General features: G+C 51.4%; 2 long non-coding RNA genes, 1 other non-coding gene and 2 pseudogenes across 3 annotated transcripts; all 5 read right to left on the bottom strand.

The window, feature by feature from the left end:
* Nucleotides 1-155: 155 nt before the first annotated feature.
* LOC103637455 (calcium-binding protein P-like) lies at nucleotides 156-1,152 on the bottom strand (annotated as a pseudogene).
* A 4,229-nt stretch (nucleotides 1,153-5,381) lies between these two features.
* LOC111590008 (small nucleolar RNA Z247) lies at nucleotides 5,382-5,520 on the bottom strand. The gene has a single exon (XR_004852302.1). It is a non-coding gene; the product is annotated as a small nucleolar RNA Z247 (small nucleolar RNA).
* An 8,299-nt stretch (nucleotides 5,521-13,819) lies between these two features.
* LOC103636292 (uncharacterized) lies at nucleotides 13,820-14,218 on the bottom strand. Its single transcript, XR_557921.2, has 3 exons — nucleotides 14,172-14,218; nucleotides 13,968-14,063; nucleotides 13,820-13,891 (listed from the first exon to the last, which is right to left on the bottom strand). It is a non-coding gene; the product is annotated as an uncharacterized lncRNA (long non-coding RNA).
* A 20,255-nt stretch (nucleotides 14,219-34,473) lies between these two features.
* Nucleotides 34,474-35,818, bottom strand: LOC103636294 (uncharacterized). Its single transcript, XR_002264212.1, has 3 exons — nucleotides 35,732-35,818; nucleotides 34,782-34,974; nucleotides 34,474-34,540 (listed from the first exon to the last, which is right to left on the bottom strand). It is a non-coding gene; the product is annotated as an uncharacterized lncRNA (long non-coding RNA).
* Nucleotides 35,819-40,458: 4,640 nt separating this feature from the next.
* On the bottom strand, nucleotides 40,459-40,948 carry LOC109939257 (methyl-CpG-binding domain-containing protein 2-like; annotated as a pseudogene).
* Between the last annotated feature and the right edge of the window lie 30,259 nt (nucleotides 40,949-71,207).

Raw genomic sequence — 71,207 nt, 5'->3', positions numbered from 1 at the left:
TGTCACGATTTAGTTAAAAAATGAAGCGATAAATATTTGAGAACGAAAGTGGTATAAAATAGAGATGGTAAAACTGTTAGCTTTCATTTCAATTTTCAAGCAAACCAAAAAACATGGCATTTTCAAACAAACAAACCAAAAAAAATAGACCGTGGCTAATGGCTTGTCCATTCACATGCTAACTGTACCAACATGATTCGGAACAAATACAAAACAAAACCAACTGAGTTTGGATAAACAACAGATCTATTGCCAACTCGAAACGGCACCCCGTCATCCCATAAACTCGAAACCGCTGGTGCTGCAGACTGATCATAACTTGGAGGATTTGTAGGTGGCTGGGTGTATCCTGCCTGGCCATAGGCAGGCTGGCTGGCCGCTGGCGCAGAGGAGGCATACATAACCAGTTGCCTGACCATACCCTGGCTGCTGTGGGTAGGCACTTCCGTAGTTGGGATCTGCTGGAGCTCCCTGGTACCCATAGTTCGCATTGGCTTGAGCTGCTGCTTGATCACCATATGCTGGTTGGGTCTGCGGGTACTGTGCATAGCCACCTTGCTGAGGATATCCTGGAGCTGCTGGTGCACTCTGACCATATGAAGTTGGTACCTGGCCACCCTGCTGTGGGTAACCCTGTTGACCATACCCATCAGGTCCCGTTGCTGCACCATATGTTTGCCCATAAGCAGGAGGTTGCTGAGACGGTGGCCCATAAGATGCTGGTGCCGCCTGGTAGGAGCCATGCCATCTGCGGCGGGAGCACCCCTGGGGGTCCATTGACCAGCAGGTCCACTGTATGGAGGCCTAGCATAGGGATCTGGCTGTTGAGGATAGCCTTGCTGCGGGCCCATCGGTGGCTGACCATAGTACTGCTGGTTCGGAGGGGGAGCATTGTATCTAGGATCACCATAGCCATGGCTGTAGTTCTGTTGAGGTGCATGTTGCGGATACTGAGGTTGGCCATAGTTAATTAGGACCCTGGGATTGCCCATAATAACTGTTGTAATTCCCTGGCCCAGGAGGGTAGCTGGGTGGCTGAGATTCCTAACATAAAGCAACAGGTTATAGGAAACCATCAAGGGGCAACCAGACTGTACAAATTGCAGTTAAATAAGAACGGCATTAAGAAAATACGCCTGCATAGTAGCTCATATCTCATATTTCTTAAACACTGTCCAGCATTGATAACTATGTCATTCAAAAAACAATGTTCAAGAAAAGAATTCCATTAACAAAATCTCCACGAATTTCTGTGCATCTTGGTTAACCATCATTAAAAATTGTAACAAGAAATAGAAATACAAACAAAGGGTTACTTTAGAATTTAATTTATAGATGCAGCGCATAAACATAAACAGCTTCAATGGATAACACAATAATATTGATATTAAATACACTATATCATGTGAGAATTGGTGTAACGTGGTGCCTCCTCAGGTCCACGGTTGCGTGTTATATAGGCACAAGGAAAAGCCCCTCGGCGGTGGCATGTACACAAGTATGGTTACAACAATGATGGAAGGAGGATCCTGTAATCAAGGATCACCTCCCATCTACAATACACGCATGCATGAGTCTAGTTACAATGAACCTAGACTAACAGATATTCATATCATCTAACACTCCTCCTCAATCTCAGCCACTTACAAGGTTGAGATTGGTCCTAAACTGTCGAAGCTTTGCAGCGGTGATAGCCTTAGTGAACCCATCTGCCAACTGATCACCGGAGTTGATGAACCGGATGTCCAAAAGCTTCTGTGCCACTCGTTCTCTGACGAAATGGAAATCTATCTCTATATGTTTTGTTCTAGCATGGAACACAGGATTGGCCGACAGGTATTTTGCCCCCAGGTTATCACACCACAATCTAGCAGTCCGTGGATGTGTTACCTTGAGTTCAGTTAGAAGTTTCTGAACCCACATCATCTTTGCTGTGGCATTTGCCAAAGCTTTGTATTCAGCTTCCGTACTAGACCTTGATACTGTGGCTTGTTTCCTGGCGGTCCAAGACACAAGGTTACCACCAAGAAACACAACGAATCCTCCTGTGGACCGCCTATCATCTAGGCAACCGGCCCAATCAGCATCTGAAAAAGCACTTATCATCATGGACTGTGATCTCCTGATCTTAAGCCCATAGTTCTTTGTCCCACTAACATACCTCAGGATCCTCTTGACCGCGCTCCAGTGAGTTGTAGTTGGAGCATGCAAGTACTGGCACACCTTGTTGACGGAAAAGGATATGTCCGGCCTTGTTAGTGTTAAGTACTGCAGCGCCCCAACTACGCTTCTATAGCGTGTAGCATCCTCCGGCCCAAGAGCAGAACCATCCGTCAGTCTCAACTTCTCGGACACAGCAAGAGGTGTATCAACACTTTTGGCCTTGTCCATTCCAGTTCTGGACAAAACATCTGCTGCATATCTTCCCTGTGAAAGCACAAGACCATCGTTGCTCCTCCTCACTTCTATCCCAAGGAAATAATGCAAATCACCTAGATCCTTCAACGCGAAGTCCTTCTACAGATCCTTGAGCAATGCTGCGGTAGCCTTGGGAGAGGAGCTAGCAACTATAATATCGTCGACATATACCAGTATATAAATGGTGTACTCACCCCGGCTATAATAGAACAAAGAGGTGTCAGCTTTGGAAGGAAGAAATCCCAATTCTTGGAGTCTCTTGCACAATCTGGCATACCAAGCCCTCGGTGCTTGCTTCAGCCCATAGAGAGCTTTGTCCAACTTGCAAACATAGTTTAGGTGACTCATGTCTTCATAGCCAGGAGGTTGTTGCATGTATACTTCTTCTTCTAGATACCCATGGAGAAAAGCATTCTGGACATCAAGTTGCCGAAGGGACCAATTTCTTGACACTGCAACAGACAAGATCAGCCGTATAGTAGCAGCTTTCACAACTGGGCTGAACGTGTCTTCATAATCAATGCCATAGCGTTGTTTAAAACCCTTAGCAACCAGCCGAGCTTTGTATCTGTCTATGGTGCCATCAGCCTTGCGTTTCACTTTGTAAACCCATTTGCATCCAATGACATTTCTCCCCTTAGGCCGAGGAACAAGATGCCATGTCTTGTTTCTCAGCAGTGCTTGATGTTCATTTTCCATGGCTGATGCCCATTTTTGATCTTGAAGTGCTTCTTCTACTGAGCTCGGCTCCTCGGACTGGGCCTGTGCATTCATGCACTAGCGTACCGTACCATCCGTGTACTCCTTGGGCTTCATTATCCCACGTTGGAGCCGAGTGACTGGCCTACTAGAAGTAGCAGCAGCAGCTGGAGCAACAGGAGTAGTACCAGCAGCTTCCTCTGACGACGAGGCTGCAGGAAGCTCGTCCACAGAAGATGATCCACCCGACAGGATCACCGTTGAATCCAGCGCCCCCTCGTTGGGATCAGCATGCGGCATCGGAGGTGCTGATTCAAGCGGTGTGATCGAAGACGTTGTCGCAGACGATCCAACCTGGGGAGGAGGTGACGAGATCCTAGGTTCCAATACCGAAGGAGGTCGCGTCGGGCTGCCCGACACGATCGCAGTTGTAACAGGCGAATCGGCATCGACCTCCACACTGTCCCCGGTCGGGTGACACAGCCGATAACGCGCGCCACCAGCAGCTTGTTCATGGATTCCTGCAGCGTTTGCACCCGTTTTTGTTCCTGCATCATCATGGCTTGACGGCCGGTTAGTAAAGGCAGGAGAAGATAAATGTTGATCACCAATTTTTGCATTCTCAAATTCCAAGGATGGGTTTTTGAGGATATCTGGGAGGAGATCGAGTTCAGCCCGAAGCCGTGCACCTGCATTTGGATGTAAAGAGGCAAAAGGAAAAACCTCTTCATCGAAGACAACATCTCGGGATATATAAACGCGCCCTTCCTTTGGATCGAGACATTTGAACCCCTTGTGCATATTGCTATACCCGAGGAACACACATTGTTTGGATCTGAATTCAAGTTTCTTAGAATTATATGGGCGCAAATTTGGCCACACGGCGCAGCCAAAAGTGCGTAGGAAGGTGTATTCCGGTGGACGGCCAAAAAGCTTCTCAAAGGGGGTTTTGTTATCAATGATTTTGGACGGCAGGCGATTGATAAGAAAGACTGCAGTGAGAAAGGCTTCATCCTAGAATTTTAAAGGCATAGATGAATGTGCAAGGAGGGTGAGACCCATCTCAACAATGTGCCGATGTTTGCGTTCGGCTGATCCATTTTGTTGGTGCGCATGAGGACAGGAAACATGATGTTCTATACCTATGCGCTTAAAAAAAGAATTGAGTGCTTGATATTCCCCTCCCCAATCTGTTTGGATGGCACGAATTTTTCTATCAAATTGACGTTCAACAAGTTTATGAAAATCTTGAAAACACTGAAATACCTCGGATTTGTGTTTCAACAAATATATCCAAACAAATTTGCTGTGATCATCAATGAAACTCGCATAATAATTGTGACGACCAATAGAGTTGGGCGCAGGGCCCCATACATCGGAAAAAATGAGATCCATAGGATGACTCGACACACTAGTGGATCTGGGGTAAGGCAATTGGTGACTTTTGCCTGACTGACATGCATCACACACCCTAGTATTATTTCGATTGTGGGAAACAGGAAGCTGATGACGACTTAGGACCTGCTGGATGACCCGAGACGATGCATGGCCCAGCCTGTGGTGCCATAGCGAAGTGGAAGGTTTGACGGCAGCAAGGGCTTGCTTATTTGGAGACGACTTGGGCAGTAGCTTCAAAGGATAGAGCCCCCCCTCACATCTGCCTGTGTGGATAGTTTTCTTCGACACCTGGTCCTTAATGGAAAAGTGGTAGGGATGGAATTCAAGAAAAACATTATTATCACGTGCAAGCCGATTGACAGAACAAAGGTTCTTATGTGCTTGTGGGACATGAAGGATATTTCGGAGATGAAGTTTAGGTGAATGCAAAAAACTGTGACCAACATTAGCAATCTCCATACCTGTCCCGTTTGCAGCATGCACCTGATCATCACCGTGATACTTATCATGGACGGTCAACTTCTCCAACTCGCCGGTGACATGGTCCGTAGCTCCAGTGTCCATGTACCAATTTGTGTCGACACCATATGAACTAGTGGCAGCAGCAGCAGTCTTTTGTGGGGGGCCTTGATAAGATGAATCATACTGATTGTAACAGCGGTAGGCCGGGTGTCCCTCCTTGCCACAGACTTGGCAGTAGACGCCCGGTTCAAATCGCCCATCACTGCGACCTCCTTTGCGGCCACCACGACGGCCTCCACGCCCGCCGCCGCGAGCGTTGTTGTTGTAGTTGCCACCACCACGGCCTCCCTTGGAGGCCATGTTCACCGAGGACTGCTGTCCTCCGCCCCTTGCCTCCATGCGCTGCTCAAATGAGACAAGCTGCGCATAGAGCTCGTTCACGGTGATCGGCTCAACTCTCGCCGCCATCGCTGTCACCACTGGATCATACTCCCGATCTAGCCCGGTCAAGATGTAGGAGATGAGTTCCTCATCTTCGAGCTTACGACCGGCAGACGCCATCTCGTCTCCGAGGGCCTTCATTTTCGTGAAGAATTCGCTGATGGAGGACGCGCCCTTGGACGCAGTAGCAAGAGCCATCCTTGTACTGATGATTCGAGCTCTTGATTGTGACGCGTGAAGCGCCTGGATCGTAGTCCATGCCTCCGCCGCGGTAGTCACCGCAGTGATCTGAGATCCAATCTCGCGAGAGAGGGATCCAAGGAGGTAGGAGAGGACTTGCTGATCTTGGGCCACCCACTTCTTGAACTCAGGGTTCAGGATGGGTGCCGCATCGGCCGTCGGCTTCTCATTGTCCGCCTCGTCCTTGGGGGGAATGAACTTCTCCGGCGGCTTCTCCACCGGATCGATGAACTTTTCCATCTCCGCACCACGAAGGCCGGAGAGGACTTGGAGCTTCCACATGGGGTGATTATTCCTGGTCAGCTTCTCCGTGACTGGGAACATGCCGAGGGGAGAAAACGCGGCTAGGGCGGCGACAGTGGAAAAGGATGTGAGCGCCATAGTTTTCCGCTAGGATAGATGCTTTGATACCATGTGAGAATTGGTGTAACGTGGTGCCTCCTCAGGTCCACGGTTGCGTGTTATATAGGCACAAGGAAAAGCCCCTCGGCGGTGGCATGTACACAAGTATGGTTACAACAATGATGGAAGGAGGATCCTGTAATCAAGGATCACCTCCCATCTACAATACACGCATGCATGAGTCTAGTTACAATGAACCTAGACTAGCAGATATTCATATCATCTAACATATCACACATACTTTCTAATAGCAACCGTGACTAATGGGAAGAATAATAATGCTAAGCAACTCAAACTATAGTTAATAGTGACATACCAAATAAGTAACAACAACACTAAATTCTTAATCGTTCAAACTATAGCATATGGAAGTTCTGTTTTGCAGACAACATACAGTCACAAATGATTCAGCTTAGCAAACCTAACATGGTGATGTAGAAGCCTTGTCATGGCAATGATACACTCGTTGTAGTCTTCCAATGCCATACAATTTCTGTTTCCTTTCGGCAATAGGCAGCCTTACCAGTTACCAACTACATACACCATGCAAGGCTAAGGGATAATGGTCAATGTCCCTCTTCGGTGCAAGTAAACGATGACCCCCCATGAAGAAAGCTAGCTGTATCAGCATTAGGATACCTGACCAACTCCAAATCGGCACCTTCAACAAAAATAATTGACGGAAACTAGAAGCGAGTGAACTTGATGTGTCAGTTCAGACTGCTTATGTAGGAAACAGAATCATATCTCATCTAGCAACTGGATGATCCGCTGGTATATACAACACTTGCAAAGCTATAGTCATGGACATTGATCCAATTGGCTTAAGCATGCCCATGCTGTTAAGGCTGATAGATGAGAAGTCCTACTCATAGTGTATATCCTACGAAGAATAGTCAAGCTAATGGGATCAAGAATTCAATCAGTACCCAGATTTCCAGACGAATCATATGCTATGTATTACAGCTCAAAAGTTCATTTCTGAATCGTATGACCATGCACTCATTTTTTTACTCTTCCATAATTCATATATCATATGTCATTAATGCATAAATCAAGAACTATGCTCCAACGAACAGGTACAGAATGGAAGCGTGTATGATCCAGTAAAAACAAGAAGGCAAAATAAGCCAAAGTTCGCAGTGCTTAACACCCAGGATAAGACATTTTGACAAGGGAAAGAAAGTGAAATATTTATTGTGGTAATAAATCCGATTTAAAAGTTTTACATCCTTATAATCTTGAAAACGCAATGGTGTCCATTTGTCTTTCATCTAAAGATGAGAACTCAAACATTAAAAGAAACTTACCTTCCAGCCCAATTAGGCTCTGCTATATATCATGGATACTTCATACAAGGCCAAGTGTAGAGAAGATTGATTAGTTTAAAACAACACTTAAAATTCAATGGTCCGATACAAGAGGAATAGTAATATATTCACAGTATGAATGAAGTACAAAATCAAATCATTTTTTGTTCATAACAAAAATATCAGTACAATTGGGACACCTATATAAGCTACAAAGCTCATCAGGGAATTCTCAAGCTTAGTTTGAACAGAAAGACAGTATGAAACTATGAATTGCGTGCAATGATAAAATAGGCATATTATGGAACCCAAATGTTGTTGGAATTAGAACATTTGTAAGGGTCCTTTGTGCATAATGCAGATAAAAAGGTGTGTGTGTGCTGGGAAGAGCAACACACGAAATTAACACAGCAAACAACATGGTATCGAGCTAGGGTTTGGTGCTTCCTCCTGCTGGCGCCGCCGCCGGCCGTCACCTGAAGCTCCGCCGCGCCGTCATCCTCTTCCTGCTGCTGTCCCGCCGCCGCCGGCCGTCATCCTCCTCCTGCCTGCTGTCCCGCCGCCGCGCTGTCACCCGCACTCCGCGTCCACGCGCGCTCTGCGTCTGCCGCGCGCTGCCTCCTGTCCGCGGCCACGCTGGGCGGTGCTGCCATGCTGCTGCTCATGCGGAGGCTCTTTGCCACCACGGGTTCGGAAGCAGCGGCAGGAACCGCGTAGTGGCCAGCGCGGAAGCCATCGCCGGGGCCTGAGCTCGGTCGGGGTGCGATGGGTCGAGCTCGGGAGTGTACGACCGCGGGCAGAGGTGGAGGGGAGCTTACTTCAGCCACACCAGCTGCGGTACAGCACAGCGGAGGGCGAGGACGTCAGGCGGGTCCTCCCCTGCAGTGTTTGTTCATCCGGCGGTGGAAGAAGTGCTGCTGCCGGGGGGAGTGGGCTGCTGCTACGATTAGTGGAGGTGGTGCTGCTACAGAGGTTGGAGGTTCTACTGATTGAGAGAAGGGAAGGAAGCCTGGTTCGTCTTAGTGTTTGCAGGCATTGATGATGATGAGTTCAGAGGAGACTGAAGCAAAAAGGTTGGAAGAAGAGGCTGAAAAAAGGGCAATGATTCATGGTGACAAGAAAGAAGAGGATCCACTAATCACAAAAAGTGAGATGAGAAATGAGATGAGGAGTATGATTCAGGAACTCATGGGACTAGGTATGATTGGCCCCAAGACTTTGCCTATCTCATCTGAATTGAAATTGGAACTCGTTCCAAATGATGTGAAGCTAGAAGGGAGCAAGAATTACTTGAGTTGGTCTAGGAGAGTGCGAGTGCTCTTAGGAGGTAAAGGAGTGGAGCACTATCTGGAAGAGGGTTGTGTTGAACCTGTTGATAGGCTCAGCCCTGAATGGAGGGTTTGGTATACCACCAACTCGGTTATTGTGGCATGGTTGTTAGCATCCATGTCTTCGTCTGTAAGTAAGATGGTTGAAGCCATACGCACTGCTACACAAATTTGGAAGACCTTGAGCAATATGTATTCAAGAAAAGGGAATGTGATGATGATGATGGAGATCCAAAGTAAGGCAGATGCAGTGAAACAGACAGGGAGACCAGTGGAACAATATGCTAGTGAACTTCAGTACTTGTGGGGAGAACTAGATCACTACGCTCCTCTGCAAATGATTTGTCCTCAGGATGCACAGGCTGTCCACAAGTGGGTAGAGGACAGGAGAGTGACTCACTTTCTAAAGAATCTGGATCCGGAGTTTGAGAGCAGGAGAGCTGCCTTTTGTCACTAAGAGAGTCTTCCTACCATGGATGAGGCTGTGTCAGCAATGATTAATGAGGAAAGCAGGCCCCGGGTAATGACAGCTAATGATCCTGTGAAATCAGCCTACACTGCAACTGATGATAGAGACTGTTATGATTGTGGTGAGAAGGGACACTTGAGCTATAATTGTCCTCATCCTCGTGGCAGTGGTGAACGAGGTGGTGGAACTCGTGGAGCCACTCGTAGTACCTATGGAAGAGGTCGTGGAGGCTATGGAAGGGGGCGTGGTGGCCGTGCCAGGGGTAGAGGTCGTGGTGGCCCTCGTGTTAATGTTGCAGTCACTGAAGACACTCCCTCAATCACCCTGACTGGGGAACAAGCTAAATGGTGGGAAGAATGGCATAAGGGAAAAGAATCTGAGTGTCCAACCAGCACTCCTCTTGGTTTTGTGGCAACTACATCCACCCAACACTTCGGTAACTTTGCCAACTACGCCCATTCGGGCGCAGGTACTCAGGCTCAAGCCTTTGCATCTTCATGTAGAAGTCATAGAGATTGGAAAATAGATTCAGGAGCATCTAGACATGTCACAGGACTAATTGACTCTTTTAAAACATACTCTCATTCTATTCATCCTGAAACTGTCCAAATTGCTGATGGTACATCCCAACTCATTCATGGTGTAGGGTCTATAGAGTGTACACCATCCATTAATCTATCATCAGTATTGCATGTCCCATCATTCCCAGTCAATCTCCTTTCTGTCAGTTCAATCATCGATCAATTTAAGTGTCTAGCTATATTTGATGAACAATCATGTGTTTTTCAGGAGAAGAGAACTCGGAAGAGGATTAGGACTGGAGTCAGGCGTAATGGGCTATGGTTCATCAGTCAAGAGGAGCAAGCTTTGTCAGCAACAACAGAAGGAAATAAAAGGGAAATCATGTTGCTACATCGTCGATTAGGACATGTACCTTTTGAGAGCTTGAGTAAATTGTACCCTGAATCCTTTAAGGGAATGGAGAAAGAAACTCTTGTGTGTGATGCATGTGAGCTTGTCAAGCACACCAGATCTACTTACCCTAGTATTGGACTTCGTAGCAGTGATCCGTTTATGTTAATACATTCTGATGTTTGGGGTCCTTGCTCGATTACATCTGTGAGTGGTTTTAAATGGTTTGTCACATTTATTGATTGCTATTCTCGCATGACATGGATATATATGTTGAAGCACAAGAATGAGGTACTTCGATGTTTCAAGAATTTCTACAACCTGGTCACTAATCAATTTAATGCCAAGATTCAAATCCTTCGCACTGATAATGGAACTGAGTATGTGAACAATGAGTTTATCTTATTCATTTCAGATCAAGGTATTCTTCATCAAACCACATGTCCTGGTACACCTTCTCAGAATGGTGTGGCCGAGAGAAAGAATCGACACCTGTTAGAAGTGGCAAGGTCTCTGATGTTTCAAATGAATGTGCCTAAGTATCTCTGGAGTGAGGCAGTGATGACAGCTGCATATCTGATCAATCGAATGCCATCTAGGGTACTGGGTATGAGGTCACCTGCTGAAGTCCTATTGGAACAACGAGAGTTTAAAGTCCCACCTAGAGTTTTTGGTTGTGTTTGCTTTGTGCACGACCATCGACCTTCAGTGGGTAAATTGGATCCTCAAGTCGTTAAGTGTGTATTTGTTGGTTATGCATCTACACAAAAGGGATACAAGTGTTGGGACCCTATTAGGAGAAGGTTATTTGTAAGCATGGATGTGACTTTCCGTGAATTTGAACCATACTATTCAAACAAGTGTGATCTTGATCACTTCTTTGATGAGTTCTCTTCAGTCAATGAAAGTGATTATAGAGAGGGTGGAAGTGACTCTAAAGGAGATAATAGTACACAAGAAGAGGAAATTGTTGGAAGAATCCCATCTCTTGCAGATGAGACTAATGGTTCCAAGGAAAGGAATGAGGTTCATGATGACAATGAAGTGGTAGTCGTTGGGACAATTTCATGCCCAAGAGACTACACAGGAGGGAATCAATATAGAGAAGTAAGGATAGATGATATGAAGACTAATGAGAAACAAGTAATAGTGTATCAAAGAAGGCGGTATAAAAAACAGGGGGAGCAATTCATGCAGCCAGAGCCCCAATCACCTGCATCTCCAGTCCTAGATCTCTCCTCAGGTCTCTCTCCATCAAGCTCCTCGCCTCTACCTAAAATGGGTAATACTACTCCTTCTCCTGAACATGTTGATTTAGCCCTTGCACAACGTAGGGATCATAGAATCAATGCTGGCAAACCTCCATCTCGCTTTGGCTTTGAGTACGATATAGCTAACTACATGTCATACTGTCATGTGTCGCCTGCATATAGAACCTTCATCGCATCCCTGCAGACCGTGTCCATCCCGAAAGATTGGAGATGTGCAAAACAGAATCCAAGGTGGAAGAAGGCTATGGAAGAAGAATTACATGCCCTCATGAGGAACAAAACATGGGAACTTGCTCTGCTCCCAGAAGGGAAGAAGGTTGTGGGTTGTAAGTGGATCTTCACTGTAAAACAGACCCCTGAGGGCAAGATAGACAGGTACAAAGCAAGACTGGTTGCAAAAGGATACAGTCAAACATATGGGATTGACTATGATGAGACTTTTGCACCCGTGGCAAAGATGGGCACTGTTAGAACTTTGATCTCATGTGCAGTTAATTTTGGATGGCCCCTTCACCAACTAGATGTGAAAAATGCATTTCTTCATGGTGACTTACAGGAAGAGGTCTATATGGAAATTCCACCTGGGTTTGCGAATGAACAAACTGTTGGGAAAGTGTGCAAACTTAAGAAGTCGCTCTATGGCCTGAAGCAGTCACCACGTGCATGGTTCGACAGGTTTAGACGTGCTGTTTGTGGTATGGGGTATTCCCAATGTAATGCTGACCATACAGTCTTCTTCAAGCACAAGGGGTCATCTATCACTATATTGGCTATTTATGTTGATGATATTGTGATCACTGGAGATGATGTGGAAGAAATCAAGTGGTTGAAGGAGAAGCTAGGGAAAGCATTTGAGATAAAGGATCTGGGACCACTTCGGTATTTCCTTGGAATTGAAATTGCTCGATCATCGAAGGGAATTGTTCTTTCCCAACGAAAGTATGTCCTCGACTTGTTGACAGAAACTGGAATATTGGGGTGTCGTCCATGTTGCTCTCCTATTGATAAAAATCATCAGATTCATGCTGAGTTAGGGGATCCTGTCAACATAGAGACATATCAAAGATTAGTTGGGCGATTGATCTACTTGTGCCACACAAGACCTGATATATGCTATGCAGTAAGTGTGGTGAGCAAGTATATGCATGATCCTAGGACAGGACATATGGATGTTGTTTATCGCATCTTGAGATACTTGAAGGGAACTCCTGGGAGAGGATTGTGGTTTAAAAGGAACAAGCACATGAACTTGGAAGGGTATTGTGATGCTGATTGGGCAAGTAGTAGAGATGACCGAAGATCTACATCTGGATATTGTGTGTTTGTTGGAGGTAATCTTGTCTCATGGCGAAGCAAGAAGCAAGCAGTGGTGGCTAGGTCAACTGCAGAAGCTGAATATAGGGCAATGGCATTAAGCATATGTGAGATGATGTGGCTGAAGCGTCTATTAGGGGAGTTGAAAGTGTTGAGGAATGGAACTATGAGACTCCAATGTGATAATGTTGCTGCAATAAATATTGCAAACAATCCAGTTCAGTTTGAGCGCACTAAGCATGTGGAGATTGACAAGTTCTTTATCAAGGAGAAGATAGATATTGGGGTATTAAGATTAGAGCACATCAATTCTTGTAATCAATTAGCTGATTGCCTCACGAAAGGTTTAGGCCCAAGTGAGAACGAGTCAATGTGTAACAAGATGGGCATGGTTGATATCTTCTGCCCATCTTGAGGGGGAGTGTTGTTGGAATTAGAACATTTGTAAGGGTCCTTTGTGCATAATGCAGATAAAAAGGTGTGTGTGTGATGGGAAGAGCAACACACGAAATTAACATAGCAAACAACACCAAATATATGCAAGCTACAAAGCTTATCATGGATTCTCAAGTTTGGCTTGATCAGGAAATTTGTAAAAAATGTATGCAATGATAAAAACAGGCATATTATGAAACCCAAAGCTAAAAAATCAATTGGTCCATTATAGCATTGTAATAAGGCAATGTTCTCAATAGGTTGAATTTGCCTTGGTCAAAAAATACCATGAAGACAACATTGAATTCGGTATCTACGATCACAAAAGTAACCATATCATGAACAATGAATCATGAAATGTGATGACATCATCAGCAACCATCAGAGTAAAATCACATAAAGCATGAACAATTAAAAGCATATAGTATCATACCAGCATCTACCATGACTTAACAATGGAAACACAAATCGACTACCAAAAAATCACAAAGGAAGATCACATCACCTGATTCATAGCTTGCTTGATCAAATCCTTTGCAGCTTCAATCTGCTTCTTATTCCCAGTAACACGTACAATTCTTTCAGTCAATGTAACACCCTCTGGAGGATGTTGGGGTATTAACTACAAAAAACCAAGTTAAATCTCCTTAGACCTCTCAATGTATACAAAGTTGTAAAAGTTTTATAATGGCAAGCCACCATGACAAGCGACATATCCACCTCAATACGAGCACCAGATTTGGTCTACATGCCTTTAATTGTCTCACCACCTTTTCCGATAATGAGACCGACCTATGAAATACAGGTAATGGTTGAACATATAAAATGGTACACTAAAACAACATCGTTAGCACCGAGAGAAAAAAACCTTGTTATCAGGAACTGTCATCTCAAATTGCTCTGATCCAGGCTTTCCACTTCCAAATCCTCTAGCTATTAAGGCAGGGGAACCACCAGCCTCAGCCTGGAATAGTACATAGAGCATACAAGAGAAATTTTAGAACTGGCGCATAGGTGAAAACATGGCTCAAAGGAAAACTCAAACTAAGGAATCAGCATACATTCAGTGTACCTCAGCTATGACACTCTTAAAAGCTGCTCAGCTTTATCAACGCTGCCAGGTGTTCCAACTAGTAGCTATAAATGAGAACCCAGGGTTTTCTCGTCCCAAACGGTTCGGCAACAGCACTTCCCTGACAAGCAAGCATTCGATGAGAGGCAAGGGCACTGGTATCAGAAAAAAGGAGACAAGGACAATACATCTTCCTTAAAGAACTAGCCGGGTAAAGCTATAGTACTAATATAATTTGATACATATAGTTTTTACAACACAAATGCCACAAAAGGACAACTTAGAATGAACCATAGGCATTCACTAGGACAGCAACAAACAATACTACCAAATGTAATGCATCTTCAATGTCACAGCTACTGAACGTGCCTGTCCCTTGCTGGTTCAATTTTATTTCCGGTTATAATCCGAATGGTGTCGGCGTTTCGAGACCGGGGGGTCCCTGGGCCGACGAGTGAATGTCGCCGCGTGCCCCAGCCTAGATGGGTCGAGCGCGGGGGCGAGCGCGAAGGGGGGAGAGCGAGGCGGCCGGAGACCGGCGTGAGAGAGGTGGGAATCCCGCGGCCTTCGTGTTCGTCCCGCGCCCAGGTCGGGTGCGCTTGCAGTAGGGGGTTACAAGCGTCCACGCGGGAGAGGGAGCGAGCGGCTTCAAGCGAGCGCCTGTCTCGTCCTCGTCCCCGCGCGGCCAACCCTCTCTAAGAGGGCCCTGGTCCTTCCTTTTATAGGCGTAAGGAGAGGATCTAGGTGTACAATGGGGGGTGTAGCAGAGTGCTACGTGTCTAGCGGAGGAGAGCTAGCGCCCTAAGTACATGCCGTTGTGGCAGCCGGAGAGATTTTGGCACCCAGCTGGTGTGATGTCGTGGCCGTCGGAGGAGCGATGGAGCCTGGCGGAGGGACAGCTGTCGGAGCGGTTGAGTCCTTGTTGACGTCCTCTTGCTTCCGTAAGGGGGCTGAGAGCCGCCGTCATCACAGAGTATGCGGGGCGCCATCATTGCATATCTGGCGGAGCGAGCCAGATGGGACACCGGTCTTGTTCCCTGCGGCCCGAGTCAGCTCGGGGTAGGGCGATGATGGTGCCTCCTGTTGACGTGGCTGGTCTGCGCGCTAGGTTGGGCGATGTGGAAGCTCCTCCGAAGCCGAGGTCGAGTCTGTCTTCCGTGGCCGAGGTCGAGTCCGAGCCCCTAGGTCGGGCGAGGCGGAGTTCGTCGTCTTCTAGGGCTGAGCCCAAGTCCGAGCTCTGGGTCGGGCGGAGCGGAGTTCGTCGTTTTCTGGGGCTGAGCCCGTGTCCGAGCCCTGGGTCGGGCGGAGCGGAGTTCGCCGTCTTCCGGGACTTAGCCCGTGTCCGAGCCCTGGGTCGGGCGGAGCGGAGTTCGCCGTCTTCCGGGGCTGAGCCCGAGTCCGAGCCCTGGGTCGGGCGGAGCGGAGTTCGCCGTCTTTCGGGACTTAGCCCGAGTCCGAGCCCTGGGTCGGGCGGAGCGGAGTTCACTGTCTTCCGGGGCTGAGCCCGAGTCCGAGCCCTGGGTCGGGCGGAGCGGAGTTCGCCGTCTTCCGGGACTTAGCCCGAGTCCGAGCCCTGGGTCGGGCGAAGCGGAGCTTCCTATGGTGCCTTTGGCAGGGCCTGACTGCCTGTCAGTCTCACTCTGTCAAGTGGCACCGCAGTCGGAGTGGCGCAGGCGGCGCTGTCCTTCTGTCAGGCCGGTCAGTGGAGCGGCAAAGTGACGGCGGTCACTTCGGCTCTGCCTGCTGGGGGGCGCGCGTCAGGATAAAGGTGTCAGGCCACCTTTGCATTAAATGCTCCTGCGATTTGGTCGGTCGGTGCGGCGATTTAGTCGGGGTTGCTTCTTGGCGAAGGCAGGGCCTCGGGCGAGCCGGAAATATGTTCGCCGCTGGAGGGGGGCCTCGGGCGAGACGGAAATCCCCCGGGGTCGGCTGCCCTTGTCCGAGGCTAGGCTCGGGCGAGGCGTGATCGAGTCCCTCGAATGGACTGATCCTTGACTTAATCGTGCCCATCAGGCCTTTGCAGCTTTATGCCGATGGGGGTTACCAGCTGAGAATTAGGAGCCTTGAGGGTACCCCTAATTATGGTCCCCGACAGTAGACCCCGAGCCTCGAAGGGAGTGTTAGCACTCGCTTGGAGGCTTTCGTCGCACTTTTTTGCAAGGGGACCAGCCTTTCTCGGTTGCGTTTTGTTCCAATGGGTGCGCGCGAGCGCACCCGCCGGGTGTAGCCCCCGAGGCCTCGGAGGAGTGGTTTCACTCCTTCGAGGTCTTAATGCCTCGCGTAATGCTTCGGCTGGTCTGGTTGTTCCCTCATGCGAGCTGGTCGTAGCCCGGGTGTACGGTCGGGTCCCAAGTTCTCGGGCTGGTATGTTGACGCTGTCAACGGTTCGGCCGGAGCCGGGTTTGCGAGAGCAGCCCCCGAGCCTCTGCATAGGGCGAGAGGGCGATCAGGGACAGACTCAGCTTTTTTACATACGCCCCTGCGTCGCCTTTCCGCAAGGAGGAGGGGGGGAAAGCGCCATGTTGCCCTCGATGGGCGCCGAACATGGTATCTCCGGTGAGCTGCAAGCGGGTAATCCGAGTGGACGTCCGTGCCCCGTTCGTTAGGGGTCGGCTAGGGGCCCAGAGGCACGCCCAAAAGTACCTGCGGGTGATCTGCCGGACCCGGTCCCCTGGCGACGGGGTCCGAGGGCTCGATGCCTCCCTCTGATGGGATTCTGTTACAAGATCGTTCCCGCTGGTCTCGGAAATGTCCTAGGGTACCTCGGGAGCGCAGCCCGAGCCTCGGTTATGTATCGAACGTACCCATGGTCATCCCTCGCTCGGCGTCTGAGGCGGCTGTGAACCCTCCGGGGGCCAGCCTTCGAACCCCTGATCAGTAATGGGCGCGGAGCCCGAGTAGCCTGAGGCGGCCGTGGAACCCTTTCGAGGGGCCGGCCTTCGAACCTCTGACTAGTAGTGGGTGTAGGGCCCACGCGATCTGAGGTGGCTGTCGAACCCTTCCGGGGGGCCAGCCTTCGAACCTCTGATCAGTAGGGAGGCTCGGAGCCTGGTTCCTTCCCGGGGAAGGATCCTTTTCGGGGTATCCCCCTTTCCCTGTCCCTGTTGCAAGAGAGAGAAAGAGGAAAAAAGGAAAAGGATACGAAATCGAACGACGCGGCGTACCTTTACTGACGCGGTCATTATGGCGAAGGCGAAGCGTCGCCCGCTTCTCCTGCCAGAGGCGCCGCCTGTCCCGCCGCAGAGTTAATGCGAAGGGGCGAGTGGTTGGCGGGGCGGCCGTTGCGCATGCGCGAGCCGTTCGAGGAACGGAACACGGGCACGTTGTCTTCACGCCGTGAGAGAGGGTTCTCTCGCTGCCCCGGATGGGACGTGAGCTTGGCTGACGACGTGACTGCTGCTCCTGCCCGCCTGCCACCGTCATTACTGCCGGCCCATTTTTGGCCGCACTGACCGCCGCGCCAGGCTGGCGCTGCTGGGTCATGCGCTGGGTCGCCTCGAGTCGCGGTATTGGTTCCACGGTCGAGGAGGCGCGGTGGTGGCGCAAGTGGCGGTGCAGTTGCATGCACGAAGCATTCGGCGCGCCGGTCGCATGACGCGTGGGCCTAGGCCTCCATGCTGGGCATGTTGGGAGTCGGAGAAGCGCGCCCACTTGGCGCGGTTGCATGCCGCCTGCATGGCTGCCCGCCCCTTTCGCCCGTTGGTCTGGGCAAAAGTGGAGGGTCACTTGTAACCGCTGGGCGGTTGTGCGCACCGCGCGTGGCGGTTTGGCTTCTTCTGCTCTGAGCCGGTTTGCATGACGTGTGGGACCCAACCCCTTGCCGCAGGGGAGGACCTTGGAGTGTGTTGGAGAAGACTCAGCCCGCGACGGTTGGGGGCGCAAGTAGGGAGAGTCGCCTTTAAAAGGAGGGTGACCCCCTTTGGAAGGCGACCATGTCTTCGCGCTCCCTTATGCATCGTGTCTTTTCACCTTCCAAGCCCCCGGATGGGGGATACCCGCCGTCTTTCCGCCTCATCGTTGGAGGAACGCAACTCCGTGGGAGTTGGTACCTTTCAGCCGTCGTTCGGCTTCAAGGATTTTCATCATGCAGCCCGGCTGCACCCCTCCGCCGGCGGTCACCCAAGATGGTGACCTCCAGTTTGATGGTGGGGGAAAGCGAGCCGGGCTGCGGCCTCTGCCCCTCCCTCAGCCTCAAGGATTTTCATCACCAGGGCTGGGGAGGGGAGTGTGCCGAGTTGGGGTCGGCCCCTGCGTGGGCGGTGGCCCGCTCCTTCCCTCAGTGATCGGAGGGAAAGGGCGGTCGTCGTCCGTGGCGCCGGCAGCTGCAGCGCGCCTGGCTCTCGGACGCGAGTGGCTTCGGAGCCGCTCGCGGCGCCGGCGTCTGCCACGGCAGCTGGAAGAGGTTCTTCCGCCGACGAGATAGCCAGGGCCGCCCACGGACCGACCTCCAACTCTACGGCCTTCTGCCCGTCCTTGCCTCACGAGTTTGGGCATGGGCGGGGGCCTCTTGGCAGCAGCATCCGCCCTGAGGTCAGTGCTGCCGCTGTTCGGCCCCCCGGAGCATAAGTCATCGTCGTCGCCGCTGCTGGAGCGGGCGACGGCGCGCCGTTCGTCGGTCTTCTATTGCTCCGCAGGCCCCCCCATCGAGTGGGGTTGTTCGTACCTGCGGAGGTGGAACCGGAGTTCCGTTTGTAATGGCACTTTGAATGCCAGTGTTTTTGTTCATTGTGGCTGTCGAGGCCTGAACATGTATGTAATTTTGGCACGGAGCCGTGTTTTTTCCTCATTTTCGAGCACTAAGACTCGCCTATTGGTTGTCTGAACCGCTTCACCAAGCGTGAGTCGCCCCGTGTAAAGGTGACGAGTGAGGTATCCCTATCCCGGAGGCGTAGAAGTCCCTCGGCTCGGTCGACCTTGTTGTCCGAGGCTTCTCTAGCTTAGTTAAAGGGACCCCTTGGCCGCTCTTCGATGAGCCGAGGCCAGGGGTAGCGGTATCAGCATGAATAGGGGCAGAGTTGGCTCGAAAAGGAAACCTGGTTGGCCGGAGCCTAGCCGGGTCGTCCGTTAGCGGGACCGACGCCGGAGTTGACCAACCGAGGCCTCGGGTCGGGCTGACGTCCTTGGAGGACGGCTGGCCGAGGCCCCGGGGTGACCGGCCGAGCCGCCTGCTCGGGCCAGATTCCCGGAGAAGACCCTGGCAGCGATTGCCCGGGCGTGGCGATGACGTCGTCCTTTAGAGTGGAGATCCTCGGACCGCGTCGCCGTCCGAGGCTAGGTCGGACCTCACCGAAGGTGTCGTCGATGCCGATGGTGCTGCTGCCCCCTTCCAGCGTCAAGACCCGAGCCTGCAGGATCGGATTGTCTTGTAGCGTGTGTCTCCTGCGGCCGCCGAGGCCAGAACACACCCTCGCTGTGTTGTAAAGCTGCGTCTCTTTTCCTCTTGTTTCGAGTATCTGGACTTTTTTGTCGGTAACAGGGATGTTTGTGCGAGCGAGAGTTGCTTCTCGCGGAAGGTGACGAGTGAGGTATCCGTATCCCGGAGGCGTAGGAGTCCCTCGGCTCGGTCGGCCTTGCCGCTTAGCGCACTCCTACCCGTCCATGGGGCTCTGTCACCGACACAGTCGAGAAGGCTCGAAGGATCACTTCGGCAGAAGAGCTTCCGAACGTGAAGACTTGTTCGGTCCGCGGAATCACTTATCCGAACGTGAGTTACTTATCACAGAAGGTGATGAGTGAGGTATCCGTATCCCGGAGGCGTAGGAGTCCCTCGGCTCGGTCAGCCTTGGCTGCTTACGTGTACTCCATCGTTTTCAGGATCCACTTTTCGAAGTAGTCAAAAAGCACGAAAGACATTCTGGCAGAAGAGATCTTTTTTCGAGGAAAATTTCGACGCAGAGGGGGTTCCCCCCTTTTAGCCCCCGAGGGAGGGTCGGGCTTTGCCGAGGCGAGGCCGACCCTTCCTTGATGACTAAACTTTGCGTGGGTGCGAGGTATATGAACAACTTGAAAACATCTTAAGGGTAGAAGCGACGTAGCTGTTGGATGTTCCAAGCGTTGCCGTAGACCTCGCCTTGACTGTTGGCCAGCTTGTACGTTCCGGGCTTCAGAACCTTGGCGATGACGAACGGTCCCTCCCAGGGGGGCGTGAGCTTGTGCCTCCCTCGGGCGTCTTGTCGCAGCCGAAGCACCAGGTCGCCCACCTGGAGGTCTCGGGACCGGACCCCTCGGGCGTGGTAGCGTCGCAGGGACTGCTGGTACCGCGCCGAGTGTAGTAAGGCCTTGTCTCGAGCCTCCTCCAGCTGGTCCAGCGAGTCTTCTCGGCTAGCTTGGTTTCTTTGATCGCTGTAGGCCCTCGTCCTCGGGGAGCCGTATTCCAGGTCTGTGGGCAAGACGGCCTCGGCCCCGTAGACTAGGAAGAACGGTGTGAAGCCCGTGGCTCGGCTCGGCGTTGTCCTCAGGCTCCAGACCACCGAGGGGAGTTCCTTCATCCATCGCTTGCCGAACTTGTTGAGGTCGTTGTAGATCCGAGGCTTGAGCCCTTGTAGAATCATGTCGTTGGCACGCTCTACTTGCCCATTTGACATGGGATGAGCCACGGCGGCCCAGTCCACCCGGATGTGGTGATCCTCGCAGAAGTCCAAGAACTTTCTGCCGGTGAACTGGGTGCCGTTGTCGGTGATGATGGAGTTCGGGACCCCGAAGCGGTGGATGATGTTGGTGAAGAACGCCACCGCCTGCTCGGACCTGATGCTGTTCAGAGGTCGGACCTCGATCCACTTGGAGAATTTGTCAATGGCGACCAGCAGGTGCGTGTAGCCCCCGGGTGCCTTCTGCAAGGGGCCGACGAGGTCCAGACCCCACACAGCGAAGGGCCAGGTGATGGGTATCGTCTGCAGAGCCTGAGCGGGCAGGTGGGTCTGCCTCGCGTAGAATTGACACCCTTCACAGGTGCGGACAATTCTAGTGGCGTCGGCCAGTAGAAGCCTTGTCGGAAAGCATTCCCAACAAGGGATCGAGACGCTGTGTGATGGCCGCAAGCCCCCGAGTGTATCTCCCGCAGGAGTTCCTGACCTTCGGCGACGGAGATGCATCGCTGGAGGATGCCAGAGGGGCTGCGGTGGTAGAGCTCCTTCTCATCGCCCAGCAAGACGAACGACTTGGCGCGCCGTGCCACCCGCCGAGCCTCGGCTCGGTCGAGGGGTAGCCCTCCTTGGTGGAGATATTGCAGGTACGGGGTCTGCCAGTTTCGATCAGGCGTGGCCCCGCTTCGCTCCTCCTCGACGCGCAGTGCCTCACCCTCGGGGGCCGAGGGTACCTCGGGCTGAACCGAGGGCGCCTCGGGCTGAGCTGAGGGTGCCTCGGGCCGTGCCGAGGATACCTCGGGCTGGGCCGAGGGTACCTCGGACTGGGCCGAGGGCGCCTCAGGCTCGGGCGTGTCGTCGATCTTGACGGAGGGTTGGTGTAAATCCCGGGAGAAGACGTCCGGGGGAACCGTTTGTTCGCCCCGAGGCTATTTTAGCCAGCTCGTCCGCAGTCTCGTTGTAGCGCCGAGCGATGTGGTTGAGCTCGAGCCCGTAGAACTTGTCTTCCAAGCGCCGAACCTCATCGCAGTAGGCCTCCATCTTCGTGTCGCGGCAGTGGGAGTTCTTCATGACTTGGTCGATGACGAGCTGCGAGTCACCGCGGACGTCGAGGCGCTGGACCCCTAGCTCGATGGCGATCCGCAACCCGTTGACCAGAGCCTCATACTCAGCCACATTGTTGGACGCCGGGAAATGGATGCGTAGCACATAGCGTATGTGTTTCCCGAGGGGCGAGATGAAGAGTAGGCCTGCGCCGGCTCCCGTCTTCATCAACGACCCGTCGAAAAACATGGTCCAGAGCTCCGGTTGGATCGGAGCCGTCGGTAGCTGGGTGTCGACCCATTCGGCCACGAAGTCCGCCAAGACCTGGGACTTGATGGCCTTCCGAGGGGCGAACGAGATTGTCTCGCCCATGATTTCCACCGCCCACTTTGCAATCCTACCCGAGGCCTCTCGGCACTGGATGATCTCCCCCAGGGGGAAGGATGACACCACAGTTACCGGATGAGACTCGAAGTAGTGTCGCAACTTCCGCCGTGTCAGGATCACTGCATACAGCAGCTTCTGAACTTGTGGGTAGCGGATCTTGGTGTCGGACAGTACCTCGCTGACGAAGTAAACTGGCCTCTGAACGGGCAATGCATGCCCCTCTTCTTGCCTCTCGACCACAATCGCGGCGCTAACCACCTGAGTGGTCGCGGCGACGTAGACCAAGAGGGCTTCTCCGGCAGCTGGAGGCACCAAGATAGGCGCCTTTGTGAGGAGCGCCTTCAGGTTTCCGAGAGCTTCCTCGGCCTCAGGGGTCCAAGTGAAGCACTCGGCCTTCCTTAAGAGGCGGTACAGAGGTAGACCTCTTTCGCCGAGGCGTGAGATGAAGCGGCTCAGAGCCGCGAGACATCCCATGACCCTCTGTACGCCTTTCAAGTCCTTGATGGGCCCCATGCTGGTGATGGCTGCGATCTTCTCCGGGTTGGCTTCGATGCCCCGCTCGGAGACGATGAACCCCAAGAGCATGCCTCGGGGCACCCCGAAGACACACTTCTCGGGATTGAGCTTGACGCCTTTCGCCTTGAGACATCGAAATGTCGCTTCAAGGTCGGAAAGGAGGTCGGAAGCTTTCCTCGTCTTGACTACGATGTCATCGACGTAGGCCTCGACCGTGCAGCCAATGTGTTTGCCAAACACATGGTTCATGCACCGCTGGTACGTCGCGCCCGCATTCCTCAAGCCGAACGGCATGGTGACGTAGCAGTACATGCCGAAGGGTGTGATGAAAGAAGTCGCGAGCTGGTCGGACTCTTTCATCCTGATTTGATGATACCCTGAGTAGGCATCGAGGAAAGACAGGGTTTCGCACCCAGCAGTGGAATCCACGATTTGATCGATGCGAGGCAGAGGGTAGGGAACCTTCGGACATGCTTTGTTGAGACCAGTGTAGTCTACACACATCCGCCATTTCTCCCCTTTCTTTCTCACAAGCACAGGGTTGGCAAGCCATTCGGGATGGAATACCTCTTTGATGAACCCTGCCGCCATTAGCTTGTGGATCTCCTCGCCTATGGCTCTGCGCTTCTCCTCGTCGAATCGGCGCAGAGGCTGCTTGACGGGTCGGGCTCCAGCTCGAATGTCCAGCGAGTGCTCGGCGACATCCCTCGGTATGCCGGGCATGTCCGAGGGACTCCACGCGAAGACGTCGGCGTTCACGCGGAGAAAGTCGACGAGCACTGCTTCCTATTTGGGATCGAGCCCGGAGCCGATCCGGATCTGCTTGGAGGCGTCGCCGCTGGGGTCGAGGGGGACGGCCTTAACCGTCTCCACTGGCTCGAAGTTGCCGGCATGACGTTTCACGTCTGGCACCTCCTTAGAGAGGCTTTCCAGGTCGGCGATGAGGGCCTCGGACTCGGCGAGGGCCTCGGCGTACTCCACGCACTCCACGTCGCATTCGAACGCGTGTTTGTACGTGGGGCCGACGGTGATGACCCCGTTGGGGCCCGACATCTTGAGCTTCAGGTAGGTGTAGTTGGGGACGGCCATGAACTTCGCGTAGCATGGCCTTCCCAGTACCGCGTGGTAGGTTCCTCGGAACCCGACCACCTCGAACGTCAGGGTCTCCCTTCGGAAGTTGGAGGGTGTTCCGAAGCAGACGGAAAGGTCGAGTTGTCCGAGGGGCTGGACGCGCTTCCCGGGAATGATCCCATGGAAGGGCGCAGCGCCTGCTCGGACGGAGGACAGATCGACACGCAGGAGCCCGAGGGTCTCAGCGTAGATGATGTTGAGGCCGCTGCCTCCGTCCATGAGGACCTTGGTGAGCCTGACATCGCCGATGACGGGGTCGACGACGAGCGGGTATTTCCCCGGGCTCGGCACGTGGTCGGGGTGGTCGGCTTGGTCGAAGGTGATGGGCTTGTCGGACCAGTCTAGGCAGACTGGCGCCGCCACCTTCACCGAGCAGACCTCCCGGCGCTCTTGCTTGCGGTGCCGAGCCGAGGCATTCGCCGCTTGCCCACCGTAGATCATGAAGCAGTCGCGGACCTCGGGGAACTCTCCTGCTTGGTGATCTTCCTTCTTGTCGTCGTCGCGGGCCCTGCCACCCTCCGCGGGTGGCTCGGCCCTGTGGAAGTGGCGCCGAAGCATGACGCACTCCTCAAGGGTGTGCTTGACGGGCCCCTGGTGATAGGGGCACGGCTCCTTGAGCATCTTGTCGAAGAGGTTGGCACCTCCGGGGGGTTTCCGAGGGTTCTTGTACTCGGCGGCGGCGACAAGGTCCGCGTCGGCGGCGTCGCGTTTCGCTTGCGACTTCTTCTTGCCTTTCTTCTTGGCGCCACGCTGAGTCGACGCCTCGGGAGCATCTTCCGATGGGCGGCCCTGGGGCTGCTTGTCCTTTCGGAAGATAGCCTCGACCGCCTCCTGGCCGGAGGCGAACTTGGTGGCGATGTCCATCAGCTCGCTCGCCCTGGTGGGGGTCTTGCGACCCAGCTTGCTCACCAGGTCGCGGCAGGTGGTGCCGGCGAGGAACGCGCCGATGACATCCGAGTCGGTGATGTTGGGCAGCTCGGTGCGCTGCTTCGAGAATCGCCGGATGTAGTCCCGGAGAGACTCTCTCGGCTGCTGTCGACAGCTTCGGAGGTCCCAGGAATTCTCGGGGCGCACGTACGTGCCCTGGAAACTGCCGGCGAAAGCTTGGACTAGGTCGTCCCAGTTGGAGATCTGCCCCGGAGGCAGGTGCTCCAACCAGGCACGAGCGGTGTCGGAGAGGAACAGGGGGAGGTTGCGGATGATGAGGTTGTCATCGTCCGTTCCACCCAGTTGGCAGGCCAGACGGTAGTCCGCGAGCCACAGTTCCGGTCTCGTCTCCCCCGAGTACTTTGTGATAGTAGTCGGGGGTCGGAACCGGGTCGGGAACGGTGCCCGTCGAATGGCCCGGCTGAAGGCCTGCGGACCGGGTGGTTCGGGCGAGGGACTCCGATCCTCCCCGCTGTCGTAGCGTCCCCCACGCCTGGGGTGGTAGCCTCGGCGCACCCTCTCATCGAGGTGGGCCCGACGGTCGCGGTGATGGTGCTCGTTGTCGAGGCGGCCCAGGGCCGCAGGCGCGGTGTTGTGCGTGCGCCCGGTGTAGACCGAGGCTTCCCGCATGAATCGGGAAGTCGCGGCATGAGGTTCCGAGGGGTACCCCTGCCTTCGGGAGGCAGAGCTCTCGGCCCGTCGGACCGCGGTGCCTTCCAGGAGATTCTTGAGCTCCCCCTAGATTCGCCGGCCCTCGGTGGTTGATGGCTCCGGCATCGCGCGGAGAAGCATCGCTGCTGCAGCCAGGTTCTGGCCGACCCCACTAGATGCGGGTGGTGGCCTGACCCTGACGTCGTCGGCGACGCGGTGCTGGAAGCCCTGGGGCAAATGACGTATTTCTCCGGCCGGGGGTTGGCCCGCCCATGCCTGCCAGACGTCCCGGCGGATCGGCTCAAGCGCTCCTGCTCCCTCGTCGAGCCTGGCCTGCACCCCGCGGATTTGCTCGAGCTGTGGGTCATGGCCCCCCGCCTGAACGGGGACCACAGCTAGCTCCCGTGGGATGTCAACGCGGGGCACCGGCCTAGGGAGATCACCGTCCTCTGGCATGCCGAGATGATTGCCTTCGGAGGGACCCCCTAGATCGACGTGGAAACATTCGCGGCTTGGGCCGCAGTCCTCGTCGCCGAGGCTGCAGCTACCGTCGGAACAGACGGAGAGGCAGTAGTCACATGCGGTCATGAAGTCCCGCATGGCACTGGGGTTGCCAAGTCCAGAGAAATACCAGCAGATGCTGGGCTCGTCGTCTTCCTCGGACCCAGAGGGCCCGTAGGTCGAGACGTCCGTCAGCCGGTCCCAAGGCGACCGCATGCGAAACCCCAGAGGGTTTGGACTCGCCTCTACGAGAGCGCCCGCCAAAGCGGGGTCGCTAGGCGGGTTGAGGCTGAATCCAAATGACGTGGGATGGGAATCGATCGGTACCTCTTGGTCGACGAGCGGCGATAAAGTCACGTCGGGGACTGACTGCACCGTCGTCTCAGGTATGAGGGTGACGTCCAGCAAGCTTTTCGCGAGCGCGCTGGCGTCGTCCGCTTGCTCGGGATTGGCGTGTCGCGGGGAGACGGCGCTCGTCTTTGTCTCAAGCGCGAAGTCGATACCCGGTGCGCCCCCCGTTGGGGTGCCGGCGCTGTCGACTCGCTCGACAGCCGACGAGGCGCTGCCTCCTGCTTGGCCTTGGTTGCCCTGCCTTCCCCTCCGTCGGTGGGGAAGAGGGCGGGATGAGCTCGAAGGTTGTTCTTCCACCACGCGGGGAAGACATCGTCGATTCCGCCGCCGGCGGGCGGGCTGTCGGCCGCCATTGTCGTTGTCGCGCGGCGGTGGAAGGAGTATCATGTCGTAGCTGTCGTCGAGGGACATGAACTCAAGACTCCCGAAACGGAGCACCGTCCCGGGTTGGATAGGTTGCTGGAGACTGCCCATCTGGAGCTTTGACGGGAAGCTGTTCGTCAACACGCAGCAGGCCCCTACCTGGCGCGCCAACTGTCGGCGTTTCGAGACCGGGGGTCCCTGGGCCGACGAGTGAATGTCGTCGCGTGCCCCAGCCCAGATGGGTCGAGCGCGGGGGCGAGCGCGAAGGGGGGAGAGCGAGGCGGCCGGAGACCGGCGTGAGAGAGGTGGGAATCCCGCGGCCTTTGTGTTCGTCCCGCACCCAGGTCGGGTGCGCTTGCAGTAGGGGGTTACAAGCGTCCACGCGGGAGAGGGAGCGAGCGGCTTCAAGCGAGCGCCTGTCTCGTCCTCGTCCCCGCGCGGCCAACCCTCTCTAAGAGGGCCCTGGTCCTTCCTTTTATAGGCGTAAGGAGAGGATCCAGGTGTACAATGGGGGGGTGTAGCAGAGTGCTACGTGTCTAGCAGAGGAGAGCTAGCGCCCTAAGTACATGCCGTTGTGGCAGCCGGAGAGATTTTGGCACCCAGCTGGTGTGATGTCGTGGCCGTCGGAGGAGCGATGGAGCCTGGCGGAGGGACAGCTGTCAGAGCGGTTGAGTCCTTGCTGACGTCCTCTTGCTTCCGTAAGGGGGCTGAGAGCCGCCGTCGTCACAGAGTATGCGGGGCGCCATCATTGCCTATCTAGCGGAGCGAGCCAGATGGGACACCGGTCTTGTTCCCTGCGGCCCGAGTCAGCTCGGGGTAGGGCGATGATGGCGCCTCCTGTTGACATGGCTGGTCTGCGCCCTAGGTTGGGCGATGTGGAAGCTCCTCCGAAGCCGAGGTCGAGTCTGTCTTCCGTGGCCGAGGTCGAGTCCGAGCCCCTGGGTCGGGCGAGGCGGAGTTCGTCGTCTTCTAGGGCTGAGCCCAAGTCCGAGCCCTGGGTCGGGCGGAGCGGAGTTCGTCGTTTTCTGGGGCTGAGCCCGTGTCCGAGCCCTGGGTCGGGCGGAGCGGAGTTCGCCGTCTTCCGGGACTTAGCCCGTGTCCGAGCCCTGGGTCGGGCGGAGCGGAGTTCGCCGTCTTCCGGGGCTGAGCCCGAGTCCGAGCCCTGGGTCGGGCGGAGCGGAGTTCGCCGTCTTCCGGGACTTAGCCTGAGTCCGAGCCCTGGGTCGGGCGGAGCGGAGTTCGCCGTCTTCCGGGGCTGAGCTCGAGTCCGAGCCCTAGGTCGAGCGGAGCGGAGTTCGCCGTCTTCTGGGACTTAGCCCGAGTCCGAGCCCTGGGTCGGGCGAAGCGGAGCTTCCTATGGTGCCTTTGGCAGGGCCTGACTGCCTGTCAGTCTCACTCTGTCAAGTGGCACCGCAGTCGGAGTGGCGCAGGCGGCGCTGTCCTTCTGTCAGGCCAGTCAGTGGAGCGGCGAAGTGACGGCGGTCACTTCGGCTCTGCCTGCTGGGGGGCGCGCGTCAGGATAAAGGTGTCAGGCCACCTTTGCATTAAATGCTCCTGCGATTTGGTCGGTCGGTGCGGCGATTTAGTCGGGGTTGCTTGTTGGCGAAGGCAGGGCCTCGGGCGAGCTGGAAATATGTTCGCCGCTGGAGAGGGGCCTCGGGCGAGATGGAAATCCCCCGGGGTCGGCTGCCCTTGTCCGAGGCTAGGCTCGGGCGAGGCGTGATCGAGTCCCTCGAATGGACTGATCCTTGACTTAATCGCGCCCATCAGGCCTTTGCAGCTTTATGCTGATGGGGGTTACCAGCTGAGAATTAGGAGCCTTGAGGGTACCCCTAATTATGGTCCCCGACAAATGGATAACATAACTCACATCCGATTCCCCACTTCTTTTAGAGGAGAGTAAATGTTTTGACCATTCCTCCAAGTTTTTGCGGTGAAGAGTATTCATGCTAATAGAAAGTCGCCTCTCACGGATCATTTGCGCAACAACTTTCTAATCTTCAGCGAACTTTGCCGTGTGCAGAAAGAATACTCGAGCGGGGTGGGGTGGGCACTGCAGAACTCCAGAGGGCAAAAGTGGCATTTCGCATGGGGATGTGTGGCCCGTATCCTTGACCGTGGCTTCAGCGTTTGTCCTCTCGTACACTTTCCCCTCTCTCTCCGGTGGCGGCGGGCACCGCATTGACAGACCCCACCCTGCTGTGCTGCCCCGGTCACCCCGTCGACTCCACGGCCCCCTTTTGCCACCGGCGTTTGCCCGTTCCTCAATTCCACCGACATCATGAAAGGAGGTCCTCGAAGCCGCAGGGCTAAGCCCTCGCCCAACAGCAAAGGTGTCTCTCCGACGAGGGATTCCGGTCTGGAGCTGAGCAAGTCGCCTCCGCCGCCGCCCGCTCCATGGTGGACTGATCCTTCGGCGCCGGCGACCGGAGACCATAGCTGGCTGATCCTCGACCGCATCGTTCACCACAGCCAGAAGCGGTGCGGGGACGCTACGGCCTCGGCGCTCGCCCGCGAGTGCGTCGGTCGGCCGATCCGTGCCTCCCTCCGGATCGCGGACCCCCCCCGCGGTGTCCCGTCTCTACGTCCACTGGACCAGCATTCCAACCATTGACCACATGACGGAGCCTATCGCCATCGCCGCCCACCAGAACTCCATTCTATTCCGGGTGTCTGTCCCCTTCGACGATCCCTGTTTTTGGAGTGATATATTATTCTTTCCTGATGACTACTTTGTCTACTCGTGCTCCTCATCGCCGCCGTCCCTTACCCGGCTTCCCCCTTGCTTCACCCGGGTTCCCCCTTGCTTCGGCGGTAAACGCACCGACCCCGTGTTGGATAAGTGGTTTCAACCGCACCGAAGCCAGCAACAACGGACCATGATGGAAGAAGACATGGGCATCCTCTGCCATGGAGACAAGGGTGAATTCACGGTGGCAGATCTCACCTACCGTTTCAACCAGGAGGTCCAACTCTGCTTGCTGCACCATCCCCCTTCTGCCTCTGATGCTGAAATGAAATGGAGTGTTGAGAAGCTGCAGATCCCTGCCGACATGAAGATCAGCTTCTACTCGTTTAAGACTGATGTCGTCGTCACCATCAGCGAGAGGTGCTTGTGCTGGGTTGACTACTACTATGTTATGCTGCTCATTGATGTCCTCGCTGACAGCAACAGCAGGCTCCGTTATATACCACTCCCATCTAAGGCTTTGAAGACTGGCCGTGTGTACAAGGACGGTGAACCTGATCCCTTTCGGCGTCTCAGTGTCTGTGATGGTGGGTGGCATCATTAAGCTCGTCTGCATTATTACCAAAGAGCACCCTTCTCCTTATCCCTTCACCATAGAAACATGGACTTTGGTTGATATCCACCAAGATAGATGGGAGAAGGATGTCAACTTGACCATGGGAGCCAACAAGTTCTTCAATCTTTACGACGACACTGCCAAGAGTCGCCTCCCACGAGTGATGCCAAGTTTTCCTGTGGTGAGCTTGGTTGATCCAGATGTCATTTGCTTCCGCCTCGAGGACAAGTTCCGTGACCCTTTCTGGATGGTTCAAGTCAACATGCGGAATAAGTTGCTGCTATCGAGTTCCATCTATATCAACGAAGAAGAAGAAGAAGGATACCCTCCTAAAAGGGATTGCAGGAACTATTTCATTTTTCATGACTTCATTGCCAGCAAGTTCTCCTCTTACTTGAGTGAAGACGCCATCAAAAGGTATTACTGCATCTCCTCATGTATTTAGTTTATCTATGCCATTGTTTTTTGCATGCAACACTTTGCACAGCCAGTTGTTGCTTTTTTTGCTTGTAGGAATTTGGCATATTCATTCTTAAATTAATTACTGGTTATTATATTGTTGTGTTTAGCAGCCTCAAGGTACATTTCGTAACATGATGGTGGTTTGGTGTTCAAGTGGCTAGATATTTAACATGTTGATGTATCGCTGTGATTTCTGTGCTAGGTGTAATGACTAGCCAATTTGGTAACAAGTTTGACATGTTGTAATTAGGTTAGGCTTAGCTGCTCAAATTATATCCCAGTTTTATCATGATTTAAAGACAGTGCAACACTATGCAGCAAGCTAACAAAAAAAATAGTGTTGTTGTGTTTAGGCTTTGTTTAAGCATGACTCAGATTTATATTCACCCTTTTATCCTGGAGCATCCAGTAGGCATATATTACTTGTCTGGGATCCAAATAAAATCATAGCGCCCCATGTAAAACCATTTACGACCCTCGCCCAAGCAGCACCTTACAAACCAAGCTAGTTCTACACAAACCAAATGTATTAGTTGCATGATCTCGACATCTTCATGTTCTTACTAGTTAGTTGCTCGTGCGTTGCTACGGTTTCTATATATATCATAGAGCTAAACCTTGTTTAAACATAGTCCTGTGCAGACAACGATTAATTAAGTCTGTTCAGACACTGGATTCACATTCAGAAATTTCTCCACATACAAACAGAGAGACAATACAAGTTGAGACATGTATGGTAAGGTTCACTCATTTACAGAACTACAATAGATGTAGGATAACAAAGAGCACTAAAGAGAACATCTTCTAATAACATAATGAGGCAACAGATCATGATATATTTAATAGATGATTATACACAATTTCGCTAAATGAGTTTACACAAGGCAGATGTATCACCCTATACGCAAAAATATTGCTTGAAGAGACAATGTTTCCTTCATCATCGTAGTCACCCTCCCTTAACTTCTTTGTTGTAAATGATTCTGGTCGATCAGTTCCCTTGCTACAACATCTTCAGGTCTATAGTTCTCTAGTGTTGGGATCATATCATTGTCATTCTCTCTTAGTCTCTTCCCTGAAAAAGAAAATTTTGTGCATGGAAAATGTGTTAGAACAGGAGATATGTCAAGCATCAACCAATAAGAGGGGAAAGTGGAGAATAAGTAATAACTATCTTGACATACTTAACTGATATGGATAAACAATAACATTCCAGTATCAAATTTATTTCTAGAAATGTAGGTTTACCAATTTTTACTTCTTCACTTTTTGGGAGGGAAATAGGCTTTTTCTCGATGCTGAAACATGGTTTTGTCTTTGGTCACTTGGGCTCATTTCATTAGCATTATATGGATCATCATTGGCAGTAATACTGATGCAACCCTGCTCCTTGGTGGCTTGGTACAAGACTTCAAAATATCTGAAGTAAGCAAATCTGCTAGCCTCTCAAAGTGAGCCTGAGACCTGTAGACCTCAAAGTGGTGAATAGTTATGTGGTAATCATGTAAGAGTGCTATTATGTTTTATTTCAAACCTCAAAGTGAGCCTAAGAGTGCTGTTATGTTTTATTTCAGACCTCAAAGTGGTGAATAGCTATCTTGTAACATAGATGAGAAATTACACAACAATAAAGTTTCATCACAATCATTATAGTTAAGGAAGACAAATAACAAAAAAAGAGGGAAAATTCAAATCATAGAGTATCTAAACAAAATAGATCACAAGTTCACAAGGGGAGACGACGCACACGGGCGGGGGTAGGGTAGGACCTCACACACGTCGGTGTCCTCCAAGGTCTAGGGATCGTAGGCACCGTCGTAGACCGTGGCCTGCTCGGGCAGCCCCTCCCCGGACCCGTCCCCGATGGCCTGGAGCCTCGCGTCGACGTCGAGGCGACCGAGGGGGTGGTGTGACGGGAGACGACGCACGCGGGGCAAGGGGCATGTGTCGCGAGTGGGGGAGGGGGAGGTAACCACAAGCGGGCGGGGCGCGACAGTCGCGTGTCATCTGTTGGGGCGAAGGCTAGGGGTGGGTATTGCGTGGCTGAGGGTGAAGACGAGGGCGGGGGGGCGGAGGCATTGCCTCGCCCTGTGGGCGAGCTGGCGGACGCGTGGGCAGGGGTAGGCGGGGGCAAGGGGTGTGGACGCCTTCGTTGTACTCTTAATAGAGTAGTAAAGATGAACAACCCAACTTGGTTTTATACTTGTTTCTGATAAAAAGATATTTCTTTCTTTTGGCTAGCTCATTATTTTGCATACTTTCTATCACATGAAGAAAAATCATGACTATATATGTGCGTAATTTAAGTTTACCACAGTTATTTGTAACAAGAGATTAAAATTTTCTATGTAGCACCTTATAACGGTTTTTTTCTTCTTCCCTGCAGTCGGAAATTAAGTGAGACAATGCAGAAGGTGAAAGAGGCGAGCATGACACAAAAGTGTGAACAAATGACAACGCAGCACAAGAGGTCTTTGGCTATCAGCACAAAAGTTTATTAATCGTCCGCGCGTCAACGTCGCACAACTGCACAAGAGGTCACACCCGCACAGCACAAGATCAGAGGGTGAGGGACAGAAGCTGTTGAGCTATCAGCTATGGTTAGCCGGCAAGCACTTCGTTTGTGCCAGTAATGAGGCAAATTCTAAGGGTCTTTGGCTCATATCTATGCTTTATTTTAGTCAAGAGTCAAGACTGAATCATGTATTACGAAGCTTTCTTCACAGGCTCCTAGCCGGTTGTAGTAATCGGAATATCGCAGCAAGATCTTGTCTTGTGCAGGCGCACAGCCCGCACAGATTTGGATGGACGTTAAAATTAGCTGCGTTCTCCCTACTGCTAAGTGATACGGACAGCAGTGCCACTACTACCGGACCGGAAATACAATTGCGTACACTGTTGCTTCAGCTGATCGGTTCAAGCAGAAGCAGCCCAACTCTCATCGCATCGAGTTAAGTTACCCGCACGCTTCTAACTGGCAGCACGTGCTCAAAACTCCAAAATTAACAAATAGTATTTAAGTTTTCACGGGCATTCTACGTCTGCGACACGCAGCAGATGATTCCACAGTCTAATTAAGCGCGCCGGACACGGACACGCCTCACCAGCCTGCCGCTGTGTCTAGTCGGAGCCGGAGCCGGAGCGCTGGCCGGCGGTCCAGTGCCAGTGCGGCAGCGCGGGGCTGAAGTGGCTGGACACGACGCGGGAGTCCAGGAGCTCGATGATGGGCGGGAACGTCACGCACGGATTGGGATCCTCTCAATCTGTGGATGAGTCACTGACACGCGGGACTGAGCAGGACTGGATCCCACGCGTCCGTCACGCACCGGGGCACCTTGTACTAGTTGGTCCGAAAATTATATATCGGGTTGATTCCTTAGTTGTCCATACTTTTTCTTCAACAGTGCGATTGACTTTTGGCAAGGTTTCTTGGAAGCTCCAGAGAAGATATGTCTAGGCCTATTTATTCTGCAACGGGTAAGATACTCGTGAGCCTTTTATAGACCATCGCAACAGATTCAGTAATGTATTAACACTAATTTTGTTGAATCTTCTCTCTCTTTTCTACATTTCATTGGTTTAACTAGGTATATGCTCGTGCGTTGCAACGGAAGACACTTGTGTATACATAGGTCATTTTTTAGTAATGCTATTAAGAATCAACTCATAAATCATAACAAATGTCGAAGTCTATCATTTGAAACAACCAAAATTTGACTCAATGCCATTATTAATCGAAATAGGCAAATCCTAGGTTGATAATACAGGATATGATAATGTACCATGGCCTTCATAGAACAATTTTGTATTGTAGGGTGAAAATTATAAAAAGCTATATTCTAAGCATATTGAAAGGGATGGTGAGTTGTGATCATCAAAATTCATGTTCAACTCAAGTTCACAAAATTGTCAAGCCTCTATTGTACATACTTGTTCTCAAGCAACAATATATATATATATATATATATATATATATATATTCAAATACTCAAAGTTCTCATGGGACTGCATAAATAAAACATATAGTAATTAGAGCCAAATCCTCTCTTAGTCTATTGTCATGGTCTTATACAGTGTCTTGGCAACTCTTCTAGGATAAAAGGGGTAAAAATTGGTTATAACTGCATATTCAACTCCAGAGGGGCCACTCCTGCAAAGCATTATAAAAGTGAAAGATTCTAATCAGTAATATTCTTAGAAATGATGTCAATTCACAAATATGGTGTGGATAATTTCAGCTACAAATTTCTACAATCTTGAAACCACATTTGTAACTAAAATACAGTTGGTCTTGAAGTAGTAACTAAATACAGTGGGCATCAGCATATGTTCTTAAAAGTTCTTGTGCCACAATATGAAACATGTAGCTAGAATCAGGTTTAAGAAACTACCTGCAGGTTTAAGCATCCTCGAACTTTGGTTCAAATTCATCAAAGAGATGGTTTGGCTCTACTGACAAAGAGCTTCCTATTTTCCTCTTCCGGGTTAGCACTACTTCTGATGCAAGTGTCTCATCGGCGAGAGAAGCTTCTTCACTAGCATCGCCCTCATGTTTTGTAGGAACTGCCCAGGCTATAGGGTTCACTGAAAAAATGTTTAATCAGAAAAGTATAGTGAGTCTAGCAGTGTACATACTACTGCAATACAACAACACCATGGCATAGTTAATTAAGTTTCTTATTAAAATGTAGAAGAGAACTTGTTGCACAATCTAACACTTAGCAGTAAGTAACCATGATGAAATAATTCGTTTGTCTTAGTGTCTACTCCATCCGTTCCAAATTATTAGATATTTTGACTTTTCTAGATACATAGCTTTTACCATGCACCTAGATATACACTGTTTAGATACATAGTAAAAATAATGTGTCTAGAAAAGACAAAATCTTTTTATTTGGAACGAAGAGAGTACAATAGAGATGCCAGGACATTAAAGGATATTTTCTAGTACACATACCCAACATACGGCAGTTAGCAAGGCCTGTTTATATAGTTTTTTTGGGGATGGGGGTGGAAAAAGTTTTCCCAACAAATCCCATAACCCAAATAACCTCACAAAAAAATCATTTGAATTATTATGTACCACAAAAGCATTTCAACAGGTTAAATAAATTCACTACTCCCATATCTAACAAGGGCTTCATACTAATCAAGTAGTAAGATGCCGGATAGCTACATCATCCTAGCCAATCATATTCCAAACCTCAGCTTGTCTGCCCATGTGTTTCAAGCTATATCATTCATGGATTAACATGGAAATTGGAGAACTTCATCAAAGAATCAATAGTGCATGCATTACACTGGAAAACAATCATTAGTTTGCTGATACCGAATTAGAGACCTTCTTCTGGTTCAGAAGACTTAGAGGTAATTGTACTTGCTTCATCACTTGCACTTATCAACTTCGGTTTCTTTTTGACATAGTCCTGAGGTCTAGGTATCTGGAACGAAAACTGAGCTAAAGTTACACCCTGTGCAACATACTATGGATTCTCTCGGAGGAACAAAGTAAGACATGGAGGCTTTAAGACAGACATGTTGAAGCATATGTATACAATTCAGAAATATAAGGAATAAAGGCAGTGCATAACTGGTACAATTAACATCTGCATACTATTTATTCGTAATATGTCATTAAAGGCCTTACAACATACAATAATTGCTGTGAAAGTTCTGCTCATGAATTCAAGATGTTGCAACTTTTCACAGTGCAATTTCAGGAAACTTATAAAGCTCACTGATAAAAGGATGGTATTCAAGGAAGTTTTGAAGAAATTAGAATGCCATACCTATCGACTTCAACCAGAGACCTAAGTTTCCTTCCAGTAGGAGAGGTATAGTATCTGAAAGCAAATAGAAGAGGGTTTGTCAGGGCCCAAGAAGGCCCGCTACAGTACCACTACAGTAGCCATCCATAACAGGGTTCACAAACATATTAAGTTCAGAAAATGCAGTAAAATTGTGTAAGTATGTCTCATAGGTCAATATTTTTATCCATGATGCTACAGACATACATGTAATACCCAAATGATGGACAATAAAAGTACGAGATAGATCTTTTTATATGTATTGCCTCCCAAGCATGAGAAATATTAAGAATCATATTTAAAGGGAATAAGTAACTAATGAAGCAATTAATCTATGCATCATTTTGGGAGATTTTATTTGTGCATTAAAACTCAAACAAATAAGTGAAACAAGCATAACTTTAAAAATCTAGTTAGAGGATTAAAATATAGGAGCAAAGGAGTGAAAATAATGGAAGAAAAATAAATAAATAAGGCAAACAGTATGAACTATATTCACATTTAGAATTCTATTAAATTTTTGCAATACTGAAAAAAAAATCAAAACCAGAATTTGAATTTAGTTTGAATCTCTGATTTGGAGATAAAACAGGAATTTTTAAAGAAAAAGAAATAAGATGTCTACTGGGCTACCACTCCCCATTTCGGCCCAGTGGAACCGTTGCTGCGGCCTGCTTTTGCGCGTGCACTTTGTGCCCTGCCGTGTGGGACCCACTTGTCAGTGGCATTGTTGTTCCTTCCCTCATTCTTCTCTCGCAGACAAACCGGACCCACCCCTCCAGCCGCTCCTTGCGCCGCGTGATTCCTGGGAAACTTGACGCCGAGCCGCTCGTACGTATGTCACGTGGGACCCTGATGTCAGGAGCGTCCTCTTCAATCGCACACAACAGAACCACGCCGGAATCCTCGCAACAGACGCCGAGCTCCGCGGCTGGTTGTTGCGTGGGCCCACTGCGCGAAGACCCCATCCCTCCGCTCAACCGTAACAGCACCCGCGGCAATGGCGCAACAGACTTGCGCCGTTCGCTGTGCTTATCCCACTCGGCGGGGGTATAAATCCATGTCAGTCGTCTGCTCTCAGGCCCGATTGCCCCTCGCCATAGCTATAAATCCCATCGGCGACACACCCCTAGAGTTCCCTGAGCCGTCCATTGCCAGCTCCAATTCCGCCGCCATTGGTGAATTCACACCGAGCTCCATCGAAGAGAGAGAAAGAATCGAGCTCGCCGGTGACCTTCGGGTTCGTTGCTGGTGCGTTCGGTCGGAGTTCGGGGAAACCGAGGGCGGGAGTCCGGCAAGGGCGCTCCACGGCGGCCCCATTTCTTCGGTAGTGGTCTGGGCATCATTGTGTCGGGAGCTGACGCACCGCCTGGGCACTCCATCGTGCAGACCACTCCGTGGGCGGCTCGGCCTACACTACTGACGCCGGTAAGGTTCTGGCTGTTCGTCGTCGTTCCTGTACTGTGTAGGTCCTGGTAGTGCTCCAGCCGGTAGACTAGAACCCGCCTGATCACCGTTCGCTTGACCCGACTGGCAGACTACCGTAGCGCGAGATCGGGGAAGAAGAAGATGTTATTGTCGTTGATCTTATAACGAACAGCCTAGGGCGGATAGAGCTAAGAAAGGTTGAGAACCGTAGATTTTTAACAGTGTGGCGGTGATTAGATCCAGGGATGGAGAAATCTAGGTCGTGGATCTTCTAATGGACGGTCGTGATTATATCAACAAATACCCCTTCGACACTTTAGATCTGGGCCATTGATTGTCGATCTGACGGTCCAGGGGCGATCCCACTTATATGCACGTGTGGGCGGTGGTGGGGATCTTGTGTGGATCGGATCCCGTGCGCCTCACCATGTGCACCGGGGTGTGGTATGATTTCAGCCAGTCGCAGGGCGCCATGTGTCGTGGTATTGGAGTCCGATATCAGTTTTGCAATGGAGCCCTCAGCTTTCACATAAACATCCCACAGTCCTGGCAGGAGTTTTCTGTGTCTCGGGATTCTTGCGCGGAAGCCCCTGCATTCCTCTGCTTTTGGTGCGCAGTCCAGAGACCAGAGATAATGAATAAATAGATATAGAAATTGAATTTTTAGTATATAAATAATTCCCGTAAATCATTTAATTCATAGAAAATTCATATGAACTCCAAATAGATCCATTCCAGTTCTTATAATCTTATAATATTATTGTTCATCATCTAGTGTCCTGTTTTGACATGAAAGCCACTTTAAAAATTTATTTCCTAATTAATCTTATATCAAATACATAAAAACTTTGGAAATTCATAATTTATTTATTTTAACTCCGATTTGATCCGTTCCAGTTGCGTTAGTCTCGTACAAGTATTTACTACGCAGTAGCAACATTTATTATACCATGTCTCATTCTTTTCTAATTAGATCTTTATTTAATTTATGTGGGTTAGTATTGTTAATCTACTTATCATTATAATCTACTAGAATATGATCTATGGTTAATTTATAACTTAGATTAAAGTTGAGATAATTATTTATAAAATAACATCTCATATGATTTGTCCTAACCAATTTATAATTTAAGTTTAATATTTAAATCACGTAGAACTTTTATAAATCATAACTCCCTAATCGTAACTCCGATCTTAGTAGTTCTCGATCCCGCGGTCTCGTAGCAACACGTAGATGATTATTATTCAGTTTGTACTTTTGTTTGGTGTGATGTTAATTTTGTCTATACCATGTTTGTTTGTATTGCTACGACTAGCAGTGCGGTCACGAGTCACCTGAAGATCACCTTGGTAACTGGAATCTCAAGTGCCAGGCAAGTTGTGCCCTTGATCACTTTGTTTACCCAATAATGTTCTTTAATATCATTATTCAATGCATAGGTTTAATTTTGATGGGACCCAATAGGTCACCCTAGACTGATTATCCTGTCTACCTTGTTTACCCCTGATTCACTTGGGTAGTTATGCTATTGCATTATGTGGTTTCGGGTTAATATTTCATTATATCCATGTTCCAATTATTCTGTTATTTTATTTATGTTCATGATAAGATCATTATGTTAATTGGAACATGGAGCGACCACCCGGGAAAACAGTGCTACCACAAGGGTTTAATGGGACGCCCTTGGCTGATTAACTAGGAAAGCTAGTGGAGGTCTTCCTTACCCGAAAGGGGCAAGGGCAGTAGGGGAGTGGTCAGTGTAGGGAGGTCCTTGGGTTGACTTTGCTGCGATGGCGGTCAGGCAAGAACCCTGCATTGGAGCTTCCTATAAACTGTAGCGGGATTTCTGAAGCTAGTGGAACTTTGTAAAGGCCTCGTAGTGTTACCCTGCCTCGCTTCCTTGGTAGAGGTGTATGGGATTCATGACCCCTTGGCAGATGGGTAACACGGCTTGTGGGTAAAGATGTGCAACCTCTGCAGAGTGTAAAACTAGTATACTAGCCGTGCTCACGGTCATGAGCGGCTCGGACCCTCACATGATTAATTTATGGAACCTAAATTCAATTTGTCATTTGCATTTGCATGGGATTTGTTATTAATTTTGTTCTATTATTTATTATGGTTTGGTATTTACTTACATCTAGTAATTGCTAATAAAAGTTTGACCAACATTAAAAGCAATGCTCATCTTTAACCATTTTCTTTGATAAGCCTTACACTTCATGAGCTCCCACCTTTGGTGAGTTCATGTCACATTATTCCCCACAACTTGTTGAGCGATGAACATGTGTGAGCTCACCCTTGCTGTCTCACACCCCCACCCACAGGAGAAGAACAGGTGGTTCAAGAGGAGCCGCATATCGGGGAGTTCGATTCGATCTAGGTGGCGTCTCCCAGTTGACTTTCTAGCGCCAAGGATAGATTTTAGATCCTGTTATATTTATCTTTTATTTTTGTAAGTCTTCCGCTATGTATTAAGTACTCTGATTATTGTGACATTTATCTCTATACACTCTGTGATTATATATGTTGTCTTCTTTGGCGCATGTATGAGATGCACCCGGCTTTGTCCGCTAAAACCGGGTGTTACAATACATGTCTGTTTTTTTGTTTTTTTGGCTAGATCCATGATATTTTGGAGAACATTTTTGGAAAAAACATAATGTTCCAACCAAAATGCATAGCACACTCGTCAAAGCAGTTATGTTTTATGTTATTTTCTCTATCATTAACAATGATCTGAAAGGAAAGATGACAGCAATAAAAACTGGAACCAAATTGTGTTGCAAAAGATAATAAGATCAGAGCAAAAATAGCACTAATAGAAAAACATTACTTATACATCAGCAAATTTGGTACCCCTTCACCTCTTATCCTAATCTGCCTTTCCCATCCATGAGGGGGTTGTGCAATATTGGGTTTGTCAATAGCCCAAAGCCTGCTACCGTCCTGAGATATATCTTCTGGGTCATTGCATGTTACATCAGGTCTCCATTCACGAGCTCTTTTGCATACAAAAGGTTCCTGTATAATACGTTCACGAATTTCTTCGTATTTCTCTTTTGTTGGAATAAGCCTCAATTTAAAACATTTAGCACATTGGACAGTGAATGCTCCAATAGATGGTGATATCCTCTTTGTTATCACTGACTTCTGCAAACGATTTTCTCCCAGTTCATCTGCTGCTTCAGAGTTGAACACGACCATTTGATTTGATGCAGTTTCTGAAGAAAAACTATCATTGTCGAATTGGGGGCGATTACTATCAGAAGGCACCACAATCCGACTATTTTTATGACTGAGGAGATTTAGAACTTTCCATCGATTTGTAAAAATATTAGAGCCTGAGTACCTAGATCGACTCGCCTCACTCTAGAAGGTTTGTGATAGACTTGCCTGACGTCGTCGCAGTCAAGCAGGACCTTGTGGATGTGGAGGCTATGGGAGGCGATCTCGAATTCTCGGTGGTGAAGACAAAACAATAAAATGTTCTGTGTAGAGTACTAAGCAAGTATATAAATATCATTTAGTAACGAAATTAAATAAAGGAAATTCAGATGCTCCCAATCTTATGATTTTACCTTCTCAACAATTATGACCTAACCTTGCAACACATAACAGTCCAGATATTTGATGCAGTGATCTGCTGTCACACCCGGCTTGAAGGAACAAAGCCAGGTGCATCTCATACATGCGCCAAGAAGACAACATATATAATAACAGAGTGTATAGAGATAAATGTCATAAAACATCAGAGTATTTATTACATAGCGGAAGTCTTATTACAAAATAAAATATAAATATAAAACGAACTAAGGATCGTCGTTGGCGCCAATGTCAACTGAGAAACGCCACCTAGATCAGATCAAACTCCTCGCTTTGTGGCTCCTCCTGAACCACCTGTTCTTCTCCTGTGGGGGGGTGAGACAACAAGGGTGAGCTCACACATGATCATAGCTCAACAAGTTGTGGGGAACCAGTGGACATGAACTCACAAAGGTGGGAGTTCATGTGATGTGTAAGGCTAACCAATGACACGGGTTAAAGCTGGGCATTGCTTTTAAGTAGTTGGTCAAAATTTTATTAGCAGTTACTAAGTGTAAGTAAATACCAAACCTTAAATAAAGTAATAGAACAAATTAATAATAAACCCGTGCATATGCAAATGACAAAATTGAATTTAAGTTCCATAATTTAATCATCAGAGAGTCCTGAGCTGCTCATGACCGTGAGCTCGGCTAGTATACCAGTTTTACACTCTGAAGAGGTTGCGCAACTTTACCCACAAGTCATGTTACTCATCTGCCAAGGGATCGCGACTTCCCATACACCTCTACCGAGGAGGCGAGGCAGGGTAACACTATGAGGCCTTTACAAAGTTCCACTAGCTTCAGAAAACCCGCTACAGTTTATAGGAAGCTCCAATGCAGGGATCCCTCGCATGATCGCCATCGCAGCAAAATCATCCCAAGGACCTCCCTACACTGACCACTCCCCTACTGCCCTTGCCCCTTTTGGGTAAGGTAGTCTTCCACTAGCTTTCCTAATTAATCAGCCAAGGGCGTCCCATTAAACCCTTGTGATAGCACTGTTTTCTGGGTGGTCGCTCCATGTTCTAATTAACATAATGATCTTATCATGAATAGTAATAATAAATAGATAATAAAAGTGTGATCATGAATAATGTATCTTCATACCCAAAACCACATAAAGCACTAGCAAGTACTACCCAAAAAGTTCAGTGGTAAACAAGGTATAAAGATAATCAAACTAGGGTAACCTATTGGGTCCCATCAAAATTAACCTATGCAGATCATTATGATTAATTAGAACATGAGTGGGTAAGAAGAAGTGATCAAGGGCACAACTTGCCTTCAATGAGCTCCTGCTCAGCTACTTCTATCTGCTGCTCACCAGGATCCTCAGTCACGGTCTCTTCTACTCGCCATAATACAAACAAGCACAGTGTATAGAGAAAATTAACATCACACCAAACATGTACACAAAATACACAGTAATAATCTACATATTAAAATAAAATCCTAGGAACAGGAATCATAATTTTTGGAGTTATAGATTTTAAGATATGAGTTTTCAAAGGTTTTATGTGTTTAAAATAGGATTAAGTGAGAATTAAATTTTCTTACTGTTTTAGTGACAAAACAGAGACTCTAAATGATAGAGAATTAAAATTACAAAATTTTAGAAACTGGAATGGGTTAATTTGGAGTTCATATGAGTTTTCTATGAATTTCACAAGTTATAGGGTTTATTTTCATATTAAAAATCAAATTTCCAATTCATTTAATCAGATTAAAACAGCTCTGGACTGGGCGCACTATAACAGAGAAACCTAGGGTGCTCGGGATAAGATTTTCTAAGAGACAATTCGCCCTGCGCAGGGACTGCAGATTGATTTTCTGTTTACCAGGGGGCTCTTTAACAAAACTGCCTGCGCGAACAGGTATCCTTTAATCTGGACCGCCCGATCTAGAGCCTACGTGCCAGATTAGATTGATGCGGGTTATGAACTGGTGCGCGTCTGCAGCCGTTGGATCCTAAACTTACGGTCCCGATTCAACGAGCCCGTGATCGAACCGGTACCGCTTATCACCAGATCTACGGCACGGATTCGTTTTCGACCAAAACGTTATTCTAGTTCTAATCCTGATCGTCCACGGCCCGATGAACGGACGTCAGTCACCCTCTCGCCTCCTCGCGGACGACGGCGGCGCATCAGCCACAGCGCACGGCGGCGCCATTGCCACGCACCCGAATACCATCTCCCCGCGCCTGAAGCTCTCATCGGGTATGATCTATTCCATGCGGAGACAAAAACGAACTGGGGCGAAGAGTTCTTACCACGATTGAGGGTGCAGAGACCACCAATCACGGCGGGATGCGACCCCAATGTGAGCCAGACGCCGGCGAGCAATTCACGGCACCCCCGCGAAGCGCCAGAACCCACAGAGCTCCCCACCCCCCCCTGAATCCGCGCGCATACGGCACCACTGGTGATTGACCCGCCCGCACCTTCCTTCTCTCTACCCTATACTGTCCAACGCCAATGGCGACGGGAGTTTTCTCCTCTCTCTTTTTTTTCTACCGCATGTAACCGGGCGAGCAGAGGTATGGCAGCGGCGGTACTTATATTGCCGCACGATGAGGCAGTCCGCACCCGTTAGTTGGATCTCCAGCGAGATTTACGCGCGGCGGGTGGAGAGGCTGCCGCGATTCTGTTGCCGGGAGACATTGAGCTCACAAGGAAGAGCCACAGAGCCGTCTGACAAGTGGTCCGGGTTCGTCAGCGCGCGGGTGGAGTCGGCCGAACGAGTGGGGCCAGCGTGTCAGGGAGGCTTTAGGGTACGCACGCAATTTTCGTCTATGGCCGAGCGGTGGGCTCCGCATGCCAGGCAGCAGCACTGAGCGGAGCGCGTCACTGGCTGACGGGCGGGGCCCAGATGTCGGCGCCAATTTCAGGTTGGGCTGTCACGCGCTGAGGAAAGCAGAAGTGGGCTGGATTGGGGACAGTCGGCCTAGTTAGGTTTTATTCTTTTCCCTTTTTATTTTCCTTTTCTTTTATCTTTTCCTTCTTTCCAAATTCAAACTTCAATTTAAATTCAAACTTTGTGGCACCTTTGTACACTGACTAATTATTTAGTTTGATCATACCTACTGCGATGAAGTTATTAAATTATAATTTTACTTATTGAATAATATTCCTTTCTCTCCTCTATTTTCATGGTTTTATTTTCAAGTTAGACTTTGAATTCTATGGATCCATTGATATGCTATTAATGATACATTTATTTTATTAGGCACAAATGCACAATCAAGTAAAAACTCAGCATGATGCAAGATTTATTTAGGTGTCTTTGGGGTATTTATTTAATTGTGTAAGTGGGGTGTTCACATATGATGGTAAGTAGAAATAACACACATATAGATAAAGGAGTTAATTTCTCCTCTTTCCTTATATGTTACAAACTGGGTGTTACAAATCCTACCCCACTTAAAAATAATCTCGTCCTCGAGATTTAGGAAGATCTAGGGAAAAGATGGGGAAAATCTATGCGAAGCTCTTCTTCTCTTTCCCAGGTTGCTTCATCTTCGCCATGGTGACTCCATTGCACTTTGTACATCTTTATCACCTTATTTCTTGTAACTCTAGTCAAAGTATCTAAAATCTTGATCGGGTACTCCCTGTAAGTCAAATCACCCTGAACACTGAGCTCATCCATTGGTAACTATTCCTCAGGGACACAGAGACACTTCTTCAGTTGAGATACGTTGAACACGTTATGCACATCCGATAGACTGTCAGGTAACTCGAGTTGGTATGCCATCTCCCCAACTCTCCTAAAGATCAAGAATGGTCCAATATAGCGAGGGGACAATTTGCCCTTAACTTCGAATCTCCTCATTCCACGAAGTGGTGACACCTTGAGGTACACATAATCTCCTTCTTTAAATTCCAGTGGTCTTCTTCTATTATCAGCATAACTCTTTTGCCTGGTTTGAGCCACCCTCAAATTCTCTCGAATTATACGGACTTGTTCTTCTACTTCTTGAATCAGTTCAGGCCCAAAGAACTGTATTTCTCCAGTCTGATCCCAATATAGAGGAGTCCTACACTTTCTCCCATATAAAGCTTCAAAAGGTGACATCTTCAGACTGGCCTGATAGCTATCATTATTGAAAGTCACCTAGAGGGGGGTGAATAGGGCGAATCTGAAATTTACAAACTTAATCACAACTACAAGCCGGGTTAGCGTTAGAAATGTAAACGAGTCCGAGAGAGGGCGTGAAAACAAATCGCAAGCGAATAAAGAGTGAGACACAAGGATTTGTTTTACCGAGGTTCGGTTTTTGCAAACCTACTCCCCGTTGAGGTGGTCACAAAGACCGGGTCTCTTTCAACCCTTTCCCTCTCTCAAACGGTCCCACGGACCGAGTGAGCTTCTCTTCTCAATCAATTGGGAACCAAACTTCCCGCAAGGACCACCACACAATTGGTGTCTCTTGCCTCGATTACAAATGAGTTTGATCGCAAGAAGAATGAGAAAGAAAAGAAGCAATCCAAGCGCAAGAGCTCAAATGAACACAACAAATCACTCTCTCTAATCACTAAAGCTTTGTTTAAAATTGGGAGAGGATTTGATCTCTTTTGTGTGTCTTGTATTGAATGCTAGCTCTTGTAATGTGGTTGGAAGGTGGAAAACTTGGATGACTTGAATGTGGGGTGGTTGGGGGTATTTATAACCCCAACCACCAAACTAGCCGTTTGGTGAAGGCTGCAGTCGACGGGCGCACCGGACAGTCCGGTGCGCCACCGGACAGTGTCCGGTGCGCCAGCCACGTCACCCGGCCGTTAGGGTTCGACCGTTGGAGCTCTGTCTTGTGGGCCCGCTTGGCTGTCCGGTGGTGCACCGGACACGCCCTGTAGGCTGTCCGGTGCGCCACCCGCGCGTGCTCTGCTCCTCTGCGCGCGCTGGCGCGCATTTAATGCGTTGCAGACGACCGTTGCGCTTGAAGTAGCCGTTGCTCCGCTGTCACACCGGACAGTCCGGTGAATTTTAGCGGAGCGGATTCCCGAAGCTGGCGAGTTCAGAGTCGCTCTTCCTTAGAGCACCGGACAGTCCGGTGAATTATAGCGGAGCGCCTCTGGAAATTCCCGAAGGTGTTGAGTTCAGCTTGAAGTCCCCTGGTGCACCGGACACTGTCCGGTGGTGCACCGGACACTGTCCGGTGGTGCACCGGACAGTCCGGTGCGCCAGACCAGGGCACACTTCGGTTATCCCTTGCTCTTTTTGTTGAACCCTTTTCTTGGTCTTTTTATTGGCTTTTTGTGAACCTTTGGCACCTGTATAACTTATAGACTAGAGCAAACTAGTTAGTCCAATTATTTGTGTTGGACAATTCAACCACCAAAATCAATTAGGAAATAGGTGTAAGCCTAATTCCCTTTCAATCTCCCCCTTTTTGGTGATTGATGCCAACACAAACCAAAGCAAGTATAGAAGTGCATAATTGAGCTAGTTTGCATAAAGTAAGTGCAAAGGTTACTTAGAATTGAGCCAATATAACTACTCATAAGATATGCATGGATTGTTTCTTTATTTTTAACATTTTGGACCACGCTTGCACCATATGTTTTGTTTTTGCAAATTCTTTTCAAAGTCCTTTTGCAAATAGTCAAAGGTAAATGAATAAGATTTTGAGAAGCATTTTCAAGATTTGAAATTTTCTCCCCTTGTTTCAAATGTTTTTCCTTTGACTAAACAAAACTCCCCCTTAATAAAATCCTCCTCTTAGTGTTCAAGAGGGTTTTAAGACATCAATTTTGAAAATACTACTTTCTCCCTCTTATGAACACAATAAGATACCAATTTGAAAATCATTAGTTTTAAAATTAGGTTGGTGGTGCGGTCCTTTTGCTTTGGGCTAATACTTTCTCCCCCTTTGGCATGAATCGCCAAAAATGGATACTTTGAGTGAAATATAAGCCCTTTCTAACTATTTTCTCCCCTTTGGCAAGTAAAACATATGAGTGAAGATTATACCAAAGACGGAGAGTTGCTCGGAGCGACGGCGAGATGAGTTATGGAGTGGAGTGGAAGCCTGTTGTCTTCGCCGAAGACTCGAATTCCCTTTCAATACACCTATGACTTGGTTTGAAATTCACTTGAAAACACATTAGTCATAGCATATATGAAAGAGACATGATCAAAGGTATATTTATGAGCTATGTGTGCAAGACATCAAAAGAAATTCCTAGAATCAAGAATATTGAGCTCATGCCTAAGTTTGTTAAAAGTTTGTTCATCTCATGGCTTGGTAAAGATATCGGCTAATTGATCTTTAGTATTAATGTATGCAATCTCGATATCTCCCTTTTGTTGGTGATCCCTTAGGAAGTGATACCGAATGGCTATGTGCTTAGTGCGGCTATGCTCAACGGGATTATCCGCCATGCGGATTGCACTCTCATTATCACATAGGAGAGGAACTTTGGTTAATTTGTAACCATAGTCCCTAAGAGTTTGCCTCATCCAAAGTAATTGCGCGCAACAATGGCCTGCGGCAATATACTCGGCTTCGGCGGTAGAAAGAGCTACGGAATTTTGCTTCTTTGAAGCCCAAGACACCAAGGATCTTCCCAAGAACTGGCAAGTCCCCGATGTGCTCTTTCTATTAATTTTACACCCTGCCCAATCGGCATCCGAATAACCAATTAAATCAAATGTGGATCCCCTGGGATACCAAAGCCCAAACTTAGGAGTATAAGCCAAATATCTCAAGATTCGTTTTACGGCCGTAAGGTGAGCTTCCTTAGGGTCGGCTTGGAATCTTACACACATGCATACGGAAAGCATAATGTCCGGTCGAGATGCACATAAATAGAGTAATGAACCTATCATCGACCGGTATACCTTTTGATCGACGGATTTACCTTCCGTGTCGAGGTCGAGATGCCCATTGGTTCCCATGGGTGTCTTGATGGGCTTGGCATCCTTCATTCCAAACTTGTTTAGAATGTCTTGGGTATACTTCGTTTGGCTAATGAAGGTGCCCTCTTGGAGTTGTTTCACTTGAAATCCTCAGAAATACTTCAACTCCCCCATCATTGACATCTCGAATTTCTGCGTCATGATCCTACTAAATTCTTCACATGTAGATTCGTTAGTAGACCCAAATATAATATCATCAACATAAATTTGGCATACAAACAAATCATTGTCAAGAATTTTAGTGAATAGAGTAGGATCTGCCTTTCCGACTTTGAAGCCATTAGCAATAAGGAAATCTCTTAGGCATTCATACCATGCTCTTGGGGCTTGCTTGAGCCCATAAAGCGCCTTAGAGAATCTATAAACATGGTTAGGGTACTCACTGTCTTCAAAGCAGGAGGTTGCTCAACATAGACCTCTTCCTTGATTGGTCCATTGAGGAAGGCACTCTTCACGTCCATTTGGTAAAGCTTGAAGCCATGGTAAGTAGCATAGGCAAGTAATATACGAATTGACTCAAGCTTAGCTACGGGTGCATAGGTTTCTCCGAAATCCAAACCTTCGACTTGGGAGTATCCCTTGGCCACAAGTCGAGCTTTGTTCCTTGTCACCACACCATGCTCATCTTGCTTGTTGCGGAAGACCCATTTGGTTCCTACAACATTTTGGTTAGGACGTGGAACTAAATGCCATACCTCATTCCTAGTGAAGTTGTTGAGCTCCTCTTGCATCGCCACCACCCAATCCGAATATTGTAGTGCTTCCTCTACCCTGTGTGGCTCAATAGAGGAAACAAAAGAGTAATGTTGACAAAAATGAGCAACCCGAGATTTAGTGGTTACCCCCTTATGAATGTCGCCGAGGATGGTGTCGACGGGGTGATCTCGTTGGATTGCTTGGTGGACTCTTGGGTGTGGCGGTCTTGGTTCTTCATCCTCCTTGTCTTGATCATTTGCATCTCCCCCTTGATTATTGTTGTTATCTTGAGGGGGCTCATCTTGTTGATCTTCTCCTTCATCAACTTGAGCCTCATCCTCATTTTGAGTTGGTGGAGATGCTTGCGTGGAGGAGGATGGTTGATCTTGTGCATTTGGAGGCTCTTCGGATTCCTTAAGACACACATCCCCAATGGACATGTTCCTTAGCGCGATGCATGGAGCCTCTTCATCACCTATCTCATCAAGATCAACTTGCTCTACTTGAGAGTCGTTAGTCTCATCAAACACAACGTCACAAGAAACTTCAACTTGTCCAGAGGACTTGTTAAAGACTCTATATGCCCTTGTGTTTGAATCATATCCTAGTAAAAAGCCTTCTACAGTCTTAGGAGCAAATTTAGATTTTCTACCTCTTTTAACAAGAATAAAGCATTTGCTACCAAAGACTCTAAAATATGAAATATTGGGCTTTTTACCGGTTAGGAGTTCGTAGGATGTCTTCTTGAGGATTCGGTGTAGATACAACTGGTTGATGGCGTAGCAAGCGGTGTTGACCGCCTCCGCCCAAAACCGATCCGAAGTCTTGTACTCATAAAGCATGGTTCTTGCCATGTCCAAAAGAGTTATATTCTTCCTCTCCACTACACCATTTTGTTGTGGGGTGTAAGGAGAAGAGAACTCATGCTTGATGCCCTCCTCCTCAAGGAAGCCTTCAATTTGAGAGTTCTTGAACTCCATCCCGTTGTCGCTTCTAATTTTCTTGATCCTTAATCCGAACTCGTTTTGAGCCCGTCTCAAGAATCCTTTTAAGGTTTCTTGGGTATGAGATTTTTCCTGCAAAAAGAACATCCAAGTGAAGCAAGAATAATCATCCACAATAACTAGACAATACTTACTCCCGCCGATGCTTATGTAAGCGATCGGGCCGAATAAATCCATGTGTAGGAGCTCCAGTGGCCTGTCAGTCGTCATGATGTTCTTGTGTGGATGATGAACACCAACTTGCTTCCCTGCTTGGCATGCGCTACAAATCCTGTCTTTCTCAAAATGAACATTTGTTAATCCTGTAGGAAACGGGTGACGCCTAAGAGGGGGGGTGAATTAGGACTTCTAAAACTTTTACTAAACTAGGCCACAATTAAATCCCTAGAGCAAAACCTATGCAAATAATCAAAACTAGAATGTGCAAACTAGGTTTTGTCTAAGTGTTGCTATCTCTACCGCAAAAGGCTAAGTTTCAATCTACACTAAATAAGTATGACTACAAGATTGAAACTTAAATGCTTAATATAAATGCGGAATGTAAAGAGCTAAGTAGAGAAGCAAACTCTTGTGGATGACGCCGGTATTTTTACCGAGGTATCCGGAACCACGCAAGGTCCCGACTAATCCTCGTTGGTGCCCCTACGCAAAGGGAAGCCCACGCGAGGGCCAAGCACCACGGTCGAGTAACTCCGTAGAGAGCCGCGGGCCTTCTCCACGTGCAAGTGGTTCTCCGCTTCCGGCTCCTCTCGGACGCTCCCCGCCGTCTCCACTATCGAGCTTCCGGCCGAAACGCCGCGGGCCTCGTTCCCTCCGGTACACGGTGGCGGCCGTGACACAAACGCGGTTGTCACGGTCTCACAAGACTCTCGCCCCACTCGGTACAATTACAACGACTCACGCAAGAGCCGAGGGGTTGTGTGGTTTTACAAAACTCACTCAACTAACTAGGATTCACCTAGAGCAAGCGCTAAAGCGGTCTAACTAACCTAAGCACTTCGCAAAGCACCTACGCTAATCACCGAGTGATTCTATTAAGCACTTGGGTGTTTGAGCTCTTGGAAATGTGCACTATATGCCTTGGTATGTTGCTTGGGCTCTCACACTTGAGAATGGCTGGTTGGGGTGGTATTTATAGCCTCCACACCCCAAACTAGCCGTTGGACAGAAAGCAGCAGCTTTCTGTCGTCGGGTGCACCGGACAGTCCGGTGCACCACCGGACACTGCACAGTAGATGTCCGGTGCACGCCACGTCAGCCGACCGTTGGCGCCTGTAGCAGTCGACCGTTGGATCCGACCGTTGCCGTCTGCCCGTTGGCACACCGGACAGTCCGGTGCACACCGGACAGTCCGGTGCTACAGCCAGAGAGCGCATGTCTGCGGCCTCTCTGCGCAGACTGTCCGGTGCCTCACCGGACAGTCCGGTGCACACCGGACACCAATGTCCGGTGCGCCACCAGGCGCTGGCTGACAGCCCTTATCTTGGATTTCTTCGCTGATTTCTTCGGGCTTCTTTTATTCTTGAGTATTGGACTCCTATGCATCTTTTTATGTCTTCTTTTGAGGTGTTGCATCCTCATTGCCTTGGTCCAATTCTCTTCGCATCCTGTGAACTATAATTATAAACACTAGCAAACATATTAGTCCACAGGTTGTGTTAATCATCAAACACCAAAACTCAATTAGCCAAATGGCCCGGGGTCCATTTTCCTTACAATCTCCCCCTTTTTGGTGATTGATGACAACACAACCAAAGCAAGCAAATAATACAAGTGTTTGAATTAAAATATGCAATCTACTTGCTAAGATGCATGATTGTCCCCACAATGTGATATTATGGACTTAAGTCTCCCCCTAACTCCATAATTCACTTACTTCCTATTTTTGGACCAAATAACCAAAACCACTGGAAAAACCATTTGTAGATATAAAATTTTAAATTGGTGGTGTTTGGTGTTTGATATAGTTTCCATTGCTTTTGGTCCCTAAACTTCTCCCCCTTTGGCATCAACCACCGAAAAGGAAGACATTAAAAGCATGTAGGAAGTAAATAAAAGCTTGCCCTCAACAAGAATTGTATCAAATGATATCACTAGAAGGATATTAAAATAAACCATATGAATGATACCAGTTGAAAGGAACTCCCCCTAAATGAGTGTTCTCTTTACAAAGAAGTTTCTCCCCCTTTTTAGAGATGAAGAAATACTCCCCCTGACAGAGATCCTCTACTTAGGAAAAAGCATGTGAAAATTAGAGGTGCAAGACATGATTTGAAAAGACTAACTTCCCTTATGCATAGGTAACAGAGTATGAGTTCACTACTTATGCATTTTTAGCAACATGGAAGCATATGATATGAAATATAGTCTAATCAAATATTTGGAGAAGACATGTAAATGATACTGAATGTAGTCTCAAAAGATACCAATTGAAGATCAATGGCGAGCTTGAGAGACATGAGAGTTCTTGGAGATTTTGCAGTGGAATATTGTTGTCTTTCTCCGGGGACTTCATTTTCCTTACAATGAGACTATCACATGAAATAGACTTGAAAAGGTGTTAGTCTCAAAGTGTTAGATTATAGAGTAATGTCGGCGTTTCGAGACAGGGGGGTCCCTAAGCCGACGAGTGAGTGTGCTGCGTGCCCCAGCCCAGATGGGTCGAGCGCGTGGGCGAGCGCGAAGGGGGGAGAGGCGAGGTGGCCGGAGTCGGGCGTGAGAGAGGTGGAAGTCCCGCGGCCTTCGTGTTCGTCCCGCGCCCAGGTCAGGTGCGCTTGCAGTAGGGGGGTTACAAGCGTCCACGCGGGTGAGGGAAGCGAGCGGCCCCAAGAGAGCGCCTGTCCCGTCCTCGGTCCCGCGCGGCCAACCTCCTCTAAGAAGGCCCTGGTCCTCCCTTTTATAGTCGTAAGGAGAGGATCCAGGTGTACAATGGGGGGTGTAGAAGAGTGCTACGTGTCTAGCGGAGAGAGAGCTAGCGCCCTAGGTACATGCCAATGTGGCAGCCGGAGAGATCTTGGCACCTTGCTGGCGTGATGTCGTGGCTGTCGGAGGTGCGTCGGAGCTTGGCGGAGGGACAGCTGTTGGAGCGGTCGAGTCCCTGCTGACGTCGTCCTACTTCCGTAAGAGAGCTGGGGGCCGCCATCGTCATAGAGTTTGTGGAGCGCCATCATTGCCCGTCCGGCGGAGCTGGCCGGATGGGACGCCGGTCTTGTTCTCCGTGACCCGAGTCGATTCGGGGTAGGATGATGATGGCGCTTCCTGTTGACGTGGCGGGTCTGTGCCCTAGGCAGGGTGACGTGGGGGCTCCTCCGAAGCCGAGGTTGAGTCTGTCCTTTGTTGCCTAGGCCGAGCCCGAGCCATGGGGTCGGGCGAGGCGGAAGTCGTTCGGCCGAGGCCAGGGCGGAGTCCGAGCCCTGGGGTCGGGCGAGGCGGAGTTTCGTCGTCTTCCGGGTCTTAGCCCGAGTCCGAGCCCTAGGGTCGGGCGGAGCGGAGTTCGCCGTCTTCCGGGTCTTAGCCCGAGTCCGAGCCCTGGGGTCGGGCGGAGCGGAGTTCGCCGTCTTCCGGGTCTTAGCCCGAGTCCGAGCCCTGGGGTCGGGCGGAGCGGAGTTCGCCGTCTTCCGGGTCTTAGCCCGAGTCCGAGCCCTGGGGTCGGGCGGAGCGGAGTTCGCCGTCTTCCGGGTCTTAGCCCGAGTCCGAGCCCTGGGGTCGGGCGGAGCGGAGTTCGCCGTGGCGCCTTTGGCAAGGCCTGACTGCCTGTCAGACTCACTCTGTCGAGTGGCACTGCAGTCGGAGTGGCGCAGGCGGCGCTGTCCTTCTGTCAGACTGGTCAGAGGAGCGGTGGAGTGACGGCAGTCACTTCGGCTCTGCCGGGGGGGCGCGTGTCAGGATAAAGGCGTCAGGCCACCTTTGCGTTAAATGCTCCTGCAATTTGGTCAGTCGGTGTGGCGATTTAGCCAAGGTTGCTTCTGAGCGAAGCCAAGGCCTCGGGCAAGCCGGTGATGTGTCCGCCGTAAAAAGGGGGGCCTCGGGCGAGACGGAAGTCTCTCGAGGTCGGCTGCCCTTGGCCGAGGCTAGGCTCGGGTGAAGCGTGATCGAGTCACTCGTGTGGACTGATCCCTGACTTAATCGTACCCATCAGGCCTTTGCAGCTTTATGCTGATGGGGGTTACCAGCTGAGAATTAGGCGTCTTGAGGGTACCCCTAATTATGGTCCCCGACAGTAGCCCCCGAGCCTCGAAGGGAGTGTTAGCACTCGCTTGGAGGCTTTCGTCGCACTTTTTTGCAAGGGGACCAGCCTTTCTCGGTTGCATTTTGTTCCGGTGGGTGCGCGCGAGCGCACCCGCCGGGTGTAGCCCCCGAGGCCTCGGAGGAGTGGTTACACTCCTTCGAGGTCTTAATACCTCGCGTAACGCTTCGGCTGGTCTGGTCGTTCCCTCATGCGAACTGGCCGTAGCCCGGGTGCACGGTCGGGGCCCAAGCTCTCGGGCTGGTATGTTGACGCTGTCAACGGTTTGGCCGGAGCCGGTTTTTTGCGAGAGCAGCCCCCGAGCCTCTGCACAGGGCGAGAGGACGATCAGGGACAGACTCGACTTTTTACATACGCCCCTACGTCGCCTTTCCGCAAGGAGGAGGGGGGGAGTGCGCCATGTTACCCTCGATGGGCACCGAACATGGTGTCTCCGGTGAGCTGCAAGCGGGTAATCCGAGTGGACGTCCGTGCCCCGTTCGTTGGGGGTCGACTAGGGGCCCAGAGGCACGCCCAAAAGTACCTGCGGGTGATTTGCCGGACCCGGTCCCCTGGCGACGGGGTCCGAGGGCTCGATGCCTCCCTCCGATGGGATTCCGTTACAAGATCGTTCCCGCTGGTCTCGGAAATGTCCTAGGGTACCTCGGGAGCGCAGCCCGAGCCTCGGTTATGTATCGAACGTACCCCTGGTCATCCCTCGCTCGGTGTCTGAGGCGACTGTGAACCCTTCGGGGGCCAGCCTTCGAACCCCTGATCAGTAATGGGCGCGGAGCCCGAGTAGCCTGAGGCGGCCATGGAACCCTTCGGGGGGCTGGCCTTCGAACCCCTGACCAGTAGCGGGTGTCGGGCCCACGCGATCTGAGGCGACTGTTGAACCCTTCGGAGGGCCAGTCTTCGAACCCCTGATCAGTAGGGGGGGCTCGGAGCCCGGTTCCTTCGCAGAGAAGGATCCTTTTCGGGGTATCCCCCTTTCCCGGTCCCTGTTGCAAGAGATAGAGAAAGAGGAAAAAGGAAAAGGATACGAAATCGAACGACGTGGCGTACCTCTTTTTGACGCGGTTATCACGGCGAAGGCGAAGCGTCGCGCGCTTCTCCCGCCAGAGGCTCCGCGTGTCCCGCCGCGGAGTTAATGCGACGGGGCGAGTGGTTGGCGGGGTGGCCGTTACGTGTGCGCGAGCCGTTCGAGGAACGGGTCACGGGTGCACCGTCTTCGCGCCGTGAGAGGAGGCTCTCTTGCTGTCCCAGGATGGGACGTGAGCCTGGCTGACGACGTGACTGCTGCGCCCGCCCGCCTGCCACCGCCATTACTGCCGGCCCACTTTCGGTTGCTTTGACCGACGTGCCAGGCTGGCGCTGTTGGGTCGCCTCAAGTCGCGGCATAGGCTCCGCAACCGAAGAGGCGTCACGGTGGCACAAGTGGCGGTGCGGTTGCTTGCATGCAGCAACTGGCGCGCCGGTTTTTTGACGCGTGGGCTTGGGCTTCCAAGCTGGCGTGTCAGAAGTCGGAGAAGCGCGTCCACCTGGCGCGGTTGCATGCCGCCTGCATGGCTGCCCGCCCCTTCCGCCCGTTGGTCTGGGCCAAAGTGGGGGGTCGCTTGTAACCGCTGGACGGTCGTGCGCACCACGCGCGGCGGTTTGGCTTCTTCTGCCCTGAGCTGGTTTGCATGACATGCGGGACCCAGCCCCCGAGTCGCAGGGGAGGGCCTTGGAGCGTGTTGGAGAAGACTCGGCCCGCGGCGTCCGGGGGCGCACGTAGGGAGAGTTGCCTTTAAAAGGAGGGGGACTCCTTTCGGAAGGCAACCATGTCTTCTTTTTCCCTTATGCGTCGTGTCTTTCCATCTTCCAAGCCCCCGGATGGGGGGTATCCGCCGCCTTTCCGCCTCCTCGTCGGAGGAACGCAACTCCATGAGAGTTGGTACCTCTCAGCCATCGTTCGGCTTCAAGGATTTTCATCACGCAGCCTGGCCACACCCCGCCACCGGCGGTCACCCAAGATGGTGACCTCTAGTTCGACGGTGGGGAAAGCGGGCCAGGCCGCGGCCTCTACTCCTCCCTCGGCCTCAAGGATTTTCGTCATCCAGGCCAAGATGGAAGATGAGGCGAGTCGGGGGGCCGCCCCCGCGTGGGTCGGCTGCCTTTTTCTTCCCCCCGCGCCTGGGGGAGAAGGGCGTCCTTGAGCCCCACGGAGACTTCCTCCAGCCATGCCGGGATAGGTAGGGCGCTAGTGGCCCTGGGTCTCCGTCTCCCTGCCTGAATGGCTGGTTCTTGTCCTTAGCGGGGGAGAGCCCTCCTGTCGTGACACCTGCCCCAAAGCTGCTGCCTAAGCCGCTTCGCTGCCTAGGGCAGGGGTGGTTGTCGTCGTGGTTGGAACGGGCGGCAGCGAGCCGCTCATCGTTCTTCTGTTACTCCGCAGGCCTTCCCCCTCGGAGTGGGGTTGTTCGTTCCTGCGGAGGGGAACCGGAGTTCCGTTTGTAATGGCATTTCGAATGCCGGTGTTTTTTGTTCATTGCGGCTGTCGGGGCCTGAACATGTATGTAATTTCGGCACGGAGCCGTGTCTTTTCCTCATTTTCGAGCACTAAGTCTCGCCTGTCGATTATCTGAACCGCTTTACCAAGCATGAGTCACCCCGTGTCAAGGTGACGGGTGAGGTATCCGTATCCCGGAGGCGTAGGAATCCCTCGGCCCGTTCGGCCTTGTTGCCTGGGGCTCCTCTTAGCTTAGTTGAAGAGACCCCTCGGCCACCCTTCGATGGGCCGAGGCCAGGGGTAGCGATATCAGTATGAACAGAGGCGGAGTTGGCTCGAGAATGGGAACCTGGTTGGCCGGAGCCTAGTCGTGTTGTCCGTCAGTGGAGCCGACGCCAAAGTCGATCAGCCGAGGCCTTGGGTCGGGCTGGCGCCCTTGGAAGCCGGTTGACCGAGGCCCCAGGGGTAACCGGCCGAGCCGCCTGCTCGGGCCGGATTCCCGGAGGAGTCCCTGGACCGCGTCGCCGTCCGAGGCTGGGTCGGACTTTGCTGAAGACGTCGTCGATGCCGAGGGTGCTATAGCTCCCTTCGGCGTGAAGACCCGAGCCTGCAGGATCATATTGTCTTGTAGCGTGTGCCTTCTGCGGCCGCCGAGGCCAGAAAAACACACCCTCGCCGCGCTTGCGAAGCTGTGTCTTTTTTCCTCTTGTTTCGAGCATCTGGACCCTGTCGGTAACAGGGATGTTTGTGCGAGCGAGAGTTGCTTCTCGCGGAAGGGACGAGTGAGGTATCCGTGTCCCAGAGGCGTGGGAATCCCTCGGCTCGGTCGGTCTTGCCGTTTACGCTTACTTTCACCCGTTCATGAGGCCCTGTCCCCGACTTAGTCGAGAAAGCTTGAAGGATTGCTTCGGCAGGAGAGCTTCCGAACGTGAAGACTTGTTCGGTCCACGGAGTCGCTTTATCCGAGCGCGAGTTACTTATCGCAGAAGGTGATGAGTGAGGTATCCGTATCCCGGAGGCGTAGGAGTCCCTCGGCTCGGTCAGCCTTGGCTGCTTACGTGTACTCCGTCGTTTCTAGGATCCGCTTTCCGAAGTAGTCAAGAAGCACGAAAGAAATCCTGCTAAAAAGAGATCCTTTTTCGAGGAAAAATTCGACGCAGAGGGGGTCTCCCCCCTTTTAGCCCCCGAGGGAGGGTCGGGCTTTGTCGAGGCTAGGCCGACCCTTCCTTGACGACTAAACTTTGCGTGGCTGCGAGGTATATGAACAACTTGAAAACATCTTAAGGGTAGAAGCGACGTAGCTGTTTGATGTTCCAAGCGTTGCCGTAGATCTCGCCTTGATTGTTGGCCAGCTTGTATGTTCCGGGCTTCAGAACTTTGGCGATGACGAATGGCCCTTCCCAGGGGGGCGTGAGCTTGTGCCTCCCTCGGGCGTCTTGTCGCAGCCGAAGCACCAGATCGCCCACCTGGAGTTCTCGGGACCGGATCCCTCGGGCGTGGTAGCGTCGCAGGGACTGCTGGTACCGCGCCGAGTGTAGTAAGGCCCTGTCCCGAGCCTCCTCCAGCTGGTCCAGCGATTCTTCTCGGCTAGCTTGGTTGCTTTGATCGGTGTAGGCCCTCATCCTCGGGGAGCCGTATTCCAGGTCAGTGGGCAAGATAGCTTCAGCCCCGTAGACCAGGAAAAACGGCGTGAAACCCGTGGCACGACTCGGCGTCGTCCTTAGGCTCCAGACCACCGAGGGGAGTTCCTTCATCCATCGCTTGCCGAACTTGTTGAGGTCGTTGTAGATCCGAGGCTTGAGCCCTTGTAGAATCATGCCGTTGGCACGCTCTACTTGCCCATTCGACATGGGGTGAGCCACGGCGGCCCAGTCCACCCGGATATGGTGATCCTCGCAAAAATCCAAGAATTTTTTGCCGGTGAACTGGGTGCCGTTGTCGGTGATGATGGAGTTCGGGACCCCGAAGCGATGGATGATGTTGGCGAAGAACGCCACCGCCTGCTCGGACCTGATGCTGTTCAGAGGTCGGACCTCGATCCACTTGGAGAATTTGTCGATGGCGACCAGCAGGTGCGTGTAGCCCCCGGGCGCCTTCTGCAAGGGACCGACGAGGTCCAGACCCCATACAGCGAAGGGCCAGGTGATGGGTATTGTCTGCAGAGCCTGAGCGGGCAGGTGGGTCCGCTTCGCATAGAATTGGCACCCTTCGCAGGTGCGGACAATTCTAGTGGCGTCAGCCACCGCCGTTGGCCAGTAGAAGCCTTGTCGGAAAGCATTCCCGACAAGGGCTCGGGGCGCTGCGTGGTGGCCGCAAGCCCCCGAGTGCATTTCTTGCAGCAGCTCCCGACCCTCGGCGATGGAGATGCATCGCTGGAGGATGCCCGAGGGGCTGCGATGGTGGAGCTCCTCTTCATCGCCCAGCAAGACGAATGACTTGGCGCGCCGCGCTACCCGCCGAGCCTCGACTTGGTCGGGGGGTAGCTCTCCTCGACGGAGATATTGCAGGTACGGGGCCTGCCAATCTCGATCTGGCGTGGCCCCGCTCTGCTCTTCCTCGACGTCCAACGCCTCGCCCTCGGGGGCCGAGGGTACCTCGGGCTGCGCCGAGGGTGCCTTGGGCGTAGCCGAGGGTACCTCGGGCTCGGGCGTGTCGTCGAGCTTGACAGAGGGTTGATGCAGATCCCGGGAGAAGACGTCCGGGGGGACCGTCGTTCGCCCCGAGGCTATTTTAGCCAGCTCGTCTGCGGTTTCGTTGTAGCGCCGAGCGATGTGGTTGAGTTCGAGCCCGAAGAACTTGTCTTCCAGGCGCCGAACCTCGTCACAGTAGGCCTCCATCTTCGGGTCGCGGCAGTGGGAGTTCTTCATGACTTGGTCGATGACGAGCTGCGAATCACCGCGGGCGTCGAGGCGTCTGACCCCTAGCTCGATGGCGATCCGCAACCCATTGACCAGAGCTTCGTATTCGGCCACATTGTTGGACGCCGGGAAATGGAGGCGCAGCACGTAGCGCAAGTGCTTTCCGAGGGGCGAGATGAAGAGCAGGCCCGCGCCGGCTCCTGTCTTCATCAGCGACCCGTCGAAAAACATGGTCCAGAGCTCCGGTTGGATCGGAGCTGTCGGCGACTAGGTGTCGACCCATTCGGCCACGAAGTCTGCCAACACCTGGGACTTGATGGCCTTCTGAGGGGCGAACGAGATTGTTTCGCCCATGATTTCCACCGCCCACTTTGCGATCCTGCCCGAGGCCTCTCGGCACTGGATGATCTCCCCCAGGGGGAAGGATGACACCACAGTTACCGGATGAGACTCGAAGTAGTGTCGCAGCTTCCGCCTTGTCAGGATCATAGCATATAGCAGCTTTTGAACTTGTGGGTAGCGGATCTTGGTCTCGGACAGCACTTCGCTGACGAAGTAGACCGGCCTCTGAACGGGCAATGCATGCCCTTCCTCTTGCCTCTCGACCACAATCGCGGCGCTAACCACCTGAGTGGTCGCGGCGACGTAGACCAAGAGGGCTTCTCCATCAGCCGGGGGCACCAAGACAGGCGCCTTTGTAAGGAGCGCCTTCAGGTTGCCGAGGGCTTCCTCGGCCTCAGGGGTCCAAGCGAAACACTCGGCCTTCCTTAAGAGGCGGTACAGAGGCAGACCTCTTTCGCCGAGGCGTGAGATGAAGCGGCTCAGGGCCGCGAGGCATCCCATGACCCTTTGTACACCTTTTAAGTCCTTGATGGGTCCCATGCTGGTGATGGCCGCGATCTTCTCCGGGTTGGCTTCAATGCCTCGCTCGGAGACGATGAACCCTAGGAGCATGCCTCGGGGCACCCCGAAGACACACTTCTCAGGATTGAGCTTGACTCCTTTCGCCTTGAGACATCGGAATGTCACTTCAAGGTCGGAGAGGAGGTCGGATGCCTTCCTTGTCTTGACTACGATGTCATCGACGTAGGCCTCGACTGTGCGACCGATGTGTTCGCCGAACACATGGTTCATGCACCGCTGGTACGTCGCGCCCGCATTCCTCAAACCGAACGGCATGGTGACATAGCAGTACATGCCGAACGGCGTGATGAAAGAAGTCATGAGCTGGTCGGACTCTTTCATCCGGATCTGGTGATACCCTGAGTAGGCATCAAGGAAGGACAGGGTTTCGCACCCAGCGGTGGAATCCACGATTTGGTCGATGCGAGGCAGAGGGTAGGGAACCTTCGGACATGCTTTGTTGAGACCAGTGTAGTCTACACACATCCGCCATTTCCCCCCTTTCTTCCTCACAAGCACAGGGTTGGCAAGCCATTCGGGATGGAATACCTCTTTGATGAACCCTGCTGCCATTAGCTTGTGGATCTCTTCGCCAATCACTCTGCGCTTCTCCTCGTCGAATCGGCGCAGAGGCTGCCTGACGGGTTGGGCTCCGGCCCGAATATCCAGCGAGTGCTCGGCGACATCCCTCGGTATGCCGGGCATGTCCGAGGGACTCCACGCAAAGACGTCGGCGTTTGCGCAGAGAAAGTCGACGAGCACTGCTTCCTATTTGGGGTCGAGCCCGGAACCGATCCGGACCTGCTTGGTGGTGTCGCCACTGAGGTCGAGAGGGACGGCCTTAACCGTCTCCGCTGGTTCGAAGTTGCCGGCATGGCGCTTCACGTCTGGCACCTCCTTGGAGAGGTTCTCCAGGTCGGCGATGAGGGCCTCGGACTCGGCGAGGGCCTCGGCGTACTCACGCACTCCACGTCGCATTCGAACGCGTGTTTGTACGTGGGGCCGACGGTGATGACCCCGTTGGGGCCCGGCATCTTGAGCTTCAGGTAGGTGTAGTTGGGGACGGCCATGAACTTCGCGTAGCATGGCCTCCCTAGTACGGCGTGGTAGGTTCCTCGGAACCCGACCACCTCGAACGTCAGGGTCTCCCTTCGGAAGTTGGAGGGCGTCCCGAAGCAGACGGGGAGGTCGAGTCGCCCGAGGGGCTGGACGCGCTTCCCAGGGATGATCCCGTGGAAGGGCGCAGCGCCTGCTCGGACGGAGGACAGATCGACGCGCAGGAGCTTGAGGGTCTCGGCGTAGATGATGTTGAGGCAGCTGCCCCCATCCATCAGGACTTTGGTGAGCCTGACATTGCCGACAACGGGGTCGACGACGAGCGGGTATTTCCCCGGGCTCGGCACATGGTCGGGGTGGTCGGCCTGGTCGAAAGTGATGGGCTTGTCGGACCAGTCTAGGTAGACTGGCGCCGCCACCTTCACCGAGCAGACCTCCCGGCGCTCTTGCTTGCGGTGCCGAGCCGAGGCATTCGCCGCATGCCCTCCATAGATCATGAAGCAGTCGCGGACCTCGGGGAACTCTCCTGCTGGGTGATCTTCATTCTTGTCGTCGTCGCGGGCCCTGCCACCCTCGGCGGGTGGCCCGGCCCTGTGGAAGTGACGCCGAAGCATAACGCACTCCTCGAGGGTGTGCTTGACGGGCCCCTGATGATAGGGGCACGGCTCCTTGAGCATCTTGTCGAAGAGGTTTGCACCTCTGGGGGGCTTCCGAGGGTTCTTGTACTCGGCGGCGGCGACAAGGTCCGCGTCAGCGGCGTCGCGTTTCGATTGCGACTTCTTCTTGCCTTTTTTCTTGGCGCCGCGCGGAGCAGACGCCTCGGGAGCCTCTTCCGATGGGCGGCCCTGGGGCTGCTTGTCCTTTCGGAAGATAGCCTCAACCGCCTCCTGGCCAGAGGCGAACTTGGTGGCGATGTCCATCAGCTCGCTCGCCCTGGTGGGGGTCTTGCGACCCAGCTTGCTCACCAGGTCGCGGCAAGTGGTGCCGGCGAGGAATGCGCCGATGACATCCGAGTCGGTGATGTTGGGCAGCTCGGTGCGCTGCTTCGAGAATCGCCGGATGTAGTCCCAGAGCGACTCCCCCGGCTGTTGCCGGCAGCTTCGAAGGTCCCAGGAATTCCCGGGGCGCACGTATGTGCCCTGGAAATTGCCAGCGAAGGCTTGGACCAAGTCGTCCCAGTTGGAGATCTGCCCCGGAGGCAGGTGCTCCAACCAGGCGCGAGCAGTGTCGGAGAGGAACAGGGGGAGGTTACGGATGAACAGGGGGATCGGTAGTCCGCGAGCCATAGTTCCGGTCTCGTTTCCCCCGAGTACTTCGTGATAGTAGTCGGGGGTCGGAACCGGGTCGGGAATGGCGCCCGTCGGATGGCCCGACTGAAGGCCTGCGGACCGGGTGGTTCGGGCGAGGGACTCCGATCCTCCCCGCTGTCATAGCGTCCCCCACGCCTGGGGTGGTAGCCTCGGCGCACCCTTTCGTCGAGGTGAGCCCGACGGTCGCGTCGATGGTGCTCGTTGCCGAGGTGGCCCGGGGCCGCAGGCGCGGTGTTGCGCGTGCGCCCGGTGTGGACCGAGGCTTCCCGCATGAATCGGGAAGTCGCGGCATGAGGTTCCGAGGGATATCCCTGCCTTCGAGAGGCAGTGCTTTCGGCCCGTCGGGCCGCAGCGCCTTCCAGGAGATTCTTGAGCTCTCCCTGGATTCGCCGACCCTCGGTGGTTGACGGCTCCGGCATCGCGCGGATGAGCATCGCTGCGGCTGCCAGGTTCTGACCAACCCGGCTGGATGCGGGCGGCGGCCTGACCCTGGCATCGTTGGCAACGCGGTGCTGGAGACCTTGGGGCAGGTGACGTATTTCTCCGGCCAGGGGTTGGCCCGCCCATGCTTGTCCGACGTCCCGACGGATCGGCTCAAGCGCTCCTGTTCCCTCGTTGAGCCTGGCCTGCGCCTCGCGGACTTGCTCGAGTTGTGGGTCGTAACCCCCCGCCGGAGCGGGGACCACAGCTAGCTCCCGTGGGATGTCGGCGCGAGGCACCGGCCTAGGAAGATCACCGTCCTCCGGCATGCCGAGATGGTTGCCTTCGGAGGGATCCCCTAGCTCGATGTGGAAACATTCGCGGCTTGGGCCGCAGCTCTCGTCGCCAAGGCTGCGGCTTCCGTCGGAACAGTCGGATAGGCAGTAGTCACATGCGGTCATGAAGTCCCGCATGGCACTGGGGCTACCAAGTCCGGAGAAATCCCAACAGATGCTGGGATCGTCATCTTCCTCGGACCCAGAGGGCCCGTAGGTCGAGACGTCCGTCAGTCGGTCCCAAGGCGACCGCACACGAAACCCCAGTGGGGTTGCATTCGCCTCAATGAGAGCGCCCGCCAAAACGAGGTCGTTTGGCGGGTTGAGGCCGAGTCGAAATGACGCAAGATGGGAGTTAGTTGGTACCTTTTGGTCGACGAGGAGCGACGTAGTCACATCGGGGACTGGTTGCACCGTCATCTCAGGTACGAGGGCGACGTCCTGCAGGCTTTCCGCGAGCGCGCCGGCGTCGTCTTCCGGCGTCGTCTTGAACGCGAGGTCGACGTCCGGCGTGCCTTCCGTCGGGGCGTCGGGGGCGTCGATTCGCTCGATGGCCAACGAAGCGCGGCCTCCCGCCTGGCCTTGATGGCCCCGCCTCCTCCTCCGTTGGCGGGGGAGAGAACGGAGCGAGCCCGAATGTTGCTCTTCCACCACGCGGGGAAGATGTCGTCGATTCCGCCGCCGGCGGGCGGGTTGTCGGCCGCCATTGTCGCCGTCGCGCGGCGGTGGAAGGAGTATCATGTCGTAGCTGCCGTCGAAGGACATGAACTCAAGAGTCCCGAAACGAAGCACCGTCCCGGGCCGGAGAGGTTGCTGGAGACTGCCCATCTGGAGCTTGACGGGGAGCTGTTCGTCAGCACGCAGCAGGCCCCTACCTGGCGCGCCAACTGTCGGCGTTTCGAGACAGGGGGGTCCCTAAGCCGACGAGTGAGTGTGCTACGTGCCCCAGCCCAGATGGGTCGAGCGCGTGGGCAAGCGCGAAGGGGGGAGAGGCGAGGTGGCCGGAGTCGGGCGTGAGAGAGGTGGAAGTCCCGCGGCCTTCGTGTTCGTCCCGCGCCCAGGTCAGGTGCGCTTGCAGTAGGGGGGTTACAAGCGTCCACGCGGGTGAGGGAAGCGAGCGGCCCCAAGAGAGCGTCTGTCCCGTCCTCGGTCCCGCGCGGCCAACCTCCTCTAAGAAGGCCCTGGTCCTCCCTTTTATAGTCGTAAGGAGAGGATCCAGGTGTACAATGGGGGTGTAGCAGAGTGCTACGTGTCTAGCGGAGAGAGAGCTAGCGCCCTAGGTACATGCCAATGTGGCAGCCGGAGAGATCTTGGCACCTTGCTGGCGTGATGTCGTGGCTGTCGGAGGTGCGTCGGAGCTTGGCGGAGGGACAGCTGTTGGAGCGGTCGAGTCCCTGCTGACGTCGTCCTGCTTCCGTAAGAGAGCTGGGGGCCGCCATCGTCATAGAGTTTGTGGAGCGCCATCATTGCCCGTCCGGCGGAGCTGGCCGGATGGGACGCCGGTCTTGTTCTCCGTGACCCGAGTCGATTCGGGGTAGGATGATGATGGCGCTTCCTGTTGACGTGGCGGGTCTGTGCCCTAGGCAGGGTGACGTGGGGGCTCCTCCGAAGCCGAGGTTGAGTCTGTCCTTTGTTGCCTAGGCCGAGCCCGAGCCATGGGGTCGGGCGAGGCGGAAGTCGTTCGGCCGAGGCCAGGGCGGAGTCCGAGCCCTAGGGTCGGGCGAGGCGGAGTTTCGTCGTCTTCCGGGTCTTAGCCCGAGTCCGAGCCCTGGGGTCGGGCGGAGCGGAGTTTGCCGTCTTCCGGGTCTTAGCCCGAGTCCGAGCCCTGGGGTCCGGCGGAGCGGAGTTCGCCGTCTTCCGGGTCTTAGCCCGAGTCCGAGCCCTGGGGTCGGGCGGAGCGGAGTTCGCCGTCTTCCGGGTCTTAGCCCGAGTCTGAGCCCTGGGGTCGGGCGGAGCGGAGTTCGCCGTCTTCCGGGTCTTAGCCCGAGTCCGAGCCCTGGGGTCGGGCGGAGCGGAGTTCGCCGTCTTCCGGGTCTTAGCCCGAGTCCGAGCCCTGGGGTCGGGCGGAGCGGAGTTCGCCGTGGCACCTTTGGCAAGGCCTGACTGCCTGTCAGACTCACTCTGTCGAGTGGCACTGCAGTCGGAGTGGCGCAGGCGGCGCTGTCCTTCTGTCAGACTGGTCAGAGGAGCGGTGGAGTGACGGTAGTCACTTCGGCTCTGCCGGGGGGGGCGCGTGTCAGGATAAAGGCGTCAGGCCACCTTTGCGTTAAATGCTCCTGCAATTTGGTCAGTCGGTGTGGCGATTTAGCCAAGGTTGCTTCTGAGCGAAGCCAAGGCCTCGGGCGAGCCGGTGATGTGTCCGCCGTAAAAAGGGGGGCCTCGGGCGAGACGGAAGTCTCTCGAGGTCGGCTGCCCTTGGCCGAGGCTAGGCTCGGGTGAAGCGTGATCGAGTCACTCGTGTGGACTGATCCCTGACTTAATCGTACCCATCAGGCCTTTGCAGCTTTATGCTGATGGGGGTTACCAGCTGAGAATTAGGCGTCTTGAGGGTACCCCTAATTATGGTCCCCGACAAGTAACCTCCCCCTAAAGGTGTGCATACAAGTTTTGAATACTTGTAGGAGACATGCACTTTGATTTGATATCAAGAGGGGCAAATTATCCATAATCCTAACTTTGGCACATATAAGTTAAATGATACACTTTGTAGAAATCAAAATTTTCAATTGATGCATCATTTACTATGGAGTGATATAGAAGCTATGTGCCGTGCTTTAACTAAACATTTTAAGCCATGTAGGTTTGCTTAAGTATATGAATTTAAAAACTAGCAATCCTACCATATGATTTACCTAGTATGCATGATTTTGAACAAAAGTACATAACAAATGTAATACTAGGCAAGAAAGGTAAACTAGATAAAAGATAAATAGATACGCATATCTAAAAACGAGAAATACAATAAAACTAGTTACCTTAGTCATGGGTGGGAAATTTGGGTCCAAAATTTTCACTAACCCACTTGGCAATAAACTTGATTCAATATGATGTATCCCATGATATACATCCCAATTTTGCCAAGTCTCCAAATTTCCCGTACGACCTTTGGTCCACTCACTTCCCTTTCGGGATCCAAACCTTCTTGGTGCTTTTCATGGTTGAAATTATTTCCTTTGGCACCCAGATGCGTTTGGCCCCCTTTCCTTTGTTGGCTTGCTTGTTTGCCTTGATTGCTATCACCTTTCCATTCTTTTTCTTCTTGATCAAATATGGTGTAGCATCCTTTTTGTTCACCTTTTTGATGTAGGTGTTGGAGATTTTGCTTGATGGCTTTTGCTTGAGCTTTTGCCTTTGTTTATCCCCGGTCATCGCCTTGCATTGGAAAGACTTGTGGCCTTCCATGTGGCATAGCCTACAAATCACAGTTTCTCCCTCTACAGGCTTGTTCACTCCCGCAGTGGTGTTATCCTGTGGAGGTCGGATTTGTTTGGCTTTGCCTTTCTTGTCATACAAAGCCTTGCCAAGGCGAGCCACTTCTTGCTTTAATTGTTCATTTTCCTTTGCAACCTCATCCGAACATGTCTCTACAACAATATTCTCAACAACGACTTGGTTGCAGGGGTTAGAATCATCAATTAAATCAAAGCAGGAAGTAGAAGCATCTTTCTTAATTATTTCAGGTATTTCAACTAAAGATGCTGCTGGGGTGCTACCAATGTTTTCTAGCTTAGTAGTTAGCTCATTGTTGTGTATGCTAAGAATTTCCATTTTCTCTAGCAAATTTTCAATAGCTTCTTGGGGGCTAGCTAACTTAGCCTTAAGTTTTTCATTCTTTTTAATAAGGCTATCATCGGTAGCAGTGGATGGAGCACTAGATTCTAATAGCTCAATTTTAGTTGATAGCTCACTATTTAAGTTTGCAAAAGTTTCAAATTTTTCTAGCAAACCTTTGTAATCATTTTGAGAGCTAACCAACTTATTTTTCAAAGTTTTAAGTTGAGCTTTTTGCTTAGTGCAAACATCCTGGAAAAATTCTACGGCTTCCGCAAGCTCATCTAGAGAGGGCTTTCCCTCACCTTCATCATCACTACTACTTTCATCACTAGAGGATGGAATGCTTTTGTTACCTCTTGCCATAAGGCATTTGTGTGATGACCGTGAAGATCGTGACGAGGACCGGTGGCTGCGCGTCTTTGGAGGTTCATCTTCACTTGAAGAATCATCCCAAGTTCTAACACTGGTTAGCGCCTTGCCTTTGCACCTCTCCTTTTTGGGCTTGGCCATATTTGGACAGTTGTCCCTGAAGTGGCCCTTCTCCCCACATGCGAAGCATCCTCTCTTCCTTTGCTTTTTCCTGTCAATGTTAAAGAGAAGATCCTCGACCTGCAGGGGCACACCCATTAGATTAATCTTGCGAATCATCCTCATTACCTTTCCAACGCGTCGGATTGTTTCTTCGTCCTCGGAGGATGATGTGCATGGTTGATTATCTTCATCATCATCACTTTCTTCTTCTTCCTCTTCTTCACTTGAGGAACTTGGAGTGGGAGCCTTCTTTTTGCCCTTCCTTTCATCACATGCAAAAGCATATGGTCTTGAGGAAGTTGGCTCCTCTCCCCGACTCATTTTTCGCGACATCTCAAAGGCCGCGATTTTCCCAATCACAATGGTCGGGGTCATGTTGCTCAAATCCTCCATGTTGTGAAGGATGGTGATGATGCTCCCATATCTTTGTTGTGGTAGCAGGGAGATAATCTTCCTCACAATGTCCGCATCACCTAGCTTATTAATGCCAATAGAATTGAGCTCATTGATAATTAGATTCAAACGAGAATACATGTCTCTAACAAGCTCATCATCTTTCATAGCAAAAGAATTATACTCATTCAAGACTAGGCAATGTTTTTGCTCATGGACATTGGATGTGCCATCATGGAGCTCATGCAATTTTAGCCAAATCTCATTAGCAGTTCTCAAGGTAAATACTTGATTAAAAATATCCATGCTAAGAGATTCATACAAGCAATTTTTGGCTCTAGCATTTAAATGAATTTCTTTTTCCTCACTCGTGGTGGGTTTCTCGGGATTCTTGAGAGGTTTCATCCTGTCACGAGTGACTCTCCAAACACCTAGATCAACGACCTCTAGGTAACAAGCCATTCTAGCACTATAATATGGGAAGTTAGTGTCGTCGAAGTGTGGTGGCCTATGGGTATCCATCCCTTCCTCTAAAAAGCGTCGGCTCTTTTAGCGGTGAAGCTAAAGCGTTTCAAATGAGCCAAACTGGCCTCTGATACCACTTGTAGGACACGGGTGACGCCTAAGAGGGGGGGGGTGAATTAGGACTTCTAAAACTTTTACTAAACTAGGCCACAATTAAATCCCTAGAGCAAAACCTATGCAAATAATCAAAACTAGAATGTGCAAACTAGGTTTTGTCTAAGTGTTGCTATCTCTACCGCAAAAGGCTAAGTTTCAATCTACACTAAATAAGTATGACTACAAGATTGAAACTTAAATGCTTAATATAAATGCGGAATGTAAAGAGCTAAGTAGAGAAGCAAACTCTCGTGGATGACGCCGGTATTTTTACCGAGGTATCCGGAACCACGCAAGGTCCCGACTAATCCTCGTTGGTGCCCCTACGCAAAGGGAAGCCCACGCGAGGGCCAAGCACCACGGTCGAGTAACTCCGTAGAGAGCCGCGGGCCTTCTCCACGCGCAAGTGGTGCTCCGCTTCCGGCTCCTCTCGGACACTCCCCGCCGTCTCCACTATCGAGCTTCCGGCCGAAACACCGCGGGCCTCGTTCCCTCCGGTACACGGTGGCGGCCGTGACACAAACGCGGTTGTCACGGTCTCGCAAGACTCTCGCCCCACTCGGTACAATTACAACGACTCACGCAAGAGCCGAGGGGTTGTGTGGTTTTACAAAACTCACTCAACTAACTAGGATTCACCTAGAGCAAGCGCTAAAGTGGTCTAACTAACCTAAGCACTTCGCAAAGCACCTACGCTAATCACCGAGTGATTCTATTAAGCACTTAGGTGTTTGAGCTCTTGGAAATGTGCACTATATGCCTTGATATGTTGCTTGGGCTCTCACACTTGAGAATGGCCGGTTGGGGTGGTATTTATAGCCTCCACACCCCAAACTAGCCGTTGGACAGAAAGCAGCAGCTTTCTGTCGTCGGGTGCACCGGACAGTCCGGTGCACCACCGGACACTGCACAGTAGATGTCCGGTGCACGCCACGTCAGCCGACCGTTGGCGCCTATAGCAGTCGACCGTTGGATCCGACTGTTGCCGTCTGCCCGTTGGCACACCGGACAGTCCGGTGCTACAGCCAGAGAGCGCCTGTCTGCGGCCTCTCTGCGCAGACTGTCTGGTGCCTCACCGGACAGTCCGGTGCACACCGGACACCAATGTCCTGTGCGCCACCAGGCGCTGGCTGACAGCCCTTATCTTGGATTTCTTCGCTGATTTCTTCGGGCTTCTTTTGTTCTTGAGTATTGGACTCCTATGCATCTTTTTATGTCTTCTTTTGAGGTGTTGCATCCTCATTGCCTTGGTCCAATTCTCTTCGCATCCTGTGAACTATAATTATAAACACTAGCAAACATATTAGTCCACAGGTTGTGTTAATCATCAAACACCAAAACTCAATTAGCCAAATGGCTCGGGGTCCATTTTCCTTACAAATCCTAAAATGTGTTCTCCCTTTAGAAGCTTATGAAGATTCTTAATCCCAACATGGGCTAGTTGGCGGTGCCAGAGCCAACCCATGTTAGTCTTAGCAATTAAGCAAGTGTCAAGTTCAGCTCTATCAAAATCTACTAAGTAGAGCTGACCCTCTAACACTCCCTTAAATGCTATTGAATCATCACTTCTTCTAAAGACAGTGACACCTACATCAGTAAAAAGACAATTGTAGCCCATTTGACATAATTGAGATACGGAAAGCAAATTGTAATCTAAAGAATCTACAAGAAAAACATTGGAAATTGAGTGGTCAGGTGATATAGCAATTTTACCCAAACCTTTGACCAAACCTTGGTTTCCATCCCCGAATGTGATCGCTCTTTGGGGATCTTGGTTTTTCTCGTAGGAGGAGAACATCTTCTTCTCCGCAGTCATATGGTTTGTCCACCCGCTATCGATGATCCAACTTGAGCCCCCGGATGCATAAACCTACAAAACAAGTTTAGTTCTTGATTTTAGGTACCCAAACAGTTTTGGGTCCTTTGGCATTAGATACAAGAACTTTGGGTACCCAAACATAAGTCCTTGATTCCTTGTGTTTGCCCCCAACAAACTTGGCAACTACCTTGCCGGATTTGTTAGTTAACACATAGGAAGCATTAAAAGTTTTAAATGAAATGCTATGGTCATTTGATGCATTAGGAGTTTTCTTCTTAGGCAACTTAGCACGGGTTGGTTGCCTAGAACTAGATGTCTCACCCTTATACATAAAAGCATGGTTAGGGCCAGAGTGAGACTTCCTAGAATGAATTCTCCTAATTTTGCTCTCAGGATAACCGGCAGGGTACAAAATGTAACCCTCGTTATCCTGAGGCATAGGAGCCTTGCCCTTTACAAAGTTAGACAATCTTTTAGGCTGGGGCATTAAGTTTGACATTGTCCCCCTTTTGGAAGCCAATGCCATCCTTAATGCCAGGGCGTCTCCCATTATAAAGCATACTACAAGCAAATTTAAATTTTTCATTTTCAAGTTCATGCTCGGCAATTTTAGCATCTAATTTTGCTATATGATCAT

The sequence above is a fragment of the Zea mays genome, chromosome 8 (assembly GCF_902167145.1).
Source record: "Zea mays cultivar B73 chromosome 8, Zm-B73-REFERENCE-NAM-5.0, whole genome shotgun sequence".
Taxonomy (NCBI): domain Eukaryota; kingdom Viridiplantae; phylum Streptophyta; class Magnoliopsida; order Poales; family Poaceae; genus Zea; species Zea mays.
Note: the sequence above shows the minus strand (reverse complement) of the source record. Positions and strands in the feature narration are given on the sequence as shown.